Below are 72,089 nucleotides of genomic sequence, written 5' to 3'. Positions count from 1 at the left end.
AGGCATGGATAGAATGAATGCACCCAGTCTTTTCTTCCCAGGGTTGGACAGCAATGACTGACAAGAGGGCATCAGTTTAAGGTCGGGGGTAAGAATAAAAGGTACGCTGACGAGCAATGATCTTTACACACACCTTGGTATGCATATGGAATGAGATGCCAGGGAAGTGATTGAGGTGGACACATTAACAACATTTAAAAGGCATTTGGACAAATACAGGGATAGGAAAGGATTAGAAGGATACAGGGCAATGGCAGGGAAATGGGTTTGTGTGAATGGACATTTTGTTCAGAATGGACCACTTTGAGCTGAAGAACCTGTGCCCGTGCTCTAGGACTCTTTGAGTCGAACAACCATTGCTTGTCTCCCACTGAATGTTATATTGTACTTTCCCAATTTACTGGAGCGAACTTGACACTCTACCCTCCAGGCTTCCATGATGCTTGACCAGACTGCTCGCAATTTGGTATTGTATGCGGACGCCATGTAAAATGCACCTTATTAACGTCACTATTACTCAAAAACTGCTGCAGATTAAGGTTAGTAATTAGTCTTTCTTACCACATCACACCAACTCCGAAATAACCTGCTCTCTAGTTTGGTTCACAACATACACTCAACCCACCTCATATACACTTATGGAATTTATTTTTCACAGCATGAGCAGTCACTTAGTTAACACAGTTTAGATACAACTTGAGACCATTCAATAAGACTGCAGTATTCACAATACTTGCATGTGTAATTTCCAGAGCACGTGATGTTCTGATTTTCTGCTACCGTTTTGGCTTCGATATATAAAACAACAATGTTTGCTTCTCCTTGCTATTTGTAAGCTCTACCTAAACTGCTTCTGCGAAAGCTGAGGGGCATGTCTGTTTCGTTATTAATGGTAAGACATGGACAAGACATTAGCGGAGGCTCACCTCGACGCTGGGATTATCTGAATAAATATCCAACAATACAGGACAATCATTAATAATCTTCCCCGCTCTGACAGGATAAGTGTCACTGTAATCTGTCTGCTCCCTCACACTCACTGTATATCTGATATAGCACCTGCCCCCGAACAAGGCTCAAGCTCTATCTCCAAATAAGGCTCAGGCACTAACACTCTCACTATTGAATACAACAACTTCCTTCCCTCACTTTCTCTGTCACTTATGCAATAGCCTCCACACTAATAACAAGAATGAATACAATACTGTGGACTGTCTCACTCAGGACACCTCACCATGTCACCCCATTTGGACCAGCACTAACAGCAGGGCCACCCACTCCCACCCTCACTCCCTTCCTCCCTTTCTCCCATTCCAGGAGAAAAAGCCTGGAATAGGACAGAAAAAGGCCAACCCAGGTGGTGGGGTGCCTGATCTCTGTTCCCTCTGCCCTCCCCACGCTGTGTAGGGAGGACCTTGTTACGAGCCAAAGAGTACCGGGATGACTTGTGTGGGGCAATGATCAGCCTAGGACAATTCTCACTTTCAACCCACTGGCAGTTCCAGCGTCAGTTCTCTCACTCTCCAAACAAAAATCAGATACCTCACTGCACAGAGATGCAGGCATAGAATTACATTGAAATATTGGTAAATACCCCAATATACTAATATGTAAATTATGTACAAGAAGACAAGCATACACACACATAGAAGCACACAAAGACATATACAGTCACACAAAAATGAAACAAACACAGATAGAAATACACACGCTGGTACACAGACAGATGTAGGCAAACAAATGCTCATTTAACAAGCAGATGGACACACACTAGTCTCATTAATACACAAATAGATCAGTCTTTGATTTATAAGGGGATCAGTGATGCTAGGAAAAAGGCAGAAGAATGAGGTTGGGGAACATAGAAGAAATTATGAAATGGGATATCAGGCTCGATGAATTGAATGGCCTAATTCTGCTCTTTTTTTAGTTCTCACGTGGTGTTATGCTATCAGGCGTTTTCTTCCTGAGACAGCAGCAGAGGCTGGGATATTTGATTGGAAAGAGACAGAGGAAATGTGGGACAGGTTTGGAGTGCTGAATGGCTTCTGTCTATTCCTAATTACTGTATTTTTTTTATCTGAAAAGAGATGGTGATTTGATGTTGGGTTATCAAAGTTTAAAATAACGGGTCCCGCAATGAAATAGTGTTGTACTCTCTGTGGTGTCCTCCTTCAGGCTATCAGTATAGATTGTAAATAACTGACGCCATCGGACACATATTGTGCTACTCCAGCAGATACACTTTTACCATAATGATCCATTTCTCCTGACTCTCCGATTTCTATGTGTTAACCAATCATCATCCGATGCTAATACATTATCCGTCAGACTATGAGCTTTTGTCTCGTGTAAGAACCTTTATTTTGTGATAGCTTGTCGAAAATATCTGGAAATCCTTGCGTCTACCAGATCCCATTTATCAAATCCGCTTGTTACGTTCTCAGAGATCTCCAGAAACACGTTGCATGAACTTAAAGGCAAAATATAATTTCCCGTTTCACAAAACCACACTGACTCTGTGTAAAGCTTTTCTAAACGTCCATGCTGGCCAGGTTTTCCAAACTAAATTGGTCCCATCTGCTTGCATTTGGCGCACAAGCCTCTAAATGTTTTCCATTCATATGTTTGTCCAAATGTCTTTTCAATGATACGACTGTCCATGCATCTTCCTCTGGCAGCTCATTCCATACCCTGACCACTCTCTGTGTAAAAACGTTGCTCCTTCGTCCCTTTTAAATATTTCCCCTTTCACCTTAACGCTATGCCTTCTATGTTTGAACTCACCCATCCTGTGGAAAAGTCTTGAGCTTGGCCCAGTGCAGAGGAGAGTGTGTCCCTGCTTACTTTTCCGGAGCAAGCACAGGACCTGGAATTAGCGACTGCTACATCAGCAGAGGCAACATGTGTGAGGTTTGGCCAGTCGGAAAAGGTGTTGCAAGAAGATCGGGGACTTCGTTGTTGGTTGGGTGGTGCGTTGGTGTTGATGAAGTAGACAATCAAAGGGCATCATTACAACTTCGATGAGGTGGGCGCAACAGTAAGAGACATGTCTCTGACATTGGAGGGTCTGGCACTGGGGGCGACGAGGTGGTGATGGAAGAGTATTGCCCAGCGGCAAAGATTTTGCCTGAGGATCAGCAACCTCGATGTTGGTGGCCTCTAGTGTAGATGGTGATGAAGCTGGTATCCAGTGATGGCGGATGCAGGTGTAAGGAGCTGACTCAGGACCCATGGACTTTCTTATAGGTATATGTTTCATTTTTTTTCAATATTAAGTCTTCAAATTGTTTAAAACCGTGTCAGTTTGATTCAGAAATGTCTTGTATTTACCCTGTAAAATACACCTGAGAGGAAACTCCAAATCAATATCAAAATATTCCGTTCATTGTTTCCTGCTAAGGCCATGTCCATACGTTAGCCCTAGTTCCATAAGATGTATTGTGCACACTAGTTTTGGGACTTTACCGAAAATCTTTCCAAAAATTCAAATACATCACATCATAATAGACTAACCAGTCAGTATCTCAATTCTGATTCCCATTTCATCAATTTATGCTGACGCTGTCTATGTTCATTACTTTCAATCCCAATATTTTCTACAAAACCATGTATTAACCAATTTCATTCTATTCTTTTTTTCACTAGGCTTGGGTTTCCTAGTCGTGCTGGGAAGTTTTTCTTTTGTTTTGTTGATGTTTTCTTCTGTGAAGACAGAACTGAAGCACTTGCTTCACTGTTCCGCCATTTCCCTGTTTTTCCATTCTCTATTCTCTGGTTTCAGATTGTAATAAGCTGCTAATTTTCGTTTACTTTCGCAATAACATACTTTTGGAAGCTATTGCAGTTGAGTCGTATAACCTTTATTAATACGTGTTTTCAGTATCCAGCAATTTCTGCCTGAGGCTGCTCAATGACTACCCCTCCACAATCATACAATCAGAGAAGGAGAAATTCTGCACCATCAGAAATACAGCACGATATACCTTATTCCCACGTTCCTACATGCAGCCTGTAGGTTTTGAGGTGACCCACGACAACACCCCTCCCAGGGAGTGCATTCCAGACCACAACACTCTCTGGGAGAAAAAAAACAATTCTGAAATTCTCTGTAAATCTCAAACCCTTCACTTTAAATGTCTTATCCCTTGTTCTTGGTCTTTTAACTAAAAGGAACAGCTGCTGTCTATCCACCTTGTCCATGTCCCTTGTAATCTTATCCTTCTGAATCACGTCCCCTTCAGCCCTATCTTTTCCAAGTAAACGACCCGAGCTTATCTAATATCTCTCCATCCCTGATAAGCTCCATCCCAGGAAACATTCTGGTGAATCTCATCTTTACCCCCTCCAGTGTAATCACATTCTTCCTGCAATTTAGCTCCCAGAACTTCATGCAGCATTCTATCTATGGCCTAATCAATGGCACGTTCCCCGATCATATTATGTACACCTCGATGAACAAACAAAATGCCTACAGTCCCATGTTCTTTCTGAATTAACTTATTACCCGTCCAATCACATTCAGAGATGTGTGGAGAAGTACCCTCTGAGATTCCTAGCGTGCAACTTCTTCCAAAGTGCATCACCTCATATTTATCAGGGCTATATTCCATCTGCCATTGATGGAATGGTCAGACCATTTCCTCTCTTGTCTGAAACATTATCCTGTGATACAACTCATGTGGATTTACATCATCCCAACTTGCATCTTAGTTGAGAGCTCTTAATGCATCTTCTCGAATTCTGTACCTGCATCTTCCGTCTCCCAGGGAAAACAGATACGAAACACTCATGTAATAATCCATCAATGTTCTCCAGCTTCACATTTTGATTGCCCCCTTGGTTTATAATTGGCTCTAATTGTTCCCTGGTTATTCTGTTCTACTTGCTGTTTTTTGTATATTCTCTCTCACCTTGCCTGCTGCACTTCTTCAAGCACCTGTATTAGTAAGTCTCCTGAGTGTGAATTTTCTAAGCTTCCCTGAAATCACGTCCTATTTTTTGAAACATTACAGAACACAGGTATAATCTCATCCGCACTCAATGCAGCCTGTGCAGAACATTTTTAATTCTATGTTCCCGTTCCCGTTAAATGAAGGCCAACGTCACGTTTATCTTTCCATTTCCAAATGGTCCCTCCTGAATTGCTTTGGTTTAATATTATTTACTACTTACTGTCTGAACTCTTAAACCTGAATATCTAACTATATCACATCTACTGGTTTTCCATTGTCTCTGTCTACAACAAACAATTCTTTGAAAAGTAATTAAAGTTGATTTCTTTACAGGGGAGATTCAAGATATTGGCGACCCAGTAGGTTTGCCCTGCTCAGCTCTACACCAGAACCCAAACAAAATGGCGCATTCACCGTCTTTTTCTTACCCCTTGTGGTAAAAATACTGCTCCCCTGTATTGCTATATGTCACTTGAAGTTAGTAAGGAAAATGACTAAGGGTAAAGGACCACGTGGATCGCATCTAGCAGGCACTGCCCTGCAGCCATGTATACACCCGTGGCTGTGACGTCGGCCTCTGCGAACCCGCCAAGGGACTTAATATTAGAGCAGAGCTTGGTCATGGAGTACGTAAAATTCCGAGAGAAGATTGATTCAGAGATGGAGGAGACCCATACCAGGCTGAAACCGATCTCGGCCAGGCTGCAGAAGCATGACTTGGAGACCAGGCGTCTCAGACACATGTCATGGAGGATGATCAGCAGACTGCGTCCTCTAAAACTGCAGTGGAATGCTCAGCAGTTCGGATCCAGGCCTTGGGATGGTGGGTAACAGGCGTCCTTGGGATGGTGGGTAACAGGCGTGGAGGAGCAGGTCGACTTTGAAAATTGAGGCCATCATAAGAATATCTGCCTGGTCTTGCTGGCGGGACGGGAAGAAGAAGGCCAGCCCGTCAGTTTCTGGAGCAATGGCTTCGGTAGTTTTTGAAGCTGGAAATCGAGACGGGCCGGGTGCAGGTCGAGCAGGCCCACCAGATAGCAGTGCGCAAGCTCGGGTGAGTCCATCACATCCGCCCAGTCATTATGCAACTCCTGCACTATGGAGAGAAACAAATCATTCTCCAGCACTGGGGAAGGATCCACAGGCTCTGATATCCAAACGATCACGAATTATATTTTCCCCGGACCTTTCTACGGTTATTGTCCACACGAGGCAGGCCTTTGATAGGGTAAGAAGGAAGCTGAGGGAATTGAATATTCAGGATACTGTAAGATACCCGACAATATTACGTTTCAACCACGGAGGGTCCGTGTTTAATTTTGACTCACTAGAAAATGCAAAGGACTTCCCGGACACTTGAAGATAGATTGGCTGGCTCAAATAGTATGGACAATCATGTTCTCTTTGTTTCCTCTGTGGCTTGCCTCGTTTACATGTTTTTTTTATATATGTGGGGGTCCCATTCATGTCTCTTTCTCTCTTTTCTCCTTTCTTCCTCCCCTCCCATTAACCTTTCTTTTAGTATAATTTCCTTTTCGTTTCTCTCTCTTAGTACGGAATGGGAGTAGTGTTCGGGGCGGTGGGGGTGGGGGGGGGTGGGAGATGTGGTGGTGGAGGGTTACATTTTTTTTCACCAGAACAGTTGGATATGGATGGGACGGGTTGAGTGCCCACTTTTCTTGTCGTAAGACACATGCAACTTTTTAAAGTTTGTTTTGTCTGGTTTTGGCAAGCAGCTTTACCCAGTTGGAGCCAAGGAGGTTGAATGCGTAGTATGAGCGCTGCCTTTGGGGAAGGATGGAGAATCACCTCTTATTTGTGTTATATGTGGTTACATTGTGCAAGGAGTTGTCAGGAGTTTTGAGCTGGTGGTTTTTGCAGTTGTATTTTCATGTTTATATGAACTGTTTACCCCTTTCCCTCAGTGCGCAAAAAAAGGGATCCTTCCTCACGGGGGATCACGTAATGTTTCGGATGGCTATGGCTAACCACTCATATAAATTGTGCACCTGGAACATTAAACGGGAGTCATTCACCAATTGATGCTTTCAGACCTTACAAAGCAAAGGGTCAATGTAGCATTGGTGCCAGAAAAAAAGGCATCTAACCAATAAGGAATATTTAAAGTTACAGATGAGAGTGTTTGGCTGGGTGTTATTTTCATCCTTTGAGTCAAAATGTAGAGGAGTATATTTTCTCATTCAGAAGAACCTTCTATAACAGTTGTCTGTCCAAATTAAGGACGAATGTCAGCTGTTTCTGATACATAAAGCTTTATTACATGGAGAGGAACATGGGAGAGAGTCATAGAGTCATAGAGATGTAAAGCATGGAAACAGACAACTTCTGTCCAACCCATTCATGCCACCAGATATTCCAACCCAATCTAGTCCCACCTGCCAGCACCCGGCCTGTATCCCTGTAAACCCTTCCTATTCATATACCCATCCAAATGTCTCTTAAATGTTGCAATTTTACCAGCCTCCACCATTTCTTATGGTAGCTCATTCCATACTCGAACCACCTTTGAAAGGTTGCCTATCAGGTCTCTTTTATATTTTCCACTCTCACCATAAACCTATGCCCTCTAGTTCTGGACTCCCCAACCCCAGGGAAAATACATTGCCTCTTTACCCTATCCATGTCCCTCATAATTTTGTGTAACTCTATAAGGTCTCCATTCAACCTCCGAAACTCCAGAAAAAAGCAGCCCCAGCCTGTTCATCCTCTCCCTATAGCTGAAATCCTCCAACCCTGGCAACATCCTTGTAGTTCTTTTCTGAATCCTTTCAGGTTTCCCAACATTTTTCCGATAGGAAGGAGACCGGAATTACACACAATATTCAAACAGTGGCCTAAACAATGCTCTGTACAGCTGCAACATGACCTCCCAACTCCTGTACTCAATATTCTGACCAATGAAAGAAAGCATACCAAAAGCCTTATTAACTATCCTATCTACTGCGACTCCACATTCAAGGAGCCATGAACCTGCACTCCAAGTTATCTTTGTTCAGCAACACTCCCTAGGACCTTTCCATTTACTGTATAAGTCCTGCTAAGATTTGCTTTCCCAAACCGCAGCACCTCGCATTTATCTGAATTAAACTCCATCTGACACTTCTCAGCCCATTGGCCCATCTGGTTCAGATCCTGTTGTAATCTGAGGAAAGCCTCTTCGCTGTCCGCTACACCTGCAATTTTGGTGTCATCTGTAAACCTACTAATTGTACCTCTTATGCTCGCATCCAAATCATTTATGTAAATGCCAAAAAGTAGAGGACCCAGAACCGATCCATGTGGCACTCTACCGGTCACAGGCCCCCATTCTGAAATAACAACCCTCCACCACTACCCTCTCTCTTCTACCTTTGAGCCAGTTCTGTATCGAAATGGCTAGTTCTCCCTGTATTCCATGATCTCTAACCTTGCTAATCAGTCTCCCATGGGGAAACTTGTTGAACGCCTTACTGAAGTCCACATAGAACACGTAAACTGCTCTGCCCTCATTAATCCACTATGTTACTTCTTCAAAAAAAAATCAATCAAGTTTGTGAGACATGATTTCCCATGCACAAAGCCATGTTGACTATCCCGAATCAGTCCTTGCCTTTCCAAGTACATGTGCATCCTGTCCCTCTGGATCCCCTCCAACAACTTCCACCGAGGTCAGGCTCACCAGTCTATAGTTCCCTGGCTTGTCTTTACCACCCTTCTTAAAAAGTGGCACCACGTTTGCCAACCTCCAGTCTTCCGGCACCTCACGTGCAACAAACGATGATACAAATATCTCAGCAAGGGGCCAAGCAATCTCTTCTCCAGCTTCCCATGGAGTTCTTGGGTACACCTGCTCAGGACCTGGAGATTTATCCACACTTACCTGTTTCAAGATATTCAGCACTTCCTCCTCTGTAATCTGAACATTTTATAAGATGTCACCATCTATTTTCTTACAGTTTATGTCTTCCATATCTGTTTCCACAGTAAATACTGATGCAAAACACTCATTTAGTATCTCTCCCATTATCTGCGGCTACACAAAAGCCCCCTTGCTGATCTTTGAGGGGCCATATTCTCTCCATAGCTACCCTTTTGACCTTAATGTATTTGTAAATACCGTTTCCATTCTCCTTAATTATATTTGCAAAAGCCATTTAATGTCCGCTTTTTGCCCTCCTGATCTCCCTCTTAAGCAGGCTCCTACTTCCCTTGTACTCTTCTAAGGATTCACTCAATCTATCCTGTCTATATGCTTCCTTCTTTTTCTTAACCAAACCATCAATTTCTTTCGTCATCCAGCATTCCCTATACCTACCAGCCTTTCCTTTCATCCAGACAGGAGTATACTTTCTCTGGATTCTTGTTGTCTCATTTCTGAAAGCATCCCATTTTCCAGCCATCCCTTTACCTGCGAAAATCTGCCTGCAATCAGCTTTCGAAAGTTCTTGCCCAATACCGTCAAAATTGGCCGTTCTCCGATTTAGAACTTCAACTTTTAGATCTGGTCTATCCTTTTCCATCACTAGTTTAAAACAAATAGAATTATGATCGCTGGCCCCAAAGTTCTCCCCAATGACACGTCAATCACCTGCCCTGCCTTATTTCCCAAGAGAAGGTAAACTTTTGCACCTTCTCTAGTAGGTACATCCACATATTGGATCTGAAAATTGGCTTGTAAGCACTTACGAAATTTCTCTCCATCTAAAGCTTTAACACATTGGAAGTAGCAGTCTATGATTGAAAAGTTAAAAATCCCCTACCATACCTACCGTTTTATTCTTACAGACAGCTGAGTTATCCTTAGATGTTTGTTTCTCAATTTTCCTCTGACTATCGGGAGGTCTACAATAGAATGCCAATAAGGTGATCATCTCTTTCTTATTTCTCAGTTCCACCCAAATAACTTCCTTGGATGTATTTTCTGGAATATCCTCCCTCAGCACAGCTGTAATGCTATCCCTTATCAAAAAATGCCACTCCGCTCCTTTCTTGCGTCTCTTTCTATCCTTCCTGGAACATTAAGCTGCCATTCCTGCCCATCCCTGAGCCATGTTTCTGTAATTGCTATGATATCCCTGTCCCATGTTCCTAACCATGCCCTGAGCTCTTCTGCCTACCCTGTTAGGCCCCTTGCATTGAATACCTGCAGTTTATTTTTTTTCAGAGCTACACTGTCCCTGCCTGGCCTGAAAGCTTGACTGACTTCTGTTCTTAACTGTACCAGTCTCAGATTGATCTCTGACCTCACTGTCTCCGTGGCTACCACCCCACTCCCCCAAACCTTACTAGTTTAAATCCTCCTGAGCAGTTCTTGCAAAATTCTCTGTCAGTATACTACTCCCCTTCCAATTTAGGTGCAATCCGTCCTTCTTGTACAGGTCACTTCTACCCCAAAAGAGATTCCAATGATCCAGAAATGTGAATCCTTCTCCCATACACCAGCTCCACAGCCATGCATTCAACTGCTCACTAGCTCGTAGCGCTGGGAGTAATCCAGATATTACTACCCTTGAGGGCTTCTTTTTAAACTTCTGCCTAACCCTATGTAATCTCCCTTCAGAATCTCAACCTTTTCCCTTCCTATATCGTTGGTTCCAATGTGGAAAACGACCTCCTGCTGGCCCCTCTCGCCCGTGAGAACATTCTGCACCCTCTCTGAGACATCCTTGATCCTAGCACCAGTGAAACAACACATCATTCTGCTTTTTCTGTGCTGGATGCAGAAATGTCTGTCTGTACCTCTGACTACATGAATCCCCGAACACAATTGATCTCTTGGAAGCCGACGTACCCCTCGTTGCATTAGAGCCAGTCTTAATACCAGAAACTTGGCTGTTCGTGCTATGTTCCCCTGAGAATCCATCACCCCTACATTTTCCAAAACAGCATACCTGTTTGAAATGGGTACATCCACAAAATACTCCTACCCGAGCTGCTTACCTCTCTTACCGTTATTGGAGTTAACGCATCTGTGTGACTTTTTCTGAGCCTTTTCCCCTTCCGATAACTGCCATCCATCACATACTGTTGCTGTTGCAAATTCCTCATCGCTCCTCACTGTCGCTCCAACCGATATATTTCATCTGGTAAGACTCGCATCCAACAGCATTTATGGCAGATATAATCTGTAGTAACTCTTAAACTCGCTTTCAACTCCCACATCTGACAAGAAGTACATATCACTGCAAAGGCCAGTTTTGCTCATTCACAATTTACAGACCCAAAAAATAACACCGTCTTATTCCTCTACAAAACACTGCACCAGGTTAAATTAATAGCTATAGCTTTTTTTTTAAGTTTAATCAAGAGACTTATCTCCAAAAACATATGATCAAGAAAGAACCCACGATACTCACTACTGCAAACTTTCTATAGGACAGAATTAAAACAACAATTAACCTATCTGATTCTGTGCTGTGAACTAGGTTTCTCCAAGATTAGTCGTGAAATTCACTGTTTGTTATGTTTTGCAGACGCACTCCGACGTCCAGCGATACATGAATTTAAAAACAGCAAAGGCAGTAAATGTGCAGGTTCTCTTTCTCTCTCTCTCTCTCTCTCTCCCTCCCACCCCCCCCCCCGCACTGTCCTCACCTTGTGCTTCTTTTGTCTGTTCTTCCCGCTTTTGAAACTGCTGTTGTTTTGACATTGTTTCTTTTTCCCCTAAGTTCCAAAACAATTCAACAGCAAATAAAACTAATTGCTGCTCCTGGAATATGAGGAAATCACCTCCAGCATTGAAAATACCTCAAAAAAAGAAGCAGCTCTTACAGCCAGAAAGTTTTCCCGTTCTCCATCTTGCCCCTGGTACACCCTTCAAATTAACGGATGCACTCTCCAGGTTGATGGCCCTTGGGAGGCATCATGCAATTTTAGGGGGAGACTTTAACCAATATATGGATCCCAAGGTGGATAGGGTCTTACGGGTTCTCGACGATATTTCCCTGCAATCTAGGCAACTGGTGGATCTAAACAGGGAGCTGGGCTTGGTGGATGTGTGGAGATTGTTCACCCTTAGGGTAGGGACTTCCCCTTTGTACCGAATCCACATAAGTGCCAAACTAGGATCGACATGTTTTTGCCCTATTGGCCGTTTTGAGTTCAGTGCTGTCCTGTAGAATTGGGAACATAGCCATTTCTGATCATGCGACAGTGTACACGAAGGTTTAGGATGGTGGCGATGGGACATGCTCGCAGCAGTGGTGCATGGATACCTTCCTCCTGAAGGATAGCTAGTCATAGAGTTGTAGAGATGTACAGCATGGAAACAGACCCATCAGTCAAACCTATAAATGCCGACCAGATATCCCAACCCAATCTAGTCCCACCTGCCAGCACCCAGCACATATCCCTCCAAACGCTTCCTATTCATATACCCATCCAAATGCCTCTTAAATGTTGTAATTGTACCAACCTCCACCACATCCTCTGGCAGATCATTCCATATGCGTACCACCCTCTGCGTGAAACAGTTGATCCTTGGGTCTCGTTTATATCTTTCCGCTCTCAACATAAACCTATATCCTCTAGTTCTGGACTCCCCGACCCCAGGGAAAATACTTTATCTCTTTCTCCTATCCATCCCCCTAATAATTTTGTAAACCTCTATAACGTCGACCCTCAGGCTATGACGCTGCAGGGAAAACAGCCCCAGCCTGTTCAGTCTCTCCCTGTAGTTGAAATCCTCCAACCCTGGCAACATCCTTGTAATTTTTTTCTGAACCCTTTCAGGTTTCACAACATCTTTCAGATAGGAAGGAGACCTGAATTACGCGTAATATTCCAACAGTGGCCTAACCAATGTCCTGTACAGCCGCAACATGGCCTCCCAACCACTGTACTCAATACTCTGACCTATAAAGGAAAGCATACCAAACACCTTTCTCACTATTGTATCTACCTGCGACTCAACTTTCAAGGAGCTATGAACCTGCACTCCAAGGTCTCTTTGTCCAGCAACACTCCCTAGCACCTTGCCATTAAGTGTATAAGTCCTGCTAAGGTGTGTGTGTGTTGGGGTGGTTGCTTTCATAGTTCAGGACTTGGTCTGTGTGTGTGGCTTTTCTGTATCCCTTCGTGGTGAATTCTCCGTTCGGTGTTCTTTGCACCATCACGTCCAGGAATGGGAGCTGTTTGTCCTTTTCTGCCACACAAACGAAGTTGCATCAGGACATTATTCGAAAGGGCCTCAACACACTGCAGCACACCAGAACTACAAAAAGAGGAAGAAGAACACCTATACAAGGTATTCAACAAAAACGGATACCCGTGCAATTTCATCAACAGATGCCTCAGGGAAAGACAACGAAATGATGACATGCCACAACCCAAAGGACTGGCCGCATTCCCATACATCAGGAGCATTTCTGAACTGACAGCCAGACTGCTGCGACCACTAGGACTCATAACAGCACACCAACCAACAGCCACTCTCAGACAACAACTCACCAGGACAAAGGACCCGATACCCAGCATGAGCAAAACCAACGTGGTTTACAAAATCCCATGCAAGGACAGCACAAAACACTACATAGGACAAACAGGAAGACAGCTAACAACCCGCATCCATGAACACCAACTGGCCACGAAACGACACGACCAGCTATCCCTAGTAGCCATACACTCAGATGACAAACAGCATGAATTCGATTGGGACAACACCACTATTATAGGACAGGTCAAACAGAAAACAGCCAGGGAATTCCTAGAAGCATGGCACTCATCCACGAATTCGATCAACAGACACATCGACCTAGACCCTATATACCAGCCACTGCAGCGGACAGCTACTGACAACCGGAAGCGGCAGATTGAAACCAGTAAAAATGCCGGAGGAATCAGCACAGAAGCGCTTCACAGGAGGCTCCCAAGCACTGAAGATGTCACCTAGAAAGGGGACGAAACGTTTGCAAGAAAAACTCCCAGCTCAGCGAACAGAACCACAACCAGAATGAAAGTGCTCAGAATGCACTGATGGAGGTGGCTGTAGAAGATACAACAGCAATGATGGTATCTTGCGATGTACATGAGGTAGCAGGGAATAAAATGATACACAACATTTTATAACTTCTAAAGGCATCAGGTATCAGTGCAACTTGGTGGTCCGAAGGGCCTGTTCCTGTGCTGTACAGTTCAAGACAAGATTTCAGCAAGATAGTGGCCAATTGCTGATTGAATAACTCCTGATGATCAGCAGCCACATTCATGCAGATTCCTCCTCATTAATTTTCAGGTTCATGTCCTCCCTCTCACTGTGGGATAACTCAACATGGACAATTTGATATGAATGTTAGAGCTGGTATCTGGTGACGCCATCATGATCCTCGCTCCTGTGGCTTTCGGTCTTGGACACAAGCGTCTCAGGGGACACTGCAGAGACCAAAGCTGCATGTACTACATATCCTCCAATGCTGGCATCAGACATATGTCAGCCTCAGCATGCCATCCCTGCAGATCTCCAACCTACTGACAGTACGCTTCTGTACTTCAATGCTGCAGCTCAGGGTGTACTGACAGCTCTTATTGCAATGCTGCTGTAAAGACACTGTGCTCAGGGACACCCACCCAGCTCATGGACTGTCCCTCTGGGCTGCTCATTCCGTGTTTGTACACATTCACTTTGAGCTGACTTGAATGCTCACATTGCCTTACCTCACCCTGTCTTTAGCAGTGTTACCCCTCAGCTAGAGCTACCAGGCTCACCCACCTGCTGCCTTGTCTTGGCGTTTAGTGCAAACACAAATCCAGGGAGCTTGGTATCATTGTCCACAGTCAATCACGGTGCCTAGCACAGGGAGTCAGGGGGAGTCTCAGGTCCCAGTCCGGGAGCTTGAACACGGTCAGTCAGTCTCTCGTGGTTGTTAGGGTCAGGATCATTCCCCTGCAAAGGGGGAGGGTGGTGGTGAGAAGCTGAATGTTAGTAGACTTGGAGGAAGGTATCGGTTCCTTGATTAGCAAGTTTGCAGATGACACTAAGATTGGTGGAGTAGCAGACAGTGAAGGGGAATGTCAGATAATACAACAGAATATAGATAGATTGGAGAGGCGGGCCGAGAAAGGGCAGATGGAGTTCAATCCGGGCAAATGCGAGGTGATGCATTTCGGAAGATCCAATTCAGGAGTGAACTATATAGTAAATGGGAAGGTCCTGGGAAAATTAAGATCTGGGTATTCAGATCCATTGTTCCTTGAAGGTGGTAACGCAGGTCAGTAAAGTGGCCAAGGCAACATACGTCATGCTTTCCTTAATTGGACGTGGTATTGAGTCCAACAGTTGGCAGGTCATGTTACAGTCGTATAGGACTTTGGTTTAGAATATTACGTACGGTTCTGGTCTGCTCATTACCAAAATGACGTGCATGTTTTGGAGAGGTTGCAGAGGAGTTCACCTGGATATTGCCTGGTATAGAGGGCACTAGCAATAAGGAGAGATTGAATAGTTTTGGATTATTTTCATTAGAAAGATGAAGGTTGACTGGAGACCTGATTGCGGTCTGCAAAAGCATGGGATGTATAGACAAGGTGGATAGCAAGAAGCATTTTTCCCCCAGAGTGTGGAACTCAATTACTAGGGGTCACGAGTTCACAGTGAGAAGGTAGAGGTTTAGGGCAGATATGTGTGGAAAGATCATTACGCAGAGAGTGATGGGGGCCTGGAACACTTTGCCAGCGGAGCTGGTACAGGCGGGAATTATAACGTCAGTTAAGATGTATCCATACAGATGTATGAATGGGTAAGGAGCAAAGTGGTACAGATCCTCACCAAATAGGCGACGTAATAGGCGACAGGTTTAGACAGAGAATCTGGATCAGCGGAGGCTTAGCGGCCTGAAGAGCCTGTTCCTGTGCTGTGATTTTCTTTGTTCTTTCAATGGCCTGCAGTTTAGATGGATCTTATAGGAGGATAAAAGATTGACACAACATTTAGGGCTAAAGAACCTGTACTGTGCTGTACTGTTCTATGTTCTAATTAGGGAGGGTTACATTGCAGGAAGAGGTTTCGGGAGGCTGAAGAGGATGGGATCTGAATGAATAGATACATTAGGGAGCTTTACTAGGATTGTCGGAGGTTACAGAGACAGCAATGGTCTGATCTAGAGAAAACGACATAGACTGGAAGGGTTGTGGGGACTGGAGGTGGTTTCACAGGGAGCACATTGAACCACTGGGTGTTACAGAAAGGTGAAGAGCTGTACGGTCTACGTGTGTTCATGAAGATGGAGAGGTTGGGAGGGATGGAGCGGTTTACAGGGAGAAGGGTGTTAGTAGGATGGAGCGGTTTACACAGACAGGGAGGATTTTCGGTGAATGGAGCAGATGACAGAGATAAAGTGGGTTGTATAGACTGGGGGACCAAACAGAGATATGGAGGGTAGTCGTGACTGAAGATGTTTGGAGATATAGGAAGTTTTACTTCTGCAGATTATTCAGATACGAAGGGTGTGGGGTCTGACAGATTATCCAGAAGGGCAGTAATTTTGGTTGGAGACAGTTTCACAGATAAGGAAGCATTAGTAACCTCCTCCAGAATGGTCAAACGGGAAAGGGTTGTAGGGGAGGGTGAGTTTACACAGGTAGGGGCGTAAGAGCTAGAGAAGGTTATGGAGAAGAGTAAATGGATGGAGATACAGGAGGGTCTTACATTGAAAGGGTAAGTGTTAGCGATGGGATGATGTCACACAGAGAGTGAGTCTCATCAGAACTGGATCGGGAGAATCACAGGCTTTCAGTAGGTTATACAGATCGGGTGTGCTGCTGGCACCTGAGAGGATTGTTGTGTCTGCACGGAGTGATAGTGTCTTTAGGACTCGAAGAGGTACGTAGATACAGAAACATTGAAGACAATGTGTGCCGCCTTCTTTTTCTTGAACAGAGCCTCATATCCCCCATCAGCCAGGGATCCCTAAACCTGGCAGCTTTTCCCTTGCTCTAACAGGGATATTTTGGATTCTTGAGGCCACACTTTTAAAAGCCTCCCATTTGCCAGTCACTCTTTTTCCTTCAAACAGACCACCCAGTGGATGGGTGCATGATGTGAAGGAGCTGGTGTTGGACTGGGATGGACAACGTTAAAACTCACACAACACCAGCTTACAGTCCAGCAGGTTCATTTGGAGGCTCTGGGTTTCATAGCGCTGCTCCTTCATCAGGTGGTTGTCGAGCACAATAAACAGGCACAGAATTTATAGCAACAGGATTGCAGTGTGATGGAATGCAATATCCAACAAACTTAGTTTAAGTTTTCATCTTTTAGAATGATCACCTGGACTTCAAAAGCTGGTGCTTTGAATTAAATCTCTTGGACTATAACCTGCTGTTGTGTGATTTTTAATTCATCCAATCGACCTCTGCTTGATTCTCCCAAATAGCCCGAAAATTGGTCCTGCTCCAGACTAAGACCGTAATCTGTGGACCTGCCTGATCTTTTCTTCACAACTATGTTAAAACGAGGACAGTTGTGGTCATTGGACCCAAAGTGCTCTCCGACTGACACTTCAGTCACTTGCCCGACCACGTTTTCTGAGGGGAGGTCTCGTTTTCAGCTGCCTGAGTAGAGTGGGGCCCTCTCCATATTGATCTAGGAAACCTTCTTGGACACATTTGACAAATTCCACCCCATACAGGACTTTTACATTCTGGGTGGTCCAATCAATACAGGTGAAGTTAAAATTCCAACCAATACTATTCTGTTATTTCTGTAGGTACCTGCAACCTCTCTTCACATCTGCTCCTCTCGTACCCACTGGCTATTTGGCGATCCGGAACACCATCCCAGCAGACCGACCATCCCCTTTTTGTTTCTAATTTCGATACATGTGACCTCATTTGATCACCCCGAAAGAGTATCCTCTCTAACCACGGTCGTTATGTCCTCCCTTATCAATAAGGCAGCTGCCTCTCCTCACTTACTTGTCCTTCTATCACGCCTGTACCTTGTGTGTCCTGGAACACTGAGCTGCCAGTCCTGCCCTTCTCTCAGCCATGTTTCTGTTATGGCTATAATATCGCAGTCCCCAGAGCCAATCGATGCTCTGAGCTCACCTGCCTTGCCAGTCAGGCCTCGTGTGTTGAAATAAATGTCCTTTAAACCAGAAGTTTTTTCCCTCCCTATTCTGTGCCCCGGATATCCTGGATAGGAAACTTGCTCTCGATGGCTGATGTATTTTCCCCTGACTGGTTGATGTAATCTCTCTTACTCAGAGTCCAAACCCCTGCCAAACTAGTTTAAACCGTCCAGGGTAAGACAAACAAATCTCCACCCAGGGATACTGATGCCCTTCTGGTTCCCCCTTGTTCAGGTTACCTCTACCCGAGAAGAGATCCCAATGATCCAAGAACTGAAAATTCTACGCCTCCAACAGCCCCTCAACCACACCCCATATGGTCTATCTTTCTATTTCTATCCTCACTGGCACGTGGCACTGGGAGTAATCCGGTGATCACAACCCTTGAGGTCCTGCTTTTTAACTTCTTTCCTCACTCCCTGTACATATTTCACAGGATCCCTTCCCCTTGACTAACGATGTCATGTGGACTGGTGCGCACAATGACCTCTGGGTACTTACCCTGTCACTTCAGAATGTTCAGTCACCGCTCAGAGACACCCTTGACCCTGGTACCCGGGAGGCAGCACACCATCTTGGGGTCTCTTGTCTGTCCCCCTGACAAGTGAGGCTCCTATCAGTATCACTATCATTAGAGAGGATCTGGCAAACCGAGACTGGGAGGACAATCTGCAGTTGGTTCTATATTTGGAAAATGAGAGTATGTTAAAGTGATACACTGAGAATTCATGGCCAGTGTGGTCCTTGCAAGGGAATAGTAAAGGCAGCAAGACCAGCGAATACCGGGAAAGCGAAATCGTGAGTTTGATAAAGAAAATACAGTGCAATAAACTCAGGTGAAGGCATTCAAAAGTATAGAGTGTGCAAGGAGGCTCCTTAAAAATGAAGGACAAACAATGGCCATTAATCATCCTTGGGAGATGGTGTTAAGGAAAAGCCACAAGGTATTTTAGCAGTATAGTTAGAACAAGAGAGTTACTGGGGAAAGTGTGGGGCCTATTAGAAACCAAAGGGACAATCGGCACATGGAGCCAGAGGAAGTAGGTGAGGTCTTCAATGAATACTTCCCATCTGTATTCACACAGGAGCAATGCATTGTAGCCGGGGATTTCAGTAGGTATGGTGAGATTCTCAAACATATTAAGATCAATAAGGAGGAGGTATTAAATGTTTTCACAGGCATAAAGGTAGAGGAATCCCCAAAACCCAATGAAATGTATCCCACGCTGCTATGGGAGGTAAGGGAGGAGATTGCTGGGGCCCTGGTGGATATATTTCATACTTTGCTGGATGATTGGAGGATAGCTAATGTGGTTCCTATGTTCAAGAAGGGCAGCAGGGATAGGCCAGATAATTACAGAGCAGATAGTCTGACAGCAGGGGGAGGGAAATTATTGGGAACAATTCTGAGGAGCAGAATGAATCAAAATTTGGAAAGGCAGAGATCAATTAGGGATACGCATAATAGATTTGCTAGAGTAAGATCCTTTCCCAAATTCAGCTGAGATTTTTATTTGAAATTACGATTGAGGATTTTGATGAGGGCTGTGCAGGTGATGGAGCTCATTACATCGTTTGACGAGGTCCCACATTGAAGGTTGGTCCAACAGACAGGATCCACAACTGGTGGAGGGCTGTTTTACGATTGAAATTCTTTCACCAACGTTGTACCACAGGGATCTGTGCGGGAGCCATTGCTGTTTATTATATACATTAATAACTCTGATGTGAAAGCAGAAGATATCATTAGTAGGTTTGCAAATGACATGAAAGGTGAGGATGTTGTCCATAGTGAGGTGGATGGTGCCAGGTTGTAGTCTGAAGGTAGAAGCTGGGACAGAACATCAAGTTAGGAACTTAAGTAGAAACATCAGGAAAGAGCACAGCAGAGAGTGATGGAAAACTGACTGATTCAAGTGCATTTATTTCAAACTAAAACGCCGAACAATGAATGCAAATGAAATCGGCGTATGGATGAGAACATGGGACTGGAATACCATAGATATGGCAGAATCACAGCTGAGAGCGGGACAGGACTGGGAGCTAAATGTTCCAGGATACAGATTCCATAGGGAGGATAAAACAGGAAGTGAGAGATGAGAGGGTGGGGCTTTTGATCAGTGGAATACCACGGTAGCACTGAGGGAGGATATTCCTGGGGAAAGCCCATTGAAGCTATAATAGTGCAATTGAGAAATGGGAATGCATCATCATCAGTTTGATATGACTGTACTACAGGCCCACAACAGTCAGCGAGATTTTGGGGTTGGAATGGTCAGGGATTTTAACTTTCCAAACCTAGTCTGGGACTGCCAGAGTGCTCACAGCTTGAATGGGTGGAATTTGTTAGGCATGTACAAGAAAAATGTCTCAGTCAAAATGTAAATGGTTGGAATGCAGGAAGGGGTAAAACCCGCCCTCTCCTTGGGGAACAAGGTAGGAAAAGGGACTGAGGCATTAGTGGGGCAACACTTTTGCAAAGTGAGCAGAATTGTATTAGTTTGAAAATAGCGATGGAAAAGCACAAGCTTGGTCCACAAGTTAAGATCAAAATTCGTCTTGCCGCAATCCAGAAGGTCTTAGTGAAGAGGTTTTGGCAATTGATTGTGGAGGCTATTTGCAGGTAAAGGGACGTCAGGCAGGTGGGAAACTTTCAAAAGAGCGATAACATGAGAGTTCAGGGACACCATAGTTCTGTGAGTGTGAAGGACAATGCTAACACAAGTGAGATACACTGGATAAATGGGGGTATTGAGGATCTGGTCAACAAAAAGTGGGAACATGTCACATATAGGCAGCTGGATTAAGGGAATCCATTGAAGAACATAGCGGGTGGAGTAATTCACTTAAGAGGGATATCAGGAGGGCACAAAGGGGACCACAAAAAGCATTGGCAGATCAGGCTGAGGAAAATCCAAAGAGATTCTTCAAGCATATTCTTCAGGAGATTAACGAGTGGCAGAGTATAGCTCCTTGACGACGAATGGGGACATCCAAGTGTGGAAACACAGGAGATGGGTGAGATCCTGAACAAAAATTTCACATTTGAACTTAACTTGGAGAAATACTGGGAAAGTCAGGGAATAAGGAACAGTAACGTCTTCAAAAGACTCCACTTAACAGAACAGGAGGTACTGAAACTTCTGAAATGCATATAAGATGGACAAATCCTTGGGAATTAATCAAGTATATCCCAGGATATTGCGGGAAGCTCAGGATGAAATTGTCGGGTCCCATAAAAGAGATATTTCTATCACTGATAGCCATGGGTGATGAGCTGGAAGCCTGGAGGGGGGCTAAGGTTGTGCCAGTACTTAGGAAAGGCTGCAAGGGAAAGTCAGGGACATCAACGCCAATTCGTTTGATGTCAGCGATGCAGACGTTGTTGGAAGCGATTCTGCGGGACAGGAGTTACATGCATTTGCAACGACAAGGATTGATTAGGGATAATCAGCACAGCTTTAGAACGCTGCATAGAATTCTGATCATCCTGATCTGGGAAGCATTTCCTGAAATTGCAAATGGAGCAAAGATTGACGAAGATGTTCCTGATACTGGATGGTTTGACAGAATCGGAGAGGCTGGATAAGCTGGAAAATACATGGGGGAATGAGATAGATTTGGCAGAGAAGTTTATGTAGAATACGAAGAATTTTCTACAGCACACAAGTACAAAAAAGCAACTGGAGAGACACTAGGGCTCCTCAATGATCAGTGAGGCCATCCAAGTGTCGAACCACAGGAGATGGGCGAGAGCCTAAATGAGCGTTTCATGTCAGAACGTACTGTGGACAAAGACTAGGAAACAAAGGGAAAGAAACAGTGATGGCTTGTAAAGAGTCCCCATTACAGAAGAGGTGGTGCTGGAGATCTTAGAACACAAAGGTAGAGAAAGCCCTAGCTCCTGAAGAAGTGTATACCAGAACATTGTGGCAAAGTAGCAGCAGGGATGCGAACAGAAATATTTCTTTCATTGTCCTTCACATTTCCACTGGGTGTAGGTGGCTGAGGGGTGACCTTATAACGCTTTATAAACCCATGAGGGGTACAGGTAGCCAATGTCTTTTCCCAAGGGTAGTGGAGTCCATAACTAGATGGGATGGAACTGCAGAAGGATAAGGTGTTAGCAATTCTGGGAAGTGTAAAAAGTGGGCCCCTGGGCCAGATGGGATGTATTCTTGGCTTCTCTGGGAGGCCAGTAAGAAGATTGCTGAGCCTTTGGCTTTGATATTTATGTCGTCATTGCCTTCAGGAATAGTGTCAGAAGGCCAGACGACAGCAAATATTGTCCCCTTGACCAAGAAGGGGAATAGAGACAACCCTGGGTAATTAAAGAGCTGTGAGTCTCACTTCGATTCTTGGTAAAGTGTTGGAAAGGCTTGTAAAGGCTTGTAATAGCTTGCATTTATAATCTGGAGATGAATACGTTGATGAGGGATAGTCAGAACGGTTTAGTGAAGGGTAAGTCATGCCTCACAAACCTTGTTGAATTTTTTGAGGTGACCAAACAGGTGGATGTGGGTAAAGCAGAACTTGGTAGTGCAGATGAGCAGAGAGATCACTGTGTCCATATACATGGATCATTGAAAGTTGCCACCCAGTTTGACAGGGTTGTTAAGAAGGCATTCACCATGTGAGCTTTTATTGGTAAGGGATTGAATTTCGGAACCATGAGATAATGCTGCAGCTGTACAAAACTCTAGTGCGGCCGCATTTGGAGTGTTGCCTATAGTCCAGGTCACCGCATTAGAAGAAGCATGTTAAAATATTTGGAAAGGGTTCCGAGGAGTTTTACTACGATGTTGCCTGGTACGGAGGGAAGGTATTATGAGGAAGGCTGAGGGACTTGAATCTGTGTTTGAGAGAAGAGTTTAAGGCCAATTTATTGAGACATATAAGATAATCAGAGGGTGACATGGGTTGGACAGTGAGAGCCTTTTCCCTCGGATGGCGATGCCTAGCACGAGGGCAAATAGGTTTAAATTGAGGTAGTAATAATATTAATAATAATTAATAAACCCGGGACAAATGCCAGAGGTAGATTCTTTACTCAGAATAGTCAGAGCATGGAATGCATGGCCTGAAACAGTGGCAGACTCGACAACTTTGTGGGCATTTAAACGGTTATTGGACAGGCATATGGGTGAGAATGGAATAGGGAAGGTTAGATGGGCTTCAGATTGGCTCCACAGGTTGGCACACATTCTGGGCCGAACTGTACTGTCATGTTCTATGTTCTGTGTTCTGGAGGGCATAAGTAGGAGATGGGAGAGGAAAAAACTGAAAAGGGTTAAGAGGAGAAGATTTTCCACACAGAGTATGGTGCAGGTATGGAATGGGTTTCCAGGGGAAGTGGTAGAGAAAAGTACAATAACAACATCTAAAAAACATTTGGGTAGGTACATGGAGAGGAGAAGGTTTAAAGAGATATGGGTCAAGTGCAGAGAAATGCGACTCGGTCAGGGAGTCTGGTCAGCATGGACTAGTTGGATCGAAGGAACCGTTTCCGTGCTGCATGACCCTGTCTCCTATTATTGGAGGAGGATACTATTGAGATAAGGCATGTTATAGACACTGAAGCAAGTTACAGCGATAGGGAAAGTAGTCTGGAATGCAGTACAATTCAAGTATGTAGAGGGAGTATAGGGAGGGGAGGAGGTTACTGGGACAGGAACTGTTATAGTAGTTACAATTTATTGAAGCTACTAGTCACCAAGACATGCCATAGATAGTGTGTTGCAGAGTAGTGAGTCTTATCACAACAGAACTTACTATAGGTGTGTTGATTGAGCTGTACGGTGCTCTCCCTCCATCACTGTATCTATGTCGTGTTTTGTTAACCGAGGTTTGGAGTTCTCTCTTTGCTCACTGCTCTATTCACTGTGTGTGATCTTACCTCAATGCAGGATTTATTGAAGACTCCAAATCTCCCTTCCTTTTGTCTTCCTGGCTGATCAACCATCTTCAATGTGGCGATGGACGATATACCCAGCAGCTGGGAAGTCTATTGAGTCAGGCCCTTCCTAATACCTACAGGAGTCAGAGGAATATTTAGACTGATCCCGTGAGGGATACACATGGAGAATGGCACTAAGTCCAACAGAGATCTGAAAAACCCTGTCTCCATCCCTGGCCTGTGCTGTCCTGTCTCTCTGGAATGAAGACTTCAATTGGCTCAGGATCTGGAGTAGCTGCAAGAGTGAGAGACGCTGACAGAGGCAGCAATTAGACCCTCACAGTGAGGGATACCACATGGAGAGAGACTGAGTGATATCACCAGAGGGCAGGAAGATTTCATAACGAAACAATCATGTAGGAAGAACAGGTTTAGGTTCCTGATGCCCTGGTATCAGTGCTCAGGTATGAGCAACCTTTGAGCAGGTGAAGTGATGGCCTCGTGGTATTATTGCGAGAGCATGTATCCGAAACCTCACCCAATGTTCTGTGGAGGCAGGTTTAAACCCACCATCAGAAATGGTGGAATTTGCAAACATCATTTTTTAAAAAAATTGCAATTAACAATCCATGAATAAGTATGAAATCATTGCTGATGTCCAAAACAATGTTGTTCATCAAAAATACACTAGGGGACATCTGCTATCCTCACGTGGTCTGTACGACATCCCCACAGCAAAGTGTTTGCCTCTGAAATGGCTGAGCAAGTTACTCAGCTCAAGGGCAGCTAGGGTTGGGCAAGAAAGGCTGGTCAGCCAGAGTCACCCACATCCCATACCCGAGTTTAAAAATAAACCATTCGGATGGTCCCACTGGAAGTGTGCTGGGACCAGTGTCTTGGCCAATCACGTCGGTAGGTTTAGGGACAGGGCTTTAAACTGACAGAGAGGATGCAGGGACAGAGTTCAGGTGAAAGGAGCTTTCCAAATCCAAATAGAAAAGGTGAAGCTTTGGAACAGCATGGGGATGTGGCTGAAGACACGCAGAAAGGAACAGGATGGGACCAAGTCTAACTAAAACTGTACGTCAGCGAATCAATTTGTGACAGGAAATTGTAGGAAACAGTAAATTATGTTTTTTTTGTGGAATGGACAAAGTCTCTGCCATAAGGTAGATGGATTTGTGACACAGAGATAAAAGTGAATTAGACACTAGGGTGACGTGGTACAGGGTAAAAAAAAGATGGACATAAATATTCAATAGTTCACAAACTTGTGCAAACTCAGGCATAGTGGACAACGCTAACAATAATTGATAACAAAGGCATTACAGAGAAAGCATTTGGCCGCAGATCATGAAGTAGAGTCAGTCTGAATGTAAATTCTGGCTACTACTTGCCAAGGACACAAGCAGAAGAACAGTTTTAGCCACCGAACAGCATTTAATTGCTCATCACTGCATTACACAGGAACTCATTGGAATTTTTAATAAAGGCATAATGACAATTCAGTGAAAATTCAAAATTCTTATAATCATGACAATCACACTGACAACAGTGATATTGGAAGGGATGTTCGGATAATTTTTTTCAGTGTATCTTTAAATAATACATTGTGCAACTGGTAAGGGACGTAACTGTCTCAGAGCGACTGTTGTGTGATAAAACTTAGTGAATGAGTCATGTCACCTGGAGAGAATCTCTGGGAAATTGTGATAAAGTGCAGTTTAAAGAAATATAAAATTTTAAAGTGAATCACAGAAAGGACAAGCTACAACTAAAATCAAAAATTGCCAATTACATGAGTCTGAGAGGTGAACTGACCAAGTTAAACAAGCTAAACAGATTGAAACGTGTGTGTGTGTAAATGGACAGTGGTAAACATTTGAAGGAACAGTGTAAATCACTCAACAAAAGGATATTCCATTGAAACAGACAAAACCTCAATAAGAAACTCACACCCGTCCCTCACTCAGGACAAAATGGATCATATTAGATTATGAGGCTGAGAAGATCATCAAAATGTACTTAAAATCCTGAAGTGCGAGTGTGTTTTAGGAGTAAGTTTTAAAGGGGTTGCAAATGATCTGTTAGCAGGAGGAGGGCAGTTGTCAGAGGAATCCCTGTGAGGGTATAATGTAACAATAGGAACAGGGAGAGGTGAAGGTGCAGGAGGTGGTGAGAGTGTTACAGAGATGGTCAGGGCCTGAAGAGTGTTTCAAATTAAGTACGGGTTGTTGCAGCAGGAGGGGTTTGCAGAGGTAGGGAAGGACACATATATTTTATTTATTCATTTATGGGATGTGAATGTCAGTGCCTGGACTAGCATTCTTTGACCCCACTCTTACTTACCCAGAGGACAGCTCAGAGTCAGCCCTCTTGCTGTGGGTCAGGAGTCACATGTTGGCCAGATCAGCTGAGAATGTTTGTTGTCCTTCCCTAAAGCAGGTAAGTGAACCTGATGAGTTCTTCCTACTGATCAACAATGCATTTATGGTGGCCTCGCCAATGTCTTGTACGGATACATGACATCCCAACTCCTACTTTCAATATCCTGCCCAATGAAGGTAACCATCCCAAACGCCTACTTCACCAGCCAGCCTGCCTTTGATGCAACTTTCAAAGAACTGTGTACCTGCATCCCTGTGTCTCTGACTGACAACACCACCCAGGGCACAAACATTGGTTGTACAAGTCCCACCCTGGTTTGTTTCACCAAATGGAACACTTCACATTTATCTAATTAAACTCTATCTGCTATTCTTCAGCCCACTCTCCCAGCAGTACTGTTAATCTTGTTGTATCATAGATGACCTTCTTCTTTGTCCACATTACCACCACTTCCAGTGTCAAACAAAAACCTTACTTACCAGGAAACCAATATTCCCATCCAAACCATTTACCCAAATGACAAATAACAGGGGACCCACTGAACCGCTGTTCACATGCTTCCCTTCAGAAAAACAACATGTCTCCCATCACCGTCTGTCTCCAACCATGAAGCCCAATTTTGTATCCAGTTGACTCGCTCCTCCTAAAGGCCATATTCTTTTACACTGATCTAAGCTTATTACCCCGTTTAACATACTAACACAGAATAGTACAGAACAAGACGCTTCGGCCATGATGCCATGGCAATCTTTTGTCCGACTGTAAGACCAAACTAACTTCCATATCCTTGATTTTACTATCATCCATATGCCTATCCATGAGTCTATTAAATGTCCCGAAAGTATCTAATTTTACTACCACCATTGTCAGTGCATTCCAACCACCTATCATTCTCTATCCTTTTATCCATCCTCCATTCACCTTAAAGTTACACCCCTTGTAATAGCCATTTATGCCATAGGAGAAAAAGTCTCTCACTATTCACTCTCTCTGTGCCTCTCATCATCTTGTTCACCTCTACTACGTCGTCCCACCCCTTTCTTCACACCAATGAGAAAAGCCTTAGCTCCCTCAACCTTTCTTCATAAGAAATGCCATCCATTCCAGGCAGCATCCTGATAAATCTCCTGTCATCCGTCCTGCAAAGAGGAGACCAGAACGGAACACAATATTCCAAGTGTAGTCTCACCAGGATGCTATAAAGATGCAGAAAAACCTTCCCTTGATAACGAAAGCCAACACAACATATGCATTTTAACAACCCTATCAACGTGCGTAGTGATTTTGAGGGATCTATGGACATGGATCCCTTAATCTCTCTGATCTCCACACTGCCAAGCATTCTGCCTTCCGGCCTGAATTCTGTATTAAATTCCACCTTCCAGAATAAATCACTTCAAACTTTTCCAGCTTGAACTCCATCTGCCACTTCCAGCCCAGCTCTGCATCCTGTCAATGTCCCATTGCAACCTACAACAGCCCTCCACATTACCCACCACTCCACCAGATTGGAAAACTTACTACCCCACTCTCTAACATCCACATCCAAGTCACCTATAAAAATGACAGAGAGCAGAGTCCCAGAGCCGACTGTTACAGAACCGCACTGGTCACTGAGCTCCAGGCTCAATACTGTCCATTTGCTGCCATACTCTGTCTTCTCTGGGCCATCCAGTCCTGTATCCAAACAGACAGATTTTCCTGTATCCCATACCTCCTTATTTTCTGAATGAGCTTCAACATATTCTGCCATATCTTCAAAGAATTCAAAAAGATTTGTGAGGCATGACCTGCCCTTCACAAACCCATGCCGACTGTCTAAAAGTTAACTACAGTTTTCCACGTAGTCATATATTCTGTCTGTCAGAGTCCTCTCCAATCATCTGCACACCACAGACATCAGACCAAATCTGTAATTCCCAGGATTCTACCTCCGTAATATGGCCCGGACTCTACAAATCTTCCCTCCTCTGCCACATTCCTCAAAAGGGCACTGGAGGGTGGTGGGGGTTACAGAGATAGGGAGGGATATCAGGACAGGAGGATTTTGCAGACATTATGAGATTTGCAGTGCCAAAAGTAAGATTCAGTAATTGTGAGGTTACATGGTTATGAACGCATTTGAGGGGGGAGGGAGGGAGGATTGCAGCGAAATGAAAGGTTTCACAGTTTAGGTGTTTTGTTAGGACTGCAAGAGATTACTGAGTTGGGGAAGGTTTAAGCACTGGTGGATTTTACATAAACATGATTTTGATTGCAATGGCAGGAAGAAGATTCAGGAAGCTGGAGAGTATGGGGTCTGAACGAGGTTACACAAATGGGAAGAGTTATCAGAGGTGGAGGTGTTTATAGAGACAGCAATGGTCTGATATGGAGCAGAGGACCCAGATTGGGAGGGATGTCTGGACTGCAAGTGGTTTTACAGGGAGGGAGGACCATAGAGCCACAGGAGGTTACAGAAATGTGGAGAGCTGTAGGGCCTGCAGGAGTTCATGGAGATGTGGAGGTTGGGAGGGATGGATCAATTTACAGGGATAAGGATAGTGGTAGAAGAGTGCTGGTTTATACAGACAGTGACTATTTAGGGAATGGAACAGATTACAGAGATAATGTAGGTAGTATAGACTGGAAGAAAAAACACACATATGGAGAGTAGTCGGGACTGAATAGGTTTAGAGATATCGAAATTCTTAGGTCCTGGTGTTATTTAGACATGGAGGATGTGGAATCGGACAGATTTTCCTGGAGATGAGAACAGCAATTTTGATTGGAGACAGTTACACAGATAAAGGAGCATTAGTAATCTCCTCCAGTTTGGCCTAGGTGGGAAAGTGTTGTAGTGGAGGTTGTTGTTAACACAGATAGGGGTGTAAGAGCTGGAGAAGGTTATGCAGATGAGTAGATGGGTAAAAGTACTGGATGGGTGATAGTGATGAGAGCATTTTACACAGATTGCAGGTCCTTTAGGAACTTGATTGGAACAGTCACAGGGACTGGAGTGGGTTCGACAGATCGGAGCATGGCAGAGACCTAAGAAGATTATAGGGTCTCCACAGATTGATTGTGTCTTTACGGCTGGAAGATTTTCGGTAGATATGGAAACCTTAAACCCAATGTATACCATCTTCATTTGCCAGACCAGAGCCTCAATATCCCTCATCAGCCAGGGATCCCCAAACCTGCCATTTTCCCTTCACCCTAACAGGAACATACTGACCCTGGATTTTCAGTATTACACTTTTAAAAGCCTCCCATTTTCCAGTTTTTTTCTTTTTCTTCAAACAGAGTCACCCACTCAACCTATGCTAGGTCCTGCTTCATGGCCCCAAAACTGGCTGTGTTCCAGCACAGCTCCTTAACCTTTGGACCTCTCCTATCGTTTTCTGTAGTTATGTTCAAACTAATACCGTTGCGGTCACTGGACCCAAAGTGCTCTCCAACTGACAGTTCAGTCACTTCCTCATCTCATTTTCTCAGGGGAGATTCAATGTTACGCCCACCTGAGTAGAGTAGGACCATCTACTTATTGGTCAAGGAAACTTTCTTGGGCCCATTTCACAAATTGTTACCCATATGGGCCTTTTATTCTCTGAGTGCACAAGTCAATCCAGGGGAAATTCAAACGTCCAATCAATACTACTCTCTTATTCCTTCAGCTATCTACAATCTCTCTACACATCTGCTCTTCTCATACTGGCTGGCTATTTGCGAGTCTGTAATACAGTCCCAACAAAGTGACCGCCCACTTCTTCTTTCTAACTTCTAACCATATGGCCTCATTTGATGAGTTTTTAGGATTATCCTCTCTGACCACTGTTGTTATGTTGTCTCTTATCAAAAGGGCAACTCCCCATCCTCATTTACTTGTCTTTCTCTCACTCTTGTACCTTCTGTATCCTGGAACACTGAGCTGCTAGTCCTACCCTTCTCTCAGCCATGTTTCTGTGATGGTTATAACATCCCAGTCCCCAGAGCCGATCCATGCTCTGAGATCACCTGCCTTACCAGTCAGGCCTCATGTGTCAAAGTAAATGTCCTTTAAACCAGAAGTCTTTTCCCTCCCTTGACTGTGCCCCTGGATATCCCGAATAGGAAACTTGCTCTCGGTGGCTGGTGTATTTTCCTCTGACTGGCCAATAGTCTCTCTCTTTTTCAGAATCCCAATCACCTGGCAAACCAGGTTAAGCCCTCCCAGGTAACACTAGCAAATCTCCCTCCCAGGTTGCTAGTAAACCTCTGGTTCAAGTCTAACCCGTCCTTTTGTCTAGGTCACCTCTACTGCAGAAGAGGTCCCAATGATCCAAAACGTAAACACCTTCCCGCTCCACCAGCTCCTGAGGCACTCATTCATCAGCTTATCTTTCTATTTCCGTATTCACTGGCGAGTGGCACTGGGAGTAATCTGGAGCTCACTGCCCTTGTCATCCTGCTTTTTAATTTCTTACCTAACTCCCAATACTCACTTCACTACAACACACCTAACTGTATCTATGCCGTATGTACTGATATGCACAATCACTGGGTGTTTGCCCTCCCCCTGGAGATAAGGGCAAAACCTGACCTGCCCTTGGTGAACAAGGTAGGGAAAGGGACTGAGGTGTTAGTTGGGGAGCACTTTGACAAAGTGAGCACAACTATATTAGTTTGAAAACAGTTATGGAAAAGGACAGGCCTGGTCCAGAAGTGAAACATCAAAATTGGCCTGCCCCAATCCAGAAGGTATTGGTCAAGAGCTTTTAACAGTTGATTGTGGAGACTATTTGCAGGTAAATGGACCTCAGACAGGTGGGAAACTTTCAAAAGAAAGATAAAATGAGAGTTCAGGATGAGGATATTTCTGTTCGTGTGAAGGACAATGCTGATTACAAGTGGAAATTTCTGGATGACTAGGGTTATTGAGTTTCTGGTCAAGAAAAAGGTGGTCCATATCATATATGGCCAGCTGGAGTCCTCGAAGAACATTGTGGGTGCAGTAATACACTGAAGAGGGAGAGCAGGAAGGCAAACAGGAGACCTGAGAAAACTTTGGCTGGTAATGCTGAGGAAAATCCAAAGGGATTCTTCATGAATACTAACGAGAGAAGATTAACTAGGCACAGAATGTGTCCCCTTGAAGATCAATGGGATAATCCATGCGTGGAACCACAGTAGATGGGTGATATCCTTAACGAAAATTTCACATCAGAACTGAAAGACTGGGGTAGTCGGGGAAATAAAGTCTTCAAACGACTCCGCATATCAGAACAAGAGTTGCTGGAGATTTTAAAATGCATAAAAAATAGACAAATCCCTGGAGCTAATCATGTATATCTGAGGACATTGGGGGTAACTTAGGAAGTAGTGCCCCTTAAAGAGGTATTTATATCAGTGACAGCCACGGGGGATGAGCTGGAAACCTGTTCAAGTAGTGTCTCACAAACTGGACTGAGTTTGTTGAATAGGTGACTAAGAACCTAGATGATAACAGAACAGGAGACTTTGTCTATACTGACCACAGCAATGCCTTGGACAGGGTTTACCGTGGAACACTGATTAGTAAGGTTAGATTACATGGGAGCAGGGAGAGCTATCCAACTGGATACAAAATTGGCTTGACAGTAGGAGAAAGAGAGTGGTGGGAGAGGCTTGCTGTGCAGACTACGAGCCTATCACTAGCGGTGCGCAAAAAGGAACAGTATCAAATCCACTATTATGCATCATTTACAGAAATTATTTCGGTAAGAGCATAGGAGTCATTGTTAGTAAGTTTGTTGATGAAAGTCCGGATAGAACACGGGTTATTGTGCGCAGAGAATACAGTTATCGAGGGGATCTCGAACAACAGCCAGTGGGCCAAGGAATAAAAGATGGAGTTGAATTCAGGTGCTGGATTTTGTTAAAACAAACTATGGAGGACTAACACTTTTAATGGTCGGACCCTGGGCAGTGTTGGCGAACAGAGAAAGAGACCAAGGAGTACAGTTACATTGTTCCTTGGATGTGGCATCACACGGGGACAGGGCATTTAGCAGACTTACTCTCATAGGTCACAGCAAAGACTACATGAGTTGGAACATCATGATAAGGCTGTATAAGGCATTGTTGGGTCCCCAGTTGGAGTACTGTGGAGAATTCTGATCCTCCTGCTTTAGGAAGCATTTCCTGAAACTGTAAATGGAGCAAAGATTGACGAAAATGTTTGTGATACTGGAGGGTTTGACAGAAACTGAGAGGCTGGATAAGTTGGAAAGTAACATAGGGAGATGAGATAGAATTGGCGTTTTAAGGTAAGGAGAATGCAAGGAAATTCTACAGCACACAAGGACAAAAACAACTAGAGAGACACTAGGGACCCGCAAATATCAATAAGGCCATCCATGAGTGGAATCACAGTAGATGGGTGAGACCCTAAATGACCATTTTATGTCAGAAATTACTGCGGACAAGTCAGTTAAAGACACAGTGATGGCTTGAAAAGAGTTCCCTTTACAGAAGAGGTGGTGCTGGAGGTCTTAGAACACAAAGGTAGAGAAAGCAGTACGCCCTGAACATGTGTATCCCAGTACATTGTGGCAAAGTAGTGGCAGGGACCCGAGCAGAAATATTTGTATCATTATCCACGAGGAATACAGGTAAGGTGATTCGCCACGTCTTTACCCCAGGGTAGTGGAGTCCATAACTAGATTGGATCGAAGTGCTGAAGTAGGAGGTGTTAGCAATTCTGCAAAGTCTAAAAATAGATAAGTCCCCAGGGCTGGATGTGATTTATCCTCGGATTCTCTGGGAATCCAGGAAGGAGATTGCCATGCTTTTGGCTTTGATGTTTCTGTCGTCATTGTTTACAGGAATAATGCCAGAAGGCTGGAGGAGTGCAAATTTTGTCCCCCTAGAATAGATTACTTGCAGTGTGGAAACAGGCCCTTCGGCTCAATAAGTCCACACCGACCCTCTGATGAGCAACCCACCCAGACCCATCCCCTTACATTTGTCCCTTCACCTAACACTATGGGTAATTTAGCATGGCCAATTCAATTAAACTCCCATTTTGTACTGTGGGAGGAAACCGGAACACCTGGAGGAAACCCACACAGACACGGGGAGAATGTGCAAACTCCACACAGTCAGTTAGCTGAGGCAAGAATTGAAGCCGGGTCTCTGGTGCTGTGAGGCAGCAGTACTAACTGCTGCGCCACCGTGCCACCCCAAGCAGGGGAGTGGAGACCATCCTGGTAGTTATAGACGTAAGAGCCTTAACTTGATTCTGGCTAATGTGTTGGAAAGGCTTGTAAGGGATAGGATTTATATTCATCTGGAGATGAGTAAGTTGATTAGGGAAAGTCAACACGATTTTGTGAAGGGTAGGTCGTACCTCAAAAACCTGATTGAGGTCTTTAAGAAGGAGAATCAAGACAGAGTTGGATGAGAGTAAAGTGGTTGATGTGGTGTATATGAATTTCAGTAAGGCGTTTGTTAAGGTTCCCCATGTTAGGCTATTGCCGATAATACGGAGGCATGGGGTTGTGGGTGATTAAATAGTTTGGATCATAAATTGGCTCACTGAAAGAAGACAGAGGGTAGTGGTTAATGAGAAGATTGATCCTGGAGTTCAGTACTATTAGATACTACCAGAATGTGGTTTGGGTCCACTGTTGCTGTCATTTACATAAATGACCTGAATGAGGGCATTGAAGGATGGGTTAGTAAATTTGCAGAAGACACTAAGGTTGGTAGAGATGTGGATACTGACGAAAGATGTTGTCGGTTACAGAAAGGTATAGATAATCTGCACACCTGGACTGAAAGTTCGCAAATGGAGTTTAATGTGGAAAGGTGTGAGGCGAATCACTCTGGAGGGAGTAACAGGAATACAGAGTACTGGGATAATAGTAAGATTGTTGGTAGTGTAGATGAACAGACACATCTCTATGTCCATGTACATAGATCGTTGCAAGTTGCCACCCAGGTTTAAGGAGCATTTCAGTGTGTGAGCTTGTATTGGTAGAGGGATTGAGTTCCAGAACCATTAGATCATACTAAACCTGTACAAAAATCTGGTGTGGCCACATTTGTTCAGGTCATTGCATTACAGGATGGATGTGTAAGCTTTGGAAATGATTCAGAGGAGATTTACTAGGAAGTTACCTGGCATGGAGGGAAAGTCTTATGTGGAAAGGCTGAGGGAATTTAAGATGTTTTTGTTCAAGAGAATGTGTTTGAGGTCAATTAATTGAGATATATAAGATAATTGGCGGGAGAGATGGATTGGACAGTGAGAGCCTTTTCTCTTGGATGGCGATGCCTAGCACGAGGAGAGATAGCTTTAAATTGAGGCAGATATTAATCTTAATAAATAGATATGGGATAGATGCCAGCGGTAGGTTCTTTACTCAGAATAATCGGTGCCAACTTTAAAGGCATTTAAACGGTCTTTCTGTGGGCATATGGACAAAAATTGGAATGGTGTTGATTCGATTGGCTTCAAATTTGGTCTACAGGTTGGCGCAAAATCGAAGGCAGAAGGGGCTGTATTGCGCTGTCATGTTCTGTGTTCTAGTGGGCATAAATATGAGATGGGAGTGGAAATAGATAAAAGAGATTTTAGGAGAAAAGTTTCTACACAGAGGATGGTGCAGTTATGGAATAAGCCACTAGAATGAGCTTTCTAGGGGAAATGGTAGAGAAAAGTACAATTACAACATGTAAAAGTTGGGCAGGTACATGGGGAGGAGAAGGTTTGAAGGGATACGGGTCAAATACAGTGAAACGCAACTCGTTCATGGACTCTGGTCAGCATGGACTGGTTGGGTTGAAGGAACAGTTTCCGTGCTGCATGCCTCTGTCTCCATTTATTGGAGGAGGAGACTACCGAGATAAGGAATGTTGTAAACAGTGAACCAAGTTACAGCGATAGGGATGGTAGTCCGGAATGCAGTACATTTCAAATATGTGGAGGGACTATTGGGCTAGGAGGAGGTTACAGAGATAGGAACTGTTATAGGAGTTACAAATTATTGAAGACATAGAGATCTGGAAAATCTGGAGAGAGAGTGTGAGAGAGAGAGAGAGACAGAAACAGAGACAGAGACAGAGAGACAGAGAGAAAGCGAGATCAAGAGCAAGAAGGAGATACTATGTGATATCACTAGAGTCCTGGAAGATATCAGGAACACATCATTGTGTTGGAAGAACAGGTTTTGCTTCATGATGCATTGGTATAACTGGTTAGGAATAAGCAACCTGTGAGCAGGTGAAGTGATGGCCTCGTGGTATTATGGATAGAGCATGTATCCCAAACCTCAGCTAATGTTCAAGGGATGCAGGCTGGAATCCCACCATCAGAAACGGTGGAATTTGAAATCAATAATTTTAAAAATAGTAATTAACAATCCACAAATAATTGTGAGACCATTGCTGATGTACAAAAAACCCAAACATTTGTCCTTTCGAGAATGATATCTGCCCATCCTCACGTGGTCTGCACGACGTACCCACAGCAAAGTGTTTGCCTCTCAAGGACCCTTTGAAATGGCCAGCAAACTACTCAGCTCAAGGGCAGCTAGGTCTGGGCAAGAAAGGCTGGTCAACCAGAGATACCTACAACCCATACCTGATTTTAAAAAATAATCTATTCGGATGGTCATACTGGAACCGTGCTGGGACCAGTGTCCTGGCCAATCATGTTGGTATGTTTATGGACAGAGCTTTCAACTAACAGAGAAGAGGCAGGGATAGGGTTCAGGTGAAAGAGCTTTCCAAATCCAAAGAGAAAAGTGTAGCATCAGAACACAATGGGAATGTGGCTGAAGACAAGCAATAAAGAACAGGATGGGACAGAGTTGAACTAAAATTGTACATTAGTGAATAGCTTCGTGACGGAAAATTGTGGGAAAGAGTAAGTTATGTTTTATTTTGAATACAGAACGTCGCTTCAACGTCGACGGAGTTAAGACTCAGATAAAAGAGATTTAGACAACAGAGAGACATGGATACAGGGTGAACAAAAATATTCAATTGGTTCACAATCTTGTGCAAACTCAGGCAAAATGGGTAACACTAACAATAATGGATAACAAAGGCGAAAGCATCTCACCACAGATCATGAAGTAGAGTCAATCTGAATGTAAATACTGGCTACTACGTGCCAAGGACACAAGCAGCAGAGCAGTTTTAGCCAACGAACAGTATTCCATTGCTCATCACTGGATTAAACAGGAACTCATTGAAATTGTTAACAAAGGCTGGGGGATAATTCAGTGAAACTTCAATTTTCGTATAATCTTGTCAATCACACTGACAACAGTGATATTGGAAGTGGGGTTGGGAGATTTCTTTCAGTGTTTCTTTCATAACAGATTGTGCAACTGGCTAGGGATGTAACTATGTCAGACCGACCGTTGTGTGCTGGAACTTAGTGACAGAGTAATGTCACCTGGTGAGATCCTCTGGGAAATGGTGGTAAAGTGCAGTTTAAAGGAATTTAAACTTTTAAAGTGAATCACAGAAAGGACAAATTACACCTAGAAACAAAAATAGCGAGTTACATGAGGTTGAGAGGAGAACTGACCAAGATAAACAATCTAAACAAACTGAAAAATGTGTCTGTAAATGAACAATGGAAAACATTTGAGGGACAGTGAAAAATACTCAACAAAAGGACATTCCATTGAAACATGAAACCTCAGCAAGAAATTCCCACCCATCCTTCACTCAGGGCAAAATGGATTATATTAGATTATGAGGCTAAGTCGATCACCAAAAACGTCTTAACATCATGAAGTAAGAGAATATTTGAGGAGTAAGTGTTAAAGGGATTGCAAAGGGTCTGCTAGCAGGAGGAGGGCATTTTGAATGGGAATCATGATCAGGGTTTAATGATACGACAGGAACAGGGAGAAGTGAAGTTGCTGGAGGTGGTGAGAGTGTGACAGAGAGTGGTTCGGGTCTGAACCGTGTTACAAAGCCAGTACAGATTGCTGAAGATGGAGGGGTTTGCAGAGATAGGGAGGGACACGTGTATTTTAATTTATACATTGATGGGATGTGGGTGTCACTGATTGGACCAGTATTCCTTGTCCCATTGCGAATTGCCCAGAGATAGCACAGGATCAGCCATATTGCTGTGGGTCTGGAGTCACATGTTAGCCAGACCAGGTTAGAATGTCAGATATCCTTCACTAAAGGAGGTAAGTGAACCTGATGAGTTCTTCCTACATATCAGCAATGCTTTTACGTTGACCTCTTGTACAGATGTAACATGGTGAAAACAAGGGCAGCAGATGCTGGAAACCAGAGTCTAGATAATCGTGGTACTGGAAAAGCACAGCATGTCAGCCAGCATCTTGACATCCCAGCTCTTACTCTCAATGCTCTGCCCAAAGAAGGTAACCATCACAAATGCCTGTTTCACCAGCCTGTCGACCTGTGACACCACTTTCAAAGAACTGTGTACCTCATCCATGGGTCTCTGACTGACAGCAGTATCCAAGACCCGAACATTAACTTTACAACCCACTCTGGGTTATTTTACCAAAATGGAACATTTTGCATTTATCTAATTAAACTCCATCTGCTATTCTTCAGCCCACTATCCCAGCAGTATTGTTCATCCTGTTGAAACACAGACAGCCTTCTTCACTGTCCATTTTACCACCAATTATCCAGTTTACCATACAGAACATAGAACACAGAAAGTACAGCACAAGACCCTTCGGCCATGATGCCATACCAACCTTTTACCCGACAGTAAGATCAAACTAACCTACACACCCTTCATTTTACTATCATTCACGTGCTTAACCTAGATTCTATCAAATGCACCATTACACCCATCGACCACTCTCTGTGTAAAGAACCTCGATCTGAAATCTCCCCATACACATCCTCCAATCACCTTAACATTATGCCCCCTTGTACCATGCATGCCATGGGATAAAGCAGTTTCTCACTATTCACTATCTTTGCGTCACACCCTGTTATTCACTTATACCAATTCGTCCCTCAACCCTTCTTCACCCCCAATGAGAACAGCCTAAGCTCACTCAACCTTTCTTCATAAAACATGCTCTCCAGTCCAGGCAACATCCTGGTAAATCTCCTCTTCACCTTCTCTGAAGCTTCCACATCCTTCCTGTAATAAGGGGATCTGAACTGAACATAATATTCTCAGTGGCATCAAAATAGGGCTCTCTAGAACCGCAGCATAACCTCATGGCTTTAAAACTCAATCCCCCAGCTAATGAAAGCCAATAACAAAAAAAAACATATTCCGTCTGAACAACGTTACCAGCTTGGGTGGCAAATTTGACAGATATCTGGTCATGAAATCCAAGATCGATCTGTTCCTCCACACTATCCAGTGTTCTGTATTTATCCCCGTATTCGGCAAAATGAATCACTTCACAATTTTCCAGATTTGACTTCATCTGCCACTTCTCAGCCCAGCTCTACATCCTGTCAATGTCCCATTGCAACCTCCAACAGACTTCCACACTACTCACCACTCCGCCAACCTTCGTCTCATTGGCAAAGTTTCTATCCCACTCTTCCACTCACGCATCCAAGTCATCCTTAAAATCACAAAGAGCAGAGATCCTGTAACCTCTCCCTATATAAAACCACTGGCCACCGAGCTCCAGGATGAATGCTTTCCATCTGTCATCACCCTCTGTCTTCTATGGGCCAGGAATTCTTTATCCAGGCAGACAGGTTTCCCTGCATTCCAAGCTCTGTACTTTTTCAATGAGATATAAATGCATTTTGTCACATTCTCAAAGGGCTCAATAAGATTTGTGAGGCATGATCTGTCCCTTACAAGCCATGCTGACTCTCTGTAATCAAACTATGGTTTGCCAAGAAATCATGAATCCTGTCTCTCAGCGTCCTCTCCAATAATCTGCACATCACAAACAGAAGATTGACAGGTCTGTAGTTCCCAGGATTATTTCTACTCCCTTTCTTGAAAAACGTACGGCTGATTCACCTAACATGCTCATCTTCAATTGGTGCGTGGAAACCGAAGCACCTGTCGGGAACCCATGCAGACATGGAGAGAATGTGCAACCTCCACACAGACAGTCGCCTGGGCCTGGAATGGAATTCGCGTCCCTGGTGCTGTGAGGCAGCAGAACAACCCACTGAGCCGCCGTGCTGGCCCATGTAACTCGCTAAAGCCCTGTTTCTGCTCCTTGGTTCCTCTTCATCTTGACGAGATGTTCTACATCCCTTGGAACCTTGTCAAATGCTTTGCTGAAGTACATATAGACAACGTTGACTGCTCTGCCTTCATCTATCTCTTGGCCAACTCCTCAAAGAGTCAATCCAGTTTGTGAAACATGGTTTCCCACTCACAAAGCTGACTATCTCTAATCAGCCTTGCCTTTCCAAATACGTGCAGCTCCTTTCCCACAGAATCTCCACCAAAAAGTTACCCAGCACTGGGCTCACGGGGTTGTAATTTCCTGCTGTTTCCTGCAACCCTGAAGTGATGGAACAGCATTAGCTGCCCTGCAGTCTTCTGGTAACTCATTGTGTCTGTTGATAATATAAATATCTCTGTTAGGGACACTGCAATCTCTTCCCTAGCTTCCCACAATATTCTAGGATAGATCGAATGAGCTATTGAGGATTGATCTACCTTTACTTATTTTAAGATTCTTGCAATTTGTCTTCTCTGTTGAGGATTAGTGAGCGGCACGGTGGCACAGTGATGAGCAGTACTGCCTATCATCCCCAGAGACCTGGGTTCAATTCACCGCCTCAGGCGTCTGAATGAGTGGAGTTTGTGCGGTATCTGCGTAGGTTTCCTCCCACCATCCAAAGATGTGCGGGTCAGGTGAACTGGCCATGCTAAATTGTCCGTAGTGTTAGGTTAGGGGTATGGGTGGGTTGCGCTTCGGAGGGTTGGTGTGGACTTGTTGGGCCGAAGGGCCTGTTTCCACACTGTAAGTAATCTAATCTAATCTCCTTACAATTCTTCCAAGACATAGCTATTTATTTCCCGAGCTTCCATGTCTTTCTTCACATTAAATTCTTACAACACTACTTTGTCTAATTTCTCAACCACCTTCTGATAGTTAAGGTGCCCTTTTCTCTACCAAGTTAAACGATAGCCCTTCTTGAAACTTGTGTAAATGTTTCCGAAAATTCAAATAAACCGTATCCTTGGCACAGCCACTCCTACAACCGTATCTATTCTTCCATTTATACTCACAACAATAAAAATACAATCCAACAGGCTCAAAACCACGTTCACTTTTTATTAAATGCGTTTCTATTGACATACCCTTTCTAACACATTCCATATCCCGACTGACTGTCAGGCTAACACGGTTTGGTTTCAGACTGATAGCAGAAAGGGTTATGAGGGTTCTTGTTTCTCAATCTGAAAAAGGTAGCTTTCAGGGTCAACAGGTCATAGACGTTTTGGAAATCGGAAGGTTCATGGTCACTGAAGGACATTATGGAGATAGGCAGTAATGTGCGGACTGTATGAGATTATCGACAATAGAGAGTGCAGTGGTGACTGAAGGACATGATGGAGATAAGGAGTGATGTGGGGCCTGAAAGAGGGCAAAGAGATCTGGAGGGCTGTTGGGCCTGAAGGAGGTTGCACAGATCAGGAGGAGCATGGGGCCTGAAGGAGATTACTCTGAATGGGAGGGTCGTCGGGTCTGGATGAGATTATGGAGATAGGGAGGGCCGTGGTGTATATTGGAGGTTATGGAGTTAGGGAGGTTTGTCGTGAATGATTCAGGGTACATAGATAGGAAGAGTCGTGGGGATTAAAGGAATTTATGGACATAGGGAGAGCTGTGGGGACTGAAGGAGGTTATATAGATCGTACGTTTATAGAGAAGAGCAGGTATCGACCATTTGACTACAGAGTCGGTCCCACCATTTAATATGATCAGGACTGATCATCTAACCCAGTACAGTATTCCTGCTTTCATACTTACTCTGATATTTAGTGGGCTGTAGTAACTGGGACGGGTGGTTGGGGTCGGGGGGGTGGGAATGTCTTACAGAGATAGGGAGGTTTGTGGAAGCTGGAACAGGTGACATATACACTGAGGGTTTTAGGAATGGGAGGACTTTACAGGGTTTTGGAGGAATGCACGGATGGGACGTGGTAACAATCACAGGGAGGATTTTGGGAGCTCGATCTGTAACGGGTACAGCTGAGAACAGAAGTGAGCCAAACAGTCAGGACAGGCAGGGACAAGGTAGGACTAATCAATTAAGCTGCATTTATTTTAATGCAAGGGGCCGAACAGGGAAGGCAGATGAACTCAGGGCATGGTTAGGAACATGGGACTGGGATCTCATAGCAATTGCAGAAACATGGCTCAGGGATGGGCAGGACTCGCAGCTTAATTTTCCAGGATACAAATGCGACAGGAAGGATAGAAAGGGAGGCAAGAGAGGAGTGGAAGTGACATTTTTGATCGGGGATAGCATTACAGCTGTGCTGTGGGAGGATATTCCCAGAAATGCATCCAGGGAAGTTATTTGGGTGGAACTGAGAAATAAGAAAGGGTGATCACCTTATTAGGATTGTATTACAGGCCCCCCAATAGTCAAAGGGAATTTGCCAAACAAACTTGTAGGGAGACCTCAGCTATCTGTAAGAATAATAGCGTAGGTATGGTAGGGGATTTTAACTTTAAAAACATTGACTGGCACTGCCATGGTGTTAAAGGTTTAGATGGAGAGGAATTTCTTAAGTGTGTACAAGACAATTTTCTGATTCAGTATGTGGATATACCTACTAGAGAAGGTGCAAAACTTGACCGACTCTTAGGAAATAAGGCAGAGCAGGTGAGTGAGGTGATAGTGAGGGAGCACTTTGGGGCCAGCGACCATAATTCTATTTGTTTTAAAACAGTGATGGAAAAGGATAGACCAGATCTACAAGTCGATGTTCTAAGTTGGATAAAGGCCAATTTTGGAGATATTAGGCAAGAACTTTTGATAATTGATTGGAGGCAGATGTTCACGGGTAAAGGGACGGCTGGAAAATGCGAAGACTTCAGAAATGAGATAAAAGAGTCCATAGAAGAATGTTCCTGTCAGAGTGAAAGGGAAGGCTAGTAAGTATAGGGAAATCTGGATGACTAAAGAAATTGGGTGTTTGATTCAGAAAACAGAAGGAAGCATATGTCAGGTATAGACAGGATAGATCGAGTGAATCCTGGGAAGAGTAAAAAGGAAGTAGGAGTACACTTAAGGGAAATTCAGGAGGGCAAAAGGTGGACATGAGATAGGTCTGACAAGTAGAATTAAGATGAATGCAAAGGGTTTTTACAAATATATTAAGGAAAAAAGGGTAACTAGGGAGAGAATAGGGCCCCACAAAGATCAGCAAGGCGGCCTTTGTGTGGAGCCGCAGAAAACGGGGGAGACACTAAATGAATATTTTGCATCAGTATTTACTGTCGAAAAGCATATGAAAGATATAGACTGCAGGGAAATAAATGGTGACGTCTTGCGAAACATCCAGTTTAGAAGGGAGGAAGTGCTGGATGTCTTGAAACGGTTAAAGGCGAATAAATTCCCAAGAAATGATCAGGTGTAACCGAGAACTCTGTGGAAAGCTAGAGAGGTGATTGCTGGGCCTCTTGCTGAGGTATTTGTATCAATAGTAGTCACAGATGAAGTGCTAGAAAACAGGAGGTTGGCAAAAGTGGTGCCACTGTTTAAGAAGGGTGGTAAAGACAAGCCAGGGAACTATAGACCGGTGAGCTTAAACTCAGTGGTGGGCACGTTGTTGGAGGGAATCCTGAGGGACAAGATGCACATGTATTTGGAAAGGCAAGGACTGATTGGGAATAGTCGACATGGCTTTGTGCGTGGCAAATCATGTCTCACAAACTTGATTGAGTTTTTTGAAGAAGTAACAAAGAAGATTGAGGAGGGCAGATTGATAGATGTGATCTATATGGACTTTAGTGAGGCATTCGACAAGGTTCCCCATGGGAGCCTGATAAGCAAGATGGAATACAGGGAGAACTAGACATTTGGATATAGAGCTGGCTCAAAGGTAAAAGTGGTGGTGGAGGGATGTTTATCAGACTGGAGACATGTGACCAGTGCAGAGACACAAGGATCACTGCTGGCCTCTCTACTGTTTGTCATTTACATAAATGATTTGGAGGCGAGCTTAAGAGATATAGTTAGTAAGTTTACAGATGACACCAAAATTGGAGGTGTAGTGAATAGCGAAGAGGGTTACAACAGGATCTGGACCAGATGGGCCATTGGACTAAGTGGAAGATGGAGTTTAATTCAAATAAATGTGAGGTGCTGCGTTTTGTGAAAGCAAATCTTAGCAGGACTTATACTCGTAATGCTAAGGTCCTAGGGGGTGTTGCTGACCAAGAGACCTTGGAGTGCAAGTTCATAGCTCCTTGAAAGTGGAGTCGCAGGTAGATAGGATCGTGAAGGTGGCATTTGGTATGCTTTCCTTTGTTGGTCAGAGTATTGAGTACAGGAGTTGGGAGGTCATGTTGCGGCTGTACAGGGCATTGGTTAGGCCACTGTTGGAATATTTTGTGGCTTTCCGTTCTCCATCCTATCAGAAAGATTTTGTGAAACTTGAAAGGGTTCACAAAAGATTTACAAGGATGTTGGCAGAGTTGGAGTATTTGAGCTATAGGGAGAAGCTGAACAGGCTGGAGCAGTTTTCCCTGGTACTTCGGAGGCTGAGGGGTGACCTGACAGAGGTTTACAAAATTATGAGGGGCATGGATAGGATAAATAGACAGAAGTCTTTTCCGTGGGGTCAGAGAGTCCAGAACTAGAGGGCATAGATTTAGTTTGAGAGGGGAAAGATAGAAAACAGACCTAAGGGGCAACTTTTTCACGTAGAGGATGGTACGTGTATGGAAACAGCTGCCAGAGGAAGTGGTGGAGAATGGTACAATTCCAACATTTAAGACGCATTTAGATGGGTATATGAATGGGAAGGGTTTGGAGGAATATCGGCTGGCTGCTGGCAGGTGGGATTAGATTGGGTTGGAATATCTGGTCGGCATAGACGGGTTATACCTAAGGGTCTATTTCCGTGCTGTACATCTGTATGATTTTGTCACTCATGGAGGATATAGAAATAAGCTGTGCGGTTGCGTCTGGAGAAAATTAAGGGCATAAAGGTTTGTAGTTACCGAAGGAAATTACATCATTCGGGACCAACAGAGTTTACAGAGACTGCGTGCGTTCTAGAGACAGGAAGAGTTCCTAGTCATCATTAGAAATGCAGAAACTAATTTATGAGAGAAGCAGGGTCACTCTGCTTTGTACCCAGAGACAAGGAGGAGTCTAACAGCTGGAGGAGGTTACTAAGGTAGAGAACTTTTTTCTTGTCATGACGGGAAGGTTACAGAGGTCATGAACGTAGTAGGAGTTCAAAAATTTCACAAATACAGGGAGGTCTTTTTTCTGGTCTGGAAAGGACGACACAGACCGGGATGACTTCAGGAACTGAAGAGTTGTTTTTCGTCCGTTAAGGAGAGATGTGACAGAACTCAGGATTAAAGGCAACGGCAGAAACTTGAAGAGTTGTGCTGATAGTAGGAGGTGACAGGGATAAACAGGGTTGTTGGGGCTGATAGAGATAGGGGAAGGTGGTAACTATGAAACAGACAGTGGAGAAACTGACCGACATAGGGAGGGTTCTGTGGAACAGATGAATTTACAGACAAGGTGGTGATAATGAAGCCTGAGATTTTTGTCATATTCCTTGCCCAGCATTGTTCCGACATCATGTCCTCAGGTTCTGAATTAAAGCCCATGAACCCCTCCCTGTGCTGCTGACTGCGTGAGTGATCTTACCCGCTGTAGGATTTACTGAAGGCTCCAGATCTCACTCTCCATCTGTCTCTGGATGACCAACCATCTTCAATGTGCTGATGGACGAGACAGGAATTGGGAATTCTGCTGAGTCAGTGACATCAAAAATACCTGCAGGAGACAGAGAAATAGACAGGATGGGAAATTATTCTAATGCAATCAAGGCAAAACATAGAGAATGGCACTGAGTCCCACAGAGATCTGGAAAATCCCAATCTCCATCAATGGCCTGTGCAGTTGCTTCCCTCTGGATTGGAGAATGTTGTTGGCCCAGGATCTGGAGTACCTGCAAGAGCGAGAGACACTGACAGAGGCAGTAATTAAACCCACACAGTGAGGGATATCACATGGAGAGAGACTGAGTGATATCAGCAGAGTGCAGGAATGTATCAGGATCACACAATAGTATCATCAGAAGTGGTTCTGACCAGTGAGCACTGCTACCAGTACTCAGGGAAGACTGGGCTATTTTATTGGAATAGGTTCCTCTGGTACCAAGATTATGCAGTGTGCAATAAACGGACACAGATGAGGAGGGGGACAGGTCTGAGGTGAATGGAAATTCGGAAGTCCAAAGAGAAAGGTTGAAATATTGGAACACCATGGAGATGTAGATGAAGACCAAAACAGAGAAACAGTAAGGGAGTGAGTTTAATTAAAATACGACATTGTCAAACAGATTTGTGACAGGAAATTATTGGTTAACATAAAGTAAGTGCCATTTACGCCCCTCACAATTCCTCATACGCCACAAGTGACAACACTTCCGCCCCTCACATCATCGCTGATGTCACACACTCAGTGAATTCAGCGGCCCCACTGCCGTGTTTGCCACCACGTCCACCCCCATCAACAACAATCACCTGCATTGTGCTGACACCCCCCAGGTCCCACTGTTAGCATCCCCGTTCCCAGAAACCTGAGGGGAACACCACCCTGCTCAAGACTCCACGCCCATTCCCCCTAACACCACACTCACTCCAGTTACAGGCTCGGTCTCTTCCCCAAGCTCCACACCACGCCAGATCCCAGCTCCCAGTCTTGGCGAGTTTTCACCATTCTCTCTGACCGCACCCAGAAGGAGGATGAATGAGCAGTCCTCAGGAAAAGCCTCAAATTTATCAGCCTCTGTCTAAGGGTTAATGAATTTAATACACGCCGTGACATCGAACACTTCTTCTGACGCCCACGAGCTTACTTTCACAATGTAGACACTCGCCAACCTCCGAGGATCCCATTGCCCACCTCCAATGCACTCCATCCATCAGGAGACCCCGTGATGTCCTATTACCTGCCTACAATTTCTTCATTTCCAACTACCGCTGAGACATGAACCACCTCAAACTGGATATCCATGGATTCTTTCTGCTCCCGACCGAGGCAGTTGCTTTGGTGTCAGGAACAGCGCAGAACACACTTGCACGTTTTGCTCAATATCACATATTTCTAATGCAATCTTCATTTGGTGGGGCAGTGCAGAACGAGAGGGTACAAATCTGGTGTGGGAGGGTGAGATTCGAAAGGCAATGAGGAGCAACGGCTTCACGCAGAGGGTGGTGCGTGTCTGCAATAAGTTGCCAGACGAGCTGGTGATGACTGGTACAATTCCAATATTTTTAAGGAATTTGGACGTGTATTTGAATAGGAAGGCTTTAGAGAGACATGGGTCAAGTGCATGCAATCGCGGCTGGATCAGTTGAGGATATCTGTTCGGAATGGACAAGTTCGATCAAAAACTGTGTTTCCAGTGCTGTCCATATCTATTGGCTCAATGATATTGCATGTGAAATGATAAAAAAGATGAATAAAATAATGAAGGAAAATTGTCGAAGTTGTTAAATTCAAACAACTTCAGATAATTTTATTTTCAATTATTTTAATTACCTTTTTTATTTGTGTTTCTTTCATTGTTCTGTACTTTTTATTTCTTGATTGTCTCCCTTTCTGTCGCTTTCCTCTCTGTCAATACATTTTTCCTCTCCTCTTCCCGCTTTGCTACGCTTCTCCCCTGTTTTCCATTTAGTCTGCTTCACACATCCCCCACATATTTTGCCACATAGCACTGGCTTCAGCCTTGGTCATTCGCAGCTCCTAATCACCCTTTAATCTCTCCGTGCTCTGTCATTATCACCTTTGCATCTGGAGCCCTGACTCACCTTCTCTCAGCAGGGTGTAAATAGCTCCCTAATTCTCCCCTTTTTTTTAATCTTTAACAAAGGGTCAGTTATACTCGAAACGTCAGCTCTTTTCTCTACTTGCAGATGGTGCCAGATCTGCTTAGATTTTCTAGCATTTTCTCTTTTGGTTTCAGATTCCAGCATCTGCAGTAATTCGCTTCCATTAATGGCTCTGTGATATTGCTGGGGATATGATAACTCCAGTGTCGATGAATAAGAGGTGAACAAGCGAATGAATTCCCTCTGGAAGTCGCGTGAAAAGTAGTAACAGAGATCCAGGAAAATAAGATGAACGAATCTTTGATTTCAATTGAAGCCTGACCTCTGGTTCTCTTCCGAGACTGTGCCAGGTCGACTTAATACTGCATATATTTCATGTTTTGCATTTCTTTGTGAAAACAATTGAGACTGATTGATTTGCTGCAGACAACATCCAAGAGTCATCATGGGTACGGCGATCGAGTTGTGCATCTATCCCTGTCAAATGTTTTATTGCGCTGGCGAGGCTTTCTGTTTGGTGATTTTATGGTTCACATTGTTTGGAAATACAGCAACGCAGCTGAGATCCGGCGTGGGACCAACGAGTTGCTGTTCCAAGACAGCGATGACTGGCTTTCGAATGAATGCACATCTGAATCGATCATGTGACAAGTTCTTGCAGGAGGTGAAATTAAAAGCCGCAGCGAATTTGGGCACAGGGTAGCTAATGACACAAGCACTTCACCTGGCCAGTGTGGGGATTGAACTCACGACCTTGGCACCATTAGCGCCACGCTCTAACCAGCTGAGCTAACCGACCAACGCAGGCACCTGCCCAAAGCAAATGCCTACATTGCCCGTGCTCACAATCAAGGCGTCTATTCATTTTTTGATTTGATATCGATCGCTCGCTCGTCTGAGGTATTTCCTTTCATTGCAAAACTTTTCAACAAAAAAATAGCATTGACTTTTCCGAACCCGCACACTCGAGCTAACCATTTGCTCTGATATCCAAAATTAAGCACAATGTCCGGACGCCTGCAATTTCAATGGCAATGCCACCAGCTCAGCTGCAGCTTGTCATGCTGACAAATATCGTCTGGAGAAACGTACATTCGACAATCGTTCACTGTGCTTCTGGAAATCCACATACCTTTGGAGTCAGGGTTTTGTGCTGCTTATAAACTGCTGCGAACCTTATGCCAAATGCATTTGAATTGTAATCTAACAGTGGGATTCTTTCTGCTCCCGAAGGCCGCAGTTGCTTTAGAGGGAGCAACAGCGCAGAACTCAATTGCACGTTTTCCTCAATGACTCATGTTGCTTATGCAATCTTCGTTTGACAGCATAGTTAGCAAGTTATCACGCCTTCCTGCAGCGTTTGTCAGCGACAGATCAGCTGCTAAGATGACTGCTTCAGACAGCATGCTACATCCTACATTTGAAAATGGAAAAGGTGCAACGTTTACAGGCTGAACGCTCTCTCACTATTTTGTCTGGCGCGTCAGAGGCTTCGCAATCATGAGGGGCATGAATCGGATAAGTAGATAAGTTCCTTTCGCTCAGGTGGGGCAGTGCAGCACGACAGGGTATACATCTGTTGTGGGTAGGTTAAATTCAAACAACTTCAGATAATTTTATTTTCAATTATTTTAATTACCTTTTTTATTTGTGTTTCTTTCATTGTTCTGTACTTTTTATTTCTTGATTGTCTCCCTTTCTGTCGCTTTCCTCTCTGTCAATACATTTTTCCTCTCCTCTTCCCGCTTTGCTACGCTTCTCCCCTGTTTTCCATTTAGTCTGCTTCACACATCCCCCACATATTTTGCCACATAGCACTGGCTTCAGCCTTGGTCATTCGCAGCTCCTAATCACCCTTTAATCTCTCCGTGCTCTGTCATTATCACCTTTGCATCTGGAGCCCTGACTCACCTTCTCTCAGCAGGGTGTAAATAGCTCCCTAATTCTCCCCTTTTTTTTAATCTTTAACAAAGGGTCAGTTATACTCGAAACGTCAGCTCTTTTCTCTACTTGCAGATGGTGCCAGATCTGCTTAGATTTTCTAGCATTTTCTCTTTTGGTTTCAGATTCCAGCATCTGCAGTAATTCGCTTCCATTAATGGCTCTGTGATATTGCTGGGGATATGATAACTCCAGTGTCGATGAATAAGAGGTGAACAAGCGAATGAATTCCCTCTGGAAGTCGCGTGAAAAGTAGTAACAGAGATCCAGGAAAATAAGATGAACGAATCTTTGATTTCAATTGAAGCCTGACCTCTGGTTCTCTTCCGAGACTGTGCCAGGTCGACTTAATACTGCATATATTTCATGTTTTGCATTTCTTTGTGAAAACAATTGAGACTGATTGATTTGCTGCAGACAACATCCAAGAGTCATCATGGGTACGGCGATCGAGTTGTGCATCTATCCCTGTCAAATGTTTTATTGCGCTGGCGAGGCTTTCTGTTTGGTGATTTTATGGTTCACATTGTTTGGAAATACAGCAACGCAGCTGAGATCCGGCGTGGGACCAACGAGTTGCTGTTCCAAGACAGCGATGACTGGCTTTCGAATGAATGCACATCTGAATCGATCATGTGACAAGTTCTTGCAGGAGGTGAAATTAAAAGCCGCAGCGAATTTGGGCACAGGGTAGCTAATGACACAAGCACTTCACCTGGCCAGTGTGGGGATTGAACTCACGACCTTGGCACCATTAGCGCCACGCTCTAACCAGCTGAGCTAACCGACCAACGCAGGCACCTGCCCAAAGCAAATGCCTACATTGCCCGTGCTCACAATCAAGGCGTCTATTCATTTTTTGATTTGATATCGATCGCTCGCTCGTCTGAGGTATTTCCTTTCATTGCAAAACTTTTCAACAAAAAAATAGCATTGACTTTTCCGAACCCGCACACTCGAGCTAACCATTTGCTCTGATATCCAAAATTAAGCACAATGTCCGGACGCCTGCAATTTCAATGGCAATGCCACCAGCTCAGCTGCAGCTTGTCATGCTGACAAATATCGTCTGGAGAAACGTACATTCGACAATCGTTCACTGTGCTTCTGGAAATCCACATACCTTTGGAGTCAGGGTTTTGTGCTGCTTATAAACTGCTGCGAACCTTATGCCAAATGCATTTGAATTGTAATCTAACAGTGGGATTCTTTCTGCTCCCGAAGGCCGCAGTTGCTTTAGAGGGAGCAACAGCGCAGAACTCAATTGCACGTTTTCCTCAATGACTCATGTTGCTTATGCAATCTTCGTTTGACAGCATAGTTAGCAAGTTATCACGCCTTCCTGCAGCGTTTGTCAGCGACAGATCAGCTGCTAAGATGACTGCTTCAGACAGCATGCTACATCCTACATTTGAAAATGGAAAAGGTGCAACGTTTACAGGCTGAACGCTCTCTCACTATTTTGTCTGGCGCGTCAGAGGCTTCGCAATCATGAGGGGCATGAATCGGATAAGTAGATAAGTTCCTTTCGCTCAGGTGGGGCAGTGCAGCACGACAGGGTATACATCTGTTGTGGGTAGGTTAAATTCAAACAACTTCAGATAATTTTATTTTCAATTATTTTAATTACCTTTTTTATTTGTGTTTCTTTCATTGTTCTGTACTTTTTATTTCTTGATTGTCTCCCTTTCTGTCGCTTTCCTCTCTGTCAATACATTTTTCCTCTCCTCTTCCCGCTTTGCTACGCTTCTCCCCTGTTTTCCATTTAGTCTGCTTCACACATCCCCCACATATTTTGCCACATAGCACTGGCTTCAGCCTTGGTCATTCGCAGCTCCTAATCACCCTTTAATCTCTCCGTGCTCTGTCATTATCACCTTTGCATCTGGAGCCCTGACTCACCTTCTCTCAGCAGGGTGTAAATAGCTCCCTAATTCTCCCCTTTTTTTTAATCTTTAACAAAGGGTCAGTTATACTCGAAACGTCAGCTCTTTTCTCTACTTGCAGATGGTGCCAGATCTGCTTAGATTTTCTAGCATTTTCTCTTTTGGTTTCAGATTCCAGCATCTGCAGTAATTCGCTTCCATTAATGGCTCTGTGATATTGCTGGGGATATGATAACTCCAGTGTCGATGAATAAGAGGTGAACAAGCGAATGAATTCCCTCTGGAAGTCGCGTGAAAAGTAGTAACAGAGATCCAGGAAAATAAGATGAACGAATCTTTGATTTCAATTGAAGCCTGACCTCTGGTTCTCTTCCGAGACTGTGCCAGGTCGACTTAATACTGCATATATTTCATGTTTTGCATTTCTTTGTGAAAACAATTGAGACTGATTGATTTGCTGCAGACAACATCCAAGAGTCATCATGGGTACGGCGATCGAGTTGTGCATCTATCCCTGTCAAATGTTTTATTGCGCTGGCGAGGCTTTCTGTTTGGTGATTTTATGGTTCACATTGTTTGGAAATACAGCAACGCAGCTGAGATCCGGCGTGGGACCAACGAGTTGCTGTTCCAAGACAGCGATGACTGGCTTTCGAATGAATGCACATCTGAATCGATCATGTGACAAGTTCTTGCAGGAGGTGAAATTAAAAGCCGCAGCGAATTTGGGCACAGGGTAGCTAATGACACAAGCACTTCACCTGGCCAGTGTGGGGATTGAACTCACGACCTTGGCACCATTAGCGCCACGCTCTAACCAGCTGAGCTAACCGACCAACGCAGGCACCTGCCCAAAGCAAATGCCTACATTGCCCGTGCTCACAATCAAGGCGTCTATTCATTTTTTGATTTGATATCGATCGCTCGCTCGTCTGAGGTATTTCCTTTCATTGCAAAACTTTTCAACAAAAAAATAGCATTGACTTTTCCGAACCCGCACACTCGAGCTAACCATTTGCTCTGATATCCAAAATTAAGCACAATGTCCGGACGCCTGCAATTTCAATGGCAATGCCACCAGCTCAGCTGCAGCTTGTCATGCTGACAAATATCGTCTGGAGAAACGTACATTCGACAATCGTTCACTGTGCTTCTGGAAATCCACATACCTTTGGAGTCAGGGTTTTGTGCTGCTTATAAACTGCTGCGAACCTTATGCCAAATGCATTTGAATTGTAATCTAACAGTGGGATTCTTTCTGCTCCCGAAGGCCGCAGTTGCTTTAGAGGGAGCAACAGCGCAGAACTCAATTGCACGTTTTCCTCAATGACTCATGTTGCTTATGCAATCTTCGTTTGACAGCATAGTTAGCAAGTTATCACGCCTTCCTGCAGCGTTTGTCAGCGACAGATCAGCTGCTAAGATGACTGCTTCAGACAGCATGCTACATCCTACATTTGAAAATGGAAAAGGTGCAACGTTTACAGGCTGAACGCTCTCTCACTATTTTGTCTGGCGCGTCAGAGGCTTCGCAATCATGAGGGGCATGAATCGGATAAGTAGATAAGTTCCTTTCGCTCAGGTGGGGCAGTGCAGCACGACAGGGTATACATCTGTTGTGGGTAGGTTAAATTCAAACAACTTCAGATAATTTTATTTTCAATTATTTTAATTACCTTTTTTATTTGTGTTTCTTTCATTGTTCTGTACTTTTTATTTCTTGATTGTCTCCCTTTCTGTCGCTTTCCTCTCTGTCAATACATTTTTCCTCTCCTCTTCCCGCTTTGCTACGCTTCTCCCCTGTTTTCCATTTAGTCTGCTTCACACATCCCCCACATATTTTGCCACATAGCACTGGCTTCAGCCTTGGTCATTCGCAGCTCCTAATCACCCTTTAATCTCTCCGTGCTCTGTCATTATCACCTTTGCATCTGGAGCCCTGACTCACCTTCTCTCAGCAGGGTGTAAATAGCTCCCTAATTCTCCCCTTTTTTTTAATCTTTAACAAAGGGTCAGTTATACTCGAAACGTCAGCTCTTTTCTCTACTTGCAGATGGTGCCAGATCTGCTTAGATTTTCTAGCATTTTCTCTTTTGGTTTCAGATTCCAGCATCTGCAGTAATTCGCTTCCATTAATGGCTCTGTGATATTGCTGGGGATATGATAACTCCAGTGTCGATGAATAAGAGGTGAACAAGCGAATGAATTCCCTCTGGAAGTCGCGTGAAAAGTAGTAACAGAGATCCAGGAAAATAAGATGAACGAATCTTTGATTTCAATTGAAGCCTGACCTCTGGTTCTCTTCCGAGACTGTGCCAGGTCGACTTAATACTGCATATATTTCATGTTTTGCATTTCTTTGTGAAAACAATTGAGACTGATTGATTTGCTGCAGACAACATCCAAGAGTCATCATGGGTACGGCGATCGAGTTGTGCATCTATCCCTGTCAAATGTTTTATTGCGCTGGCGAGGCTTTCTGTTTGGTGATTTTATGGTTCACATTGTTTGGAAATACAGCAACGCAGCTGAGATCCGGCGTGGGACCAACGAGTTGCTGTTCCAAGACAGCGATGACTGGCTTTCGAATGAATGCACATCTGAATCGATCATGTGACAAGTTCTTGCAGGAGGTGAAATTAAAAGCCGCAGCGAATTTGGGCACAGGGTAGCTAATGACACAAGCACTTCACCTGGCCAGTGTGGGGATTGAACTCACGACCTTGGCACCATTAGCGCCACGCTCTAACCAGCTGAGCTAACCGACCAACGCAGGCACCTGCCCAAAGCAAATGCCTACATTGCCCGTGCTCACAATCAAGGCGTCTATTCATTTTTTGATTTGATATCGATCGCTCGCTCGTCTGAGGTATTTCCTTTCATTGCAAAACTTTTCAACAAAAAAATAGCATTGACTTTTCCGAACCCGCACACTCGAGCTAACCATTTGCTCTGATATCCAAAATTAAGCACAATGTCCGGACGCCTGCAATTTCAATGGCAATGCCACCAGCTCAGCTGCAGCTTGTCATGCTGACAAATATCGTCTGGAGAAACGTACATTCGACAATCGTTCACTGTGCTTCTGGAAATCCACATACCTTTGGAGTCAGGGTTTTGTGCTGCTTATAAACTGCTGCGAACCTTATGCCAAATGCATTTGAATTGTAATCTAACAGTGGGATTCTTTCTGCTCCCGAAGGCCGCAGTTGCTTTAGAGGGAGCAACAGCGCAGAACTCAATTGCACGTTTTCCTCAATGACTCATGTTGCTTATGCAATCTTCGTTTGACAGCATAGTTAGCAAGTTATCACGCCTTCCTGCAGCGTTTGTCAGCGACAGATCAGCTGCTAAGATGACTGCTTCAGACAGCATGCTACATCCTACATTTGAAAATGGAAAAGGTGCAACGTTTACAGGCTGAACGCTCTCTCACTATTTTGTCTGGCGCGTCAGAGGCTTCGCAATCATGAGGGGCATGAATCGGATAAGTAGATAAGTTCCTTTCGCTCAGGTGGGGCAGTGCAGCACGACAGGGTATACATCTGTTGTGGGTAGGTTAAATTCAAACAACTTCAGATAATTTTATTTTCAATTATTTTAATTACCTTTTTTATTTGTGTTTCTTTCATTGTTCTGTACTTTTTATTTCTTGATTGTCTCCCTTTCTGTCGCTTTCCTCTCTGTCAATACATTTTTCCTCTCCTCTTCCCGCTTTGCTACGCTTCTCCCCTGTTTTCCATTTAGTCTGCTTCACACATCCCCCACATATTTTGCCACATAGCACTGGCTTCAGCCTTGGTCATTCGCAGCTCCTAATCACCCTTTAATCTCTCCGTGCTCTGTCATTATCACCTTTGCATCTGGAGCCCTGACTCACCTTCTCTCAGCAGGGTGTAAATAGCTCCCTAATTCTCCCCTTTTTTTTAATCTTTAACAAAGGGTCAGTTATACTCGAAACGTCAGCTCTTTTCTCTACTTGCAGATGGTGCCAGATCTGCTTAGATTTTCTAGCATTTTCTCTTTTGGTTTCAGATTCCAGCATCTGCAGTAATTCGCTTCCATTAATGGCTCTGTGATATTGCTGGGGATATGATAACTCCAGTGTCGATGAATAAGAGGTGAACAAGCGAATGAATTCCCTCTGGAAGTCGCGTGAAAAGTAGTAACAGAGATCCAGGAAAATAAGATGAACGAATCTTTGATTTCAATTGAAGCCTGACCTCTGGTTCTCTTCCGAGACTGTGCCAGGTCGACTTAATACTGCATATATTTCATGTTTTGCATTTCTTTGTGAAAACAATTGAGACTGATTGATTTGCTGCAGACAACATCCAAGAGTCATCATGGGTACGGCGATCGAGTTGTGCATCTATCCCTGTCAAATGTTTTATTGCGCTGGCGAGGCTTTCTGTTTGGTGATTTTATGGTTCACATTGTTTGGAAATACAGCAACGCAGCTGAGATCCGGCGTGGGACCAACGAGTTGCTGTTCCAAGACAGCGATGACTGGCTTTCGAATGAATGCACATCTGAATCGATCATGTGACAAGTTCTTGCAGGAGGTGAAATTAAAAGCCGCAGCGAATTTGGGCACAGGGTAGCTAATGACACAAGCACTTCACCTGGCCAGTGTGGGGATTGAACTCACGACCTTGGCACCATTAGCGCCACGCTCTAACCAGCTGAGCTAACCGACCAACGCAGGCACCTGCCCAAAGCAAATGCCTACATTGCCCGTGCTCACAATCAAGGCGTCTATTCATTTTTTGATTTGATATCGATCGCTCGCTCGTCTGAGGTATTTCCTTTCATTGCAAAACTTTTCAACAAAAAAATAGCATTGACTTTTCCGAACCCGCACACTCGAGCTAACCATTTGCTCTGATATCCAAAATTAAGCACAATGTCCGGACGCCTGCAATTTCAATGGCAATGCCACCAGCTCAGCTGCAGCTTGTCATGCTGACAAATATCGTCTGGAGAAACGTACATTCGACAATCGTTCACTGTGCTTCTGGAAATCCACATACCTTTGGAGTCAGGGTTTTGTGCTGCTTATAAACTGCTGCGAACCTTATGCCAAATGCATTTGAATTGTAATCTAACAGTGGGATTCTTTCTGCTCCCGAAGGCCGCAGTTGCTTTAGAGGGAGCAACAGCGCAGAACTCAATTGCACGTTTTCCTCAATGACTCATGTTGCTTATGCAATCTTCGTTTGACAGCATAGTTAGCAAGTTATCACGCCTTCCTGCAGCGTTTGTCAGCGACAGATCAGCTGCTAAGATGACTGCTTCAGACAGCATGCTACATCCTACATTTGAAAATGGAAAAGGTGCAACGTTTACAGGCTGAACGCTCTCTCACTATTTTGTCTGGCGCGTCAGAGGCTTCGCAATCATGAGGGGCATGAATCGGATAAGTAGATAAGTTCCTTTCGCTCAGGTGGGGCAGTGCAGCACGACAGGGTATACATCTGTTGTGGGTGGGTGAGAATTCACGACCTTGGCGTTATTTGCACCACGCTCTAACTTCTAACCATTTTTACACAATCATATCACTGGGGGTGGGTAAACTGAAGTCTACTCCAGTACTGGCAGACTTAGAGTTTGTCCCATGCAGTGACGGTGTGTGTGACAAAGATATGGAGGGTGTGTAAGATGTAGTGTGGGAGGATGTATGAAAAACATGGGGAGGTTGTGTGAGACTACAACAGGGATGATGTATGTGACCAGACAGGCAGCGTATGTGTGACAAAAACAGGCACTATGTCCTCAAATATGAGAGAGTTTTTAGATAATTTATTTATGTTCGGACTTGCCATTGAATGTTTTGATGGACAGTTTGCATGTCCAGCTGCTATATTATTTGTTTCTAGAAATGTTAGCCTGAAATAAATTAAGTATGATCCCTCAGCACTGATCCTCCGACAGCACCCACTCTCCCAACACTGAACAGGCGCCGATGGCACTTACTCTGCACTGGACCTGTGACAGTACCCTCTCTCTCAGTCCTGCCCCCCCCCCCAACAGTGCCTGCTCCTTCAACACTAACCCTCTGAATGTGTCCACTCCCTTAGAATTTATCCTATTACAGTAACCGATCCTTCAGCAATAACCATCTGAAAGTTTCTGCATTCTCAGTTCTGATGCTCTGACAGCGTCATCTCTCACAGCACTGAATCTCCAAAAGCGCCTGCTCTTTCAGCACTGACCTTTTGCACTGGAAACAGAAAGTGCCGTTCTGACCCTCTGACAATGCATGCTTTCTTGGCTCCCGTTTAGAGCCTGGTTCTGGTGTACTATTTTACTCAATTGCACAGTGTTCAGAAGTTTCGAAGCAACCAAAGATATCATCTGTGAATTGCTGCGCCAAATGATAATAGCAGTCTCCTGCGAGTGAGGGAAACAGAGGGAGGTGAACAGAAAAACTATTTGATCCTATCAACTTTGATAAATCCTGCCTCATCCTCAACACAAGTCCATAACCTGCGGCCAGACGACCTTTTATTAACAGTCACAGGCCACATTGGATTTGTTACTAGGTAATGGATTGACCCGGTGTTAGATGTGAAGGTAGGTGAACAATTCAGTGATCGTGAACACAGTTCTGAATGATTACTTAAGCAATAGAAAGGGATAGTTATGTACTGCAGGGAAAGATGTATATCTGAGGGAAAGGCAATTAGGATGACATTTGGCAAGATTTAGTTTGCACTAGATGTGGAAAGAAACGGATGGTATGAGCACAATTGAAATGTGGAGCTTATGAAAGGAACTGATATTGCATGTACTTGATGAATATGTGCCTGTCAGTTATGAAGGAAGTTGTCGAGCGAAGCAGCCGTGGTTTACTAAAGAACTTAAAGCTCATGTCAAGAGAAAGTAGGAGGCTTATGTTAGGATTTGACTTGAATGCTCAGTTAGGGCGATTGAGAGTTACAAGTTAGTGAGCAACGAGTTGTACAGAGAGTCCAGAAGAGACAGGAGAGGACATGAGAAGTCGCTTGCGGATAGAATCTTAGAAAACCCTAAGGCTTTAGACATGTATATGAGGAATCAAAGAACGACGAGAGTAAGATGAGGACTAGTCAAATATAGGAGTGATGAATTGTGTGTGGAGTCAGAGGAGGTAGGAAGGCTCCAAACGAACATTTTTCGTTCGTATTCATATTAGTTTCAGACAACGGTGTAGAGGAGAATCTGAGATACATGCTACTAGACTGGATGGAAATGTGGTTTACAAGGAGGATTTGTTAACAATTCTGGAAAGTGCGAAAATAAGTATGCCCCCTCGGTCAGCTGGGATCTATCCAAGGATTTCCTGGGAAGCCAAGGGGGAGATTGCAGAGCCTTTGCCTTTGATCTTTATTTCCATATTGTCTACAGGAATAACATTCGAAGATTGGAGATAGCAAAAGTTGTTCCCTTGTTGAAGAAGGGTCATACAGATGACCCAAGTAATCATGACCAGTGAGCCTTACCTTTCTTGTAGGATAGGATATGGAACAGAGTATGAGAGATAGGATGTATAATCATTCAGCCAGCAACAACTTGATTTCAGAGGGTCAACATGGTTTCGTGAGTTTTTCGAGAAGATGACCAAGCATGTGGATGAGGGTAGGGGACTTGACGTGGTGTACATGACGTCTGTAAAGCCTTTGATAAGATTCCACATGTCAGGCTGTTGGAGAAAATGCAGACCCATGGGATTGACGATGATTTAGCAGTTTGGATTAGAAACTGGCTTTATGTGAGAAGGCAGCAAGTGGTGGCTAATGAAAAATATTTAGCCTGGAATCCGGTAACGAGTGGTGTGGCACAAAGATCTGTTTTGGGACCAAAGTTGTTTGTCATTTTCATAAATGACTAAGACGCAGGCATAGGGTGAATGGGTTAGTAAGCTTGCAGATAACAGTAAAGGTGGTGGAGTAGTGAGCAGCGTGGAAAAATGTTGCAGGTTGCACGGGAGCTGGGATAATTTGCAAAATTGGTCTTAGAGGTGGCAAATAAAGTTCAATGCAGCCAAACGTGAGGTGATTCCCTTTGGGAACAATAACAGGAAGGCAGAATACTGAGTTAATGGAAAGATTCTTAGCAATGTGGATGTGCAGAGTAACGTTGGAGTCCATGTACGTAGTTTCCAGCCAGGTTGTTTTCTTTTTTTTTGATTACTTACCGTGTGGAAACAAGCCTTGCGGCCCAGCAAGCATCAACTGACCCTCCGAGGCGGGACACACCTAGACCCATTTTTCTACACTGACCCCTTTACCTAACCTGCACATTTTTTGGATTGTGAGGGGAAAACAGAGTAACAGGCAGAAACCCACACAGACAGTTGCTTGTAGGAAGAATTGAACCAGGGTGGTTGTGGGAGCGATGCAGCTGAACTAACCACTGTGCTACTGCGAAAGAGTACGTCAGCGTCGGTTTTATTGGTAGAGGATTGAGTTCCTGGGCATTATACAAAACACTTGTGTGGCTCCACTTAGAATATTTTGAACTGCCTGGTCGCCCCATTCCAGGAAGAATGTGGAAGCATTGGAAAAGTTGCTGATGAGATTTAACAAGATATTGTCTGTTCTGGATGAATAGTCTTATCAGGAAAATCTGAGAGACTTGGGTCTATTTCCATTGAAAAGAAGTCTGAGAGCGGATTTGATACAGAGTTGCAAGGTTTATGAAGATGTGCAGCTCAGGTTGAGGTTTAGGGTGCAGGTCTGCTCGCTGCGCTGTTGTTTTGAATCAAATCTACAGCTCAGCGATCAAAACTACTCCAGGGAGTTATAAGAGGACTAGATAGGGTAGACTGTGGAAGCATTTTTCTGAGGAAGTTGTACGAGTGGTCATAACTACAAATTGAGGTTTTATAGGTTTAAGCCGGATGTCAGAGGCAGGTTCTTTGCTCAGTGAGTACTAACGGTGTTGAATGCCCTGCCTGTCAATGTCGTTAACTCAGCTAAATTATGGAGATTAAAACAATCCTTGGATAAACACATGGATGATGCTGGGATAATATTGGGGGATGAGTTCAGATTAGTTCACAGGTCGGCGCAACATCGAAAGCCAAAGAGCCTGTGCTGCATTGTATTGTTTCATTGTTCTATGTTCTAAAGCAAAATCTCCACATTGGGAGCTCGAAACCCATGGCATCAATTAGGATTTCACCAGTTTCCACATTTCCCCTCCCTCCACCTGACCTCACTTCAAAACTTTCAGCCCAGCACCGTCCTTCTGACCTATCCCATCCGTCCCATTTCCTTCCAACCCATGTGCATCACCCTCCCCTCCAAACTATCAACTTTACAACCACCTCCGTGCACTTATTGCTTGCCCACCCACTCAACCTGTCACTAACCATTTCCAGATTCCACTGTCCTCATTGCAAAATGTCCTCCCCCCTATTGTGTATCGTCAGTAAAACTGGGCACATTTCATTCTGCCAATTGCATCAAGTCATTAAGGCAGATATAAATCGTTGAAATCCTATGACTCACCATTCCAGCACTTTACTAATTACATTTTTACAACTTGAAAATATGCAATAATGCAGATTCTGTTTCTTGCATTAAATAAACAACAGACAATCCTGGCCTTTTTTTTAACATTTCACCGTGAACTCCGACCTTGAACTATGGCTTTTGATAAGTTCTCTTATGGAATGTGAGCAAATATTTGATCAGCTCTGCTCGAAATATTATCAAAGGATTCTGACAAATTTGTCAAGTGTGTTATCCATTCAACAAATGATGTTGACTCAGTTTGACTCCAATCATCTTTTCTCAACGTCCTGCAATTTCTTTCTTCACAATTGTCTCTCGCAGTTTCCAAATGACAGATAAGATATTGGAACATATGGAAACCATTCATCCCATCAAGTCTGCTCAACCTTTTAATGAGGTCATGTCTGATTTGGTTCATTCTTAACGGCACTTGTCCACCTTATCCCCACTCTTCTTGATCCCCAAACTGACTAGTTGTGCGGCCGTCTCAGCCTTGATTATACTCAGCCTTGACAGCCCTTCATTGTAAAGAATTCTGCAGATTTGCTACTCTCTGAAAGACAGAATGTCCTTCTCATCTGTGTCTTAAACGATTAACGGTTCCCTTGAGATTAGGCTCTATATACTCTCCGCAAACTTCGTTTTTCATTAAATATCTTTAGCCGCAGTCCTCTGGAAACTGACACTGATCGTTGGCAAAATTTCCTCCAGAACATCAACCCACCCATCCGCACTGCGCCCTCCGCCATCATTATAAACAGACCATGAAAATCTCCAGTTAAATTTCTTTGTTCCAAAGAGAAGAATCCCAACCTCAGTAATTTATCGACAAAAGGGGTTTGCTCATCGCTGGACATAATGCAAGCGGAGGATTGCGAAGAGGTTTTGGGAAAATATCGCCAGTTGGCAGGTTAAAAAAAAAACAAGGAAAAATAACAATAAACGCATGTCCGCAGCTTTCGAAAGCTTTCGAATCTCTTTGGGAAGCGAAACCACAGGTGAATGAAGATGGAATATCCAACTTAACACAGCCAGTCTTTAAGAGGCCGCGACGTTGATTATGTTGTTCTCTCAACATCAACCAATCTGAGACATTGAAAGGATTTTCATTCCTGCGCGTCAGGAGTTCAAACCTCGCCACGGCTACAAGACCACGAGAAGACTCGGGTGCAAATAAGTTTGAAAAAAATACTCGAAGAGAGCAGGACTCCTGTTGTAGAAACGTTGGTTGCTGTGACGTGGATGTGTTTCCAGCGGGTACAGGATTCACTGCAGTGAATGTCCCAGGATTTATTTTGCAAAAGAAAAACTGATACAGGACATCAATCACTTCGTGAAGGACGGGCTGAAGTTTGAATTCGTGAAAAGTCTGTTTTTGGATCGTGCAATGAGTAAGTTTACCCGTCTCAGTTGCGTAATGGGTCAACACTTTCATCCATTAACCGAACGGTTGGTGTTTTGGGACGTTCCAGGGTCGGATCTCTCACTGCTCATACTTCATTGGCTTTCTTTCCTGCACAGCTCCGGGTTTTTAATGTGGTCAGGAAAATGTTCCCCAAACAGGAATCTTATCCAGAATCGCAAAGGAATTTCTGCATCGTTTTAATAGCTAATGCAAAGGATTGTGGATGTTGGGAATGTGAAAAAAAAAAGAAAATTCTGTGGAATGTCAACAGGTTTGTCAGTACTACTGGGAGAAAACGGAGTTCTGAATACGTTCTGAAACGTTGAATCGCCTTTTCCCAACACAGATCCTGTTCGACCTGCTGAGTATTCTTCTGTATTTACCGCCGTCGTTTAAGCTGGTTATAGATCCCACCTATCGGGGTGAAACACCCAGACCCACTTTGTCCCGACATTTCATCGATTTGAAAGCTGTGGGTTTTGAATTCAAATAACCAATGATTCACTACAGCTAAGCTCCCCAGGGCCAGAGACCTGGAAATGAGAACCTGGTCCGTCCATTTGTAGTTGTGGCCGAGTGGTTAAGGCGATGGACTTGAAATCCATTGGGGCATTCCCACGCAGGTTCGAGTCCTGTTAACTGCGGAGAATTTGCGTAGCATTTCATTTTTGGCGACTCAGATCTCGGCGGGGAGAATCACTTCATCCAGGTCATGAATGGTGCAAATCTCCAGTTCACTCAATGAACTGCACAGATGTACACTTGTTTTGCCAAATTTGTTTAGACTCGTTACGACACAGCGTAAACCCTCCAACTTACAATAAAACCAGTATCACAAAAACGATTTATGCTGTACAGGAATCTGCAACAATTCTATTGGCCAAGAACTACACGAAGTAAAAATTCAGCACTTCATTTCTATAGTAAAAGAGAGATAAATTAACAGACCAATGTATTTATATCACCCATTTTGATGTTCCATTCGATAATGCTATTCAGATAAAACTCCCTGTTAAGGTTTACAGAACAGCACTTCTTTATCAAAACTAAGCAGCTGTAGGTTCATGTCTTCGGATCTTTCTGTCTCTTCTTTGTCCCTGTGTCAAAGATCACGGATCGAAAAGTTATTTTCCAGATATATATTTTTTTCAAGAAGATTGTTACATGCAAGGTCTTGGCAGTCCTCCTCTCAACAGTTCAATGTCCCCCGTCTCATACCCCAGAGCATCTGATTGGGTCCCTGTTTTTTTTTAAAGACTTTCAAGAGACGCAATTAAAATTTGAATTGAAATTTATATATTTTCCTGATTAAAATTTAAACTGAGTGGCCAAACTCGAACTATTTATGTCTCCAGGCAATGAACTAATTGAATTGTTCGACCCAGGATTACGTCGTTGTCTTATTGAGAACACTTGTTGCTGTGTCTGGTTGTTCTGCTGCTTTTAAAACTCTTAAACGTGCACTAATATATGTTTAAAACACCTCGCCTCTACAGGAAACAATGAACCATCATAATGAAGATATGTTTTCATTTTAATTTTTAAATACTTTACCCGAACATATCGATAAATTTTATACAATTTCGACTTTGTTTTTTCCTATATATACATATAAAACATGAAATAAAGATAATCCCATCTGAACACCATCAGTTGAACCTGCGATAACGCGTCTGTGATTTCATTCTACTGACCCACAACATGTACGATTTTTAAAGTGAACGTCTCTTCCATAAGAAGCCAACGAGATATTCTCATATTATTACATATATACAACGTTTTAGCGAATTGTGGTCTGTGTACATAACCTCTCCGATCCATTGTTCATGGCACATACATTAAATTTGTAACGCCAGTACCAAACTCAATAGTTTTTTTTTCAATTGTGCAGCATTTCTTCTGATAGATGTTGATTTTCTATGAAAAATTATCAACTGGCAGTTCTTCCCCATGCTCATTTTTCCCGTTGGAGTACACCTCCAACTCTAACATCACGACCATCGATGGCTACTTAAACGTTTTTTAGACGTTTGGCGTAGGTAATACTGGTTTAGTGGTTAATATCGACTTCAAATGGTCAATTGCCACGTGGCATGTTACTGTCCACCGAAAAGTAGTGTTCTTCTTCAGCAAATCGGTTTACGATGCAACTACACTAGTATAGTTTGGAACAGACTTCTGATAGAGTCCGCTGAGTCTGAAGAATTAAAGAAACTCTTTCTTCGAGGTTGAACATGGCAATTCCTCAGAAGCCTTCGTCCTCACGTTCCAGAGGGTGCTCAACCTGCCATGACCGATGTTACATCCCAAGAACAGCACCTCTGCCTTCGTGAATTCTGTTTTATTTATGTTTGTCATCAGTTTTGCTTCTCGTGGTCGTTCAAAGAGCTCTGCCAACAGACCCTTGTGATCATTCCTTGAATTGTTAAGGATCACTCCATCGCCTAAATAGATTACACAATTTGTCAACCCGGCCATAACTCTGTACAAGTGTCTTTGGGTGTGGCGGGCTTGTTCTTCATTCAAAAGTGCATCACTTTAAACTGATATACCCTATATGGAGTTACAAGCGCATAGATTTGTTCACCAACTTTGACAACGGTACCTGCCAGTAGCCACGCATTATGCCCGACTTGGTGATGTAACTGGCTTGTCCGACTTTCTGGATGCAGTCCTCCAATCTAGAAATTGGATATGAGTTCGATTTTTTAACGGCGTTGACCGTTCCATAATCCGCACAAAATTCAACACAAATCATCTGGTTTGGTAACTAAGACAATCAGCGAACTCCACGCGGTCTGGCTTGGTTCAATGATGTTCTCGTCAAGCATGGTGTTCACTTGCATCTTGTCCTGTCAGCCTTTGAGACGATTAAGTCGAGAGGGATACTGCTTTATCGCAGCAGAATTCCCTACATCTACTTCGTGTTCAATTGCTTTCGTCCTCTCCATGTGATTCTTGCATGTACCCTGACTCTGTAGGAATAAAAAATCTTTCAACACTTTTCTATGCTCCTGAGACAGACAGCTTTCTAATCCATCCCACTCCTCAAGGACTTCATCATTTTAAAATCTGTTTTGAGGTCCATCAAAATTCAAAGCAACTGAATTCGATTCCTCACTCTGCTGGGCAGTAACGAACAACTCTTCCTCCAGTTCTCCCTTTGATGTGTAATACGTTTTCAACATGTTCACATAACATACCCAATACAGTTTTATTTTCTATCTGACATCTTTGCTAAATAGTTCAACTGACTCAACTTTTTCACAGTGACCACCAGACCTAACTTTAAAGGGATCACCTATGATTGGTAACAGTACTGACATGTTATCCCCGTGGGAAAACTTCTGAGTCCCAGCTTTTTATCTGCCACCTGCGTAATCCTACGCTGTGCCATCTTTGGGTGTTGTTTTGCTGAATCACCGACAAATTTAGTCTCTCCCTCAATTCTGTTACATGATTTAATTGTGTGATCTTCGACTTTGACCCTGTCATTTGTTTCTTTAATTAATTCCAAAGGGCAATCACTTCATGTGCGAATATGAACTTAAAAGGAATTGACTAAGTGGATTCGTTTGGAACATTCTTAATGGCAAACAATACGAATGGGATATCATTTTCCCAATGATTCGGGTAATCTTGACAGTATGCTCTCTTCATGGTCTTCAAGGTCTTAAGCCGTCTTTCTAAAGCTCCCAACGATTCAGGAAGATATGCACTAGATTTAAAGTGTTGTATCTCAGCTATCAATAGCCTCCTTAAACAGTCGAGCAGTAAAATTTGACCCTTAGTCCGACTGAATCTGACTAGTTAGGTCATAGCGTGTGAAGAAAGCTAGTAACTCCTCTACCAGAATTATGGCCTTGAAACTCCGGGAAGGAATTGCCATTGGAAATATGGATAGCACATCCATTGTAGTCAACAAGCACTGGTTCTGACATTTAGTTCTTGGGAGGGGATGCACGCAATCAATTATAATCCAACTGAAAGATTTTCCAACGGTGGCAATTGGCAACAAAGGCGCGTTTTTATTGCCGCCTGAGGCTTACCTGCCATTTGACATACGTGACACTGTCAGAAAAAGAAAACCACATCCTGTGTGCATTCCAGGCCAATAGAAATGTTTAGTATTTAGCTTGCGTGTGTCGTAACCCTCGGTCACCCCCTATAGGTAGTTCATGCGCTACGCATAACACTTCCTCTCTATGTGGTAGCTGCAACACAGTCTTGTGTAATTCGGCACACTACACGAATCATATCAAGTAGTGTATCAGCTGACCTCAACTCAACTCCTTCATCTTTCTGTTTACTTGTCACTTGGTGCTGTGACTATTGAGAGTGGGATCTGTTTAACACACAGTCTGGGAAAATAGAAAAATATTTCTGTTTTAACACCTCAGGTTCTTCGTCTTCCTTGGGCTTCTCCATAATAAGGGGAGTCACTTCCAAATTGGATCTTGCCAAATCATTTCATGCACAAACTGAATTCATGGACCTGACATTCTGTCTATCGCGCCCAGCGTAAATTTCCCCGGCATAAATTGGCGCTGCAACCTGATCTTACATAAGGGAACGCTAAATGTCTGCCCATATATCCCACAAATTACGACACTCATGGGAAACAGATATGAAAGGGTACATATTCGCCCATCTCTTACTACCATCGACTGGTTAGATCCTGTCACTCTCAAAATTATAGCTTCTTATTCTTCTCCCCCGTTCTTTCTGAGTAAACGTTACCACAGCGGCAGATTCTTTGTAGAGATCAGGTAATAACTGCATAACCAGCCCCTGCCGAGGCTGCACATCCGTCTGCAGCTTCTCAGCTCTTCTTGCGGTCTCATGTATTACCTACATTAATGCCACCAGTTTAGCTTCTTTGAACACTTCTATTTTCCACAACACCTTTAATTAACGACAAGTACTCTGTCTTTTCGTATTCAACTTTGCCAGAATGGAAACAGCTGAGGCCTTTCACCTCCTTTCCACTCTCTTGGACTTTTTTTTCCTGCTCTCATATCTTCCAAGTGCACCCGGTTCTTGGTTTAGTAATGCAGAATCTCCCCTTCTGCCAATTTCGATCCTTCACAGGACGAATATCTGTTCAAAAGCTTGTCTTATGCACCAGCATGTACTCATCTACTAATTCTGCTCCCCGTCTGACTTTCTGAAATCTTTTTTTCTTCCACGTGAATTCTTGCAATCTCTAGAAGTGTGTTTTTGAACTCCTCCAGCAGAATTATCTCTCTAATAGCCTGAAATATCCTCTCTTTATCCAAATAAGAATCCATCCATCAAGAGTATTGTTTTTATTTCTTTTTAACTCGACATAAGTCTGACCAGTGTTTCAGAAACGCTCTCGATTTACTTCTGGTACCAGTTCAGAAGCACTGAAAGTAGCCTATTTTAATCATTCATAATCTTTTCACACCTCACATAATATCATACCAAATCCCTTCCTCGCTCTGACTTCGAGTTTTGTCTGAACTCGCATTACCCATAAATCTTCGGACTATTCCATCTGCCTAGCCATGTTTTTCCATGAAATGAAGACGGCTTCAACATCATCCTCATCAAAATGTTGTGGAGTTGTGACACATTTACATATATCACTAATTTCCCTTTTAATTTCCATCCTGTTAACTTGACTTTGCTGACAATTTCGCAACTTCTCAAGTTCAAATTTTCTCTTTCCTTCTCTCTCTTCTCTGTTCCTTTCTTATCTCCCTTTGCTCATCCAAGGAATTTCTCTCTCTTTTTCCTCCCTCTCTATCTCCCTTCTCTCTGTTTCTCTATCTCTCTCCTTCTCGTCTCTCACTTTTCTCATTCTTCTCCCCCCTTTCTTTCTTTCTCCCTCTCGCTTTCCTCTCTCTCGCTTTGTTTATCTTCTCACTCCATTTTCCTCGAGACTAACTTAATTTTTTCTACCTCAACTGCACTAAGTTGTTTTTCCGTCACAGCTTAGTGTTTGTGTAACTCCTTCAACTATTTTATTTTTTCCGTGGTTAATCCCAAATCTAACTTATTTGCTAATCCTAAAAGTATGGCATTTTCTTTCATTCTAAACTTTCTTGGCAAATTTGAGAAACATCTTCAAATCTCAGAACGTCTGTTGCAATTTTAAGACATTTCTCTCTCTTATATTTAATCAACCACAAGTCTCCAAAAATAATCACTTTGTCTCACTTGCGTTTTATTTAAGATCTAGTATACTAACCTGGAAGTGTTTCAATTTGCTGGGAATTTTCGTTTCCCGAAATCTATTCAAAGTTGTCCAAACAGGTTCAAATCCAGGACGATCTCCAAGATTGTTAGGACACAAGGTAAACACTCCTGTGAAATTTTAAACCAGCAACACAGAAAATAATTATCTCTTGCAGGAATCTAAAATTTCGAGTGGCTGAGGGCTACTTAAAGTAAAAATTGACAACGTCATTTCTGAAAATATAACAGAATATTTAACGAAACACTATTGACAATTTCTTTCTCTAAACTATCTTTTAACTTCCCTTCGATAATACGAGTCCGATACATTCCCCACTAAGATTGACAAACAACACTTCTCATCTTAAAAACTAGCAGCAGTCGGTGCTTGTCTTCGGAGCTTCCAATGTCTTCTTTTCCCTTTGTTTGCAATTTTTGCGTCACCAATTACTGAACCAAAAGGTACTTTTAAGAGATATTTCTCAGCAGTCTGCTAAATGCTGGATCTTAGCAGTTCTCTTCTGAACTGTTCAATTTTTCCGGTCTTATACCCAAGAGCATCTGATTGTTTCATTGGCTTTTAACATTGTCAATAAAATAAAATCAAACTTGTTTGGAATTAATTTTTTTCAGGGTATATTTTAAACTGGTTGGCCGAATGCAAATTTGTTTTTCATTTCCAGGCAATGAAAGAATTGAGTTCTTCAAACCAGTGTTACGTTGTGGCGTTTTGAGAACACTTCGTTCTGTGTCCGGTGGTTCTGCTACTATTAAGTCTCTGAAAGGTGCACCGATATCTTCATAAGACCAATGAGCCAAGTGTTGGTAAATGAGTCGAGAACAGTGCGCAAATAGGCCTAAAGACATTCTCTGTGCTGGAGAAATCTGTGACCCACTGCGGTGAGCTCCTATGCTGAAGTGCAAGGACAACGTCTGCAAAATATACCTGAGCCATGAAGGAGTGGATTCGACTCTCCCCTGATCTTTCTGTCAGACAGGATATCCTTTGGAACGTTCGGACTCGGTATACAGTGCACATTCCTTGAATTAGTCCCTTGGGGAATCAGGAAGATAAAATCCTCATCATAGACCAGCTGAGTGCAATTCCCTCGCTTCTCAATAACCAACGTGTTATATAACCCTGGTCCTTCTTTCACATACTCCCTGCGTTAGTGTAAAACAGATCTTTGTCCTCGCAGCCTGGCACTCAGAAGGAGATGCATGTGCGACGGGACAAAACTAGAAAGAGACGCGACATGGAAGTGTGTCATCTGTCAATTGTTTAGCCTGATGATATGTTTTTGCGGGCTGCTGTCCTATCATATTGGGTTTGGGTTTGTGGGTTTTTTGGAATTTGCAAGTTACACATGAGTACCGTGTGTGACTATTTAAGCGCACTGTCCATGTTCACTTCAACGGTTCACATTGTCTGGAGAAGTGTCTGGAGTTCCACCTAAAGCTGCCTTTTTCTGAGAAACTCACGGACGTGAAACACAAGGAACTGGTAGAACCTGAAGACGTCTTCCCCTCTGGAAGTAGGTTTGCTTACTTCCAGAAACTCAACCGGTGCTACAAATCTTCTCAAACCTCTGCCCCTCTTGGCATTGTGCATGTGTGACTCCCTCTGTGGGTGAAAAAGTGGATCGATTCATCAAGGGTATTTCAACACAGTGAGACCATGTCAAACCTCTCTCCATTTGTTGTGCTGTTTAAGATCACAGGGATAATCCCATTTACACTTGACCTGGAGACATCAGAACACGCAAAATTATGGGTCAAATGGAAACGGGGACTAGAATGCATGGATAAGTATGAACAAAACAGCATAGGGGGCTGAATGTACAATTGTCACGTTGTCACAAATAATGTAGGACAGGGAGAAACTGGTCTGCAGCGAAAATGATCAGAACTGAAATGTCAAAAGCAGTGTAGGTTTGCTCACTGAGCTGAAAGTTTGAGATCCAGACGTATCATTACGTGGCTAGGTAATATCATCAGTGGAACCTCTAAGTGTAGCGAAGCTGTTGTCTCCTTGCTTTCTATTTATACATTTGTCCTGGATGGGGTTCATGAGGTTTGTGGTAATGTCATTTCCTTTTCGTTTTCTGAGAGGTTGATAGATGATATCTAGATATATGTATTTGTTTATGGCGTTGTGGATGGAGTGCCAGGAGGAAGAAACCGACAGCAACCGACGTCACAGTCGAAAGAATGAACAACGGAGAACTACAAACTTGCGGATACAGAAAAACGACAAACACTGACCAAATACTTAACTGCACCAGCAACCATCCCAACACCCACAAACGAAGCTTGTCAGAACACTATTCCAATGAGCCACCATACACTGCAGCACAGGCGAACTTCGGAAAACAGAGGAGAACCACCTATACAACATATTCAATAAGAACAGACACTCAAAAAGTACAGTCCGCAGATTCCTCGAGAACAAACCACGACAAGCAGACCAAACACAGCCAGAAACACTAACCACCTTACCATCCATCAAAGAAGTTTCAGAAATGACAGCCAGACTTAAGACCCCTCGGAATCCTAGTAGCAAACAAACCCACCAACACTCTCAAATAAAAACTAACAAAATTAATAGACCAAGTACACTCATGGACAAAACCAACATCATCTACAAAATTCCATGCAAGGACTGCCACAAAGACAACGTAGGACAAACAGGAAGAAGGTTAGCCACCAGGATACACGAACACCAGCTATCCACAAAAAGACACGACCCTCTCTCCATAGTAGCCCTACACACAGATGAAAGAAAAACATTTCGCCTGGGACAACACATCTATCCTGGTTCAGGCTAAGCAAAGATATGCCAGAGAATTCCTAGAGGCTTGGTACTCCAAACACAATGCCACAAACAAACACGTAGATCTAGATACCATCTGTCAACCACTCGGAAAACGAACAGGAAATGACATCACTACAAATCCCAGGAACTCCATCCAGCACTAACATATAAATAGAAAGCTGGAGACAACAGTTTCGCTTCACTGCGAGGTCGCCACTGATGATGTTACCTAGCCAGGTAATGAAACGTCTGGATCTCAAACCTACATCTCAGTGAACAAACCTACACCCGAAACCTCAACCTGAGCTACAAACCTTACAACAGCAGTGTAATTGATGAAAGGGACGACACGGTCTGTTGTTTTCTGTGGTTCTCTACTGTTTCTGATTCAGTGCTCCCAGCGCTCTGGCTCATGTTCGATTTCCAGTCGAGGAATGGGAATTTTCCTGTGCTCGTTTGTCGTAGTGGCAGCATTCCTAAAGCAGGAAATGATGGATGTGGCTGAGAAGTGGTCATGTTTTGTCAAAAAACACGATTCAAGTTAACATAAGACAAAGAGCTGCGGATGCTGGAAATGTGAAACAAAAACATGGACTGCCAGAGAAACTCAGCGCCTGGCAGTATCCATGGGGCAAAGTAGAGTTCGTGTTTCAGATCGACAGAAGCAGGTTCGTTCGGTATTTCAACATTGTAATGCAGGAACATTTTCAGTATTATGTGTGGGATCATCATATTTATCAAAACTTCTCATTAGTTGACAACCGTCACTTTTACAAATTTGAAAGGTTTTATTTGGCAGTAATGCTGCTTCCGTTTCCACGAGCTGGTGACAGGCTGTGCTTTAATGGTTACCTTTTTCTTTTCCTTTCTGTAACTTAGCAGCCACGTCAAGTGGACAATTGACCCTTTCAGTGTCTTCCACAATGTGAGTTTCGATTTGTCTTTCTATGTCTGTTCATTGTCACCTTCTTTCACAGTCTCTGTCCAAATCCCTCATTTCCCATTTCTGGTCTTTGGAAACTCTGACTGC

The 72,089-nt window shown here is 43.7% G+C and overlaps 6 non-coding genes across 6 annotated transcripts; 1 reads left to right on the top strand and 5 right to left on the bottom strand.

Annotated features, from left to right (window-relative positions):
• Positions 1-48,030: 48,030 nt before the first annotated feature.
• trnai-aau (transfer RNA isoleucine (anticodon AAU)) lies at positions 48,031-48,104 on the bottom strand. The gene has a single exon. It is a non-coding gene; the product is annotated as a tRNA-Ile (tRNA).
• A 1,858-nt stretch (positions 48,105-49,962) lies between these two features.
• Positions 49,963-50,036, bottom strand: trnai-aau (transfer RNA isoleucine (anticodon AAU)). The gene has a single exon. It is a non-coding gene; the product is annotated as a tRNA-Ile (tRNA).
• Positions 50,037-51,894: 1,858 nt separating this feature from the next.
• trnai-aau (transfer RNA isoleucine (anticodon AAU)) lies at positions 51,895-51,968 on the bottom strand. The gene has a single exon. It is a non-coding gene; the product is annotated as a tRNA-Ile (tRNA).
• Positions 51,969-53,826: 1,858 nt separating this feature from the next.
• trnai-aau (transfer RNA isoleucine (anticodon AAU)) lies at positions 53,827-53,900 on the bottom strand. The gene has a single exon. It is a non-coding gene; the product is annotated as a tRNA-Ile (tRNA).
• A 1,858-nt stretch (positions 53,901-55,758) lies between these two features.
• On the bottom strand, positions 55,759-55,832 carry trnai-aau (transfer RNA isoleucine (anticodon AAU)). The gene has a single exon. It is a non-coding gene; the product is annotated as a tRNA-Ile (tRNA).
• A 6,770-nt stretch (positions 55,833-62,602) lies between these two features.
• trnas-uga (transfer RNA serine (anticodon UGA)) lies at positions 62,603-62,684 on the top strand. Its single transcript has one exon. It is a non-coding gene; the product is annotated as a tRNA-Ser (tRNA).
• Positions 62,685-72,089: the final 9,405 nt, after the last annotated feature.

Source organism: Hemiscyllium ocellatum, chromosome 13 (assembly GCF_020745735.1).
Source record: "Hemiscyllium ocellatum isolate sHemOce1 chromosome 13, sHemOce1.pat.X.cur, whole genome shotgun sequence".
Lineage (NCBI taxonomy): Eukaryota > Metazoa > Chordata > Chondrichthyes > Orectolobiformes > Hemiscylliidae > Hemiscyllium > Hemiscyllium ocellatum.
The sequence above is the reverse complement of the archived record's forward strand: the minus strand, read 5'-3'. Positions and strand labels throughout refer to the sequence as shown.